The sequence below is a fragment of the Sorghum bicolor genome, chromosome 10 (assembly GCF_000003195.3).
Source record: "Sorghum bicolor cultivar BTx623 chromosome 10, Sorghum_bicolor_NCBIv3, whole genome shotgun sequence".
In the NCBI taxonomy this organism is placed as follows: Eukaryota; Viridiplantae; Streptophyta; class Magnoliopsida; order Poales; family Poaceae; genus Sorghum; species Sorghum bicolor.
The window spans coordinates 25,992,283-26,064,371 of NC_012879.2; the positions used below are offsets into that span (position 1 = coordinate 25,992,283).

Genomic DNA, 72,089 nt, shown 5'->3' on the forward strand with positions numbered 1-72,089 from the left:
TTACATAAACTTTGTACAGGCAGGTGGTATTGACCACCGCCTGTGTAGAGGTATTTCTACAGGCGGTGGTCAATGCCAACCGCCTGTAGAAATTGATTTCTATAGGTGGTTGGCATTGACCACCGCCTGTAGAAATCGAGGCCATATATACTCCGCGCGTAGACCTGAAATTTTCTAAGTCCCCGAAGGCGCCAGTCTCTATTCAAACACGCCGCCAGGCTGCCCAAATTCCCCATCGCCGGCGACCTTCTCCTTCTCCTTCTCGCCGGCATCTTCTCTTCGAGGTAAGCTCCCGGCTGCGACGTGGGAGTGGGTGCGCGTGCGGCTACGGCGGGGGCGGCTTCGCGCGCCGGCCGATGCGGGAGCTCGGCGCGGCGGAGGCAGAGAGCGTGCGCGCCGGCCGTGGCTCGCCGGTGGCGACGCGGCGAGTGTGGCCGGCGTGGGGGAGTCGAGGCGGTGTTGGGAGGCGGGGGGGAGTCGAGGCGGCCAGGGTGTCGGGGTGGTCACCCGAGGCAGTGGCGGCGGCGGCGGCCTTGCGGCCGTGCAGAGGGCGAGGGTGAGAGGGAGGGGGAGGGGCAGGGGCCGGTGTGCCGCCTGCCCAGCTCGGCCGGCCCAACAGCGGCCATTGTTTTATTTTTTTTATTTTTTATTTTTCTTATTTGATGTATATGATGTATAATTGTTATAAATAATTATTAATTGTTCTAAATAAATATATATGATGTAATTATTAATTGTCCTAAATACTTACTAATTGTCATAATTAATTATTAATTATTAATTGTCCTAGATAAATGTATATAATGTTTTATTTTTCTTAAAATTATTAATTGTCCTAAATAAATGTATATGATGTTTTATTTTTCTTATATACATTGTGCATATCCTAAATAATTATTTTTTATTTTTCTTATTTGATGTATATGATGTATAATTGTCCTAAATAATTATTAATTGTTCTAAATAAATATATATAATGTATTATTAATTATTAATTGTCCTAAATAATTATTATTTGTCCTAAATAATTATTAATTATTAATTGTCCTAGATAAATGTATATGATGTTTTATTTTTCTTAAAATTATTAATTGTCCTAAATAATTATTATTTGTCCTAAATAATTATTAATTGGTAATTGTCCTAGATAAATATACATTATGCATATCCTAAATAATTATTTTTTATTTTTCTTATTTGATGTATATGATGTTTTATTTTTCTTAAAATTATTAATTGTATATACATTATTTACAATGCAATTCATATTTGCTTTTAGTTTAAGTGTCTATGAATATACATTATACCATAAGCTAAGTAGTTATTATTTCTTTTTTATAATCCAATAATTTATAATGCAATTATATATATATATATGTAAATTGCATATATTTATTTATGTGTAAAAATAATAAACAATTAATATTTGCTTTTAGTTTAAGTGTCTATGTATATACATTATTTATAATGCTAAGTAATTATTTGAATAGATTATCACGATGACTTCTCCAACCCCCAAACCAAGCGTCAGGGTCTGACCGCATCGACCAAGCACCGACAAAAGGTTCGGACCACACAGAGAAGGTGCAAGTATCAAACAGCACCGAGCAAGCGCAAGGGTCGGACCACACAGAGAATGCAAAAGAACGTGAATCAAGTCCTTCGTACGAGACCTCCCCTAGCGATATTCCAGATCCTCGCATAGAGAGGAACGCTCGTCGTGAATTAGAACGTGACCCTGATTACATTCCAGAAGTAGATGAGGTGATGAATTACTCATCCATAATTAAATCTTTCTAACTTTTATGTCCCTCAGTATATGTACAAGAATGATTTATGTGTTTAACTTTTAACATGAACAGAAGGTGTTATCTCAGTTTCATGAGCTGAAAGAGATCCTATCCCAGGAAGAATTCACACATGAAGGTGCACCCGAACCGACGACGGTGACAACCACCGAGAAGACCACCGAGAAGACTGATGATAGGAAAAGGAAACGAGGTGACAGAGGATTGAATCAGTTTCCAAAAGTCACATTTAGAATTACAGATGTGAGTCCGATAGGACAACCCCTAGCTCCTCCAGAGGCCTTACCCAAGTGGCGTAACGCACTTGGATTCTTAGTTAGGGACCATCTTGACATCACAGTCAGGGAGTGGGCAAATGTGGACCAAAATGAAATCACAAGATTGTGGGACAAGCTACTTACAAGGTTTGTTTTACCTCAGGGTTCAGAAGACCTAGTAAAGGAGTACACATTGAAGCAGTGGGGAATCATGTTTAGGAATTACAAGTCCGAGTTGAATTCTAAGTGGGGAAAGAAAGGGTTGGACCCGACAAAAAGGTATAAAATCACTGCTGGTCAGTGGGCGGTGTTTCTAGAGCAGAGAAGTACTGAGGAGTTCAAAGCTTTGAGCAAATCTAAATCCAATCTCGCAAAAAGGAACAAGTACCACCATCATCTAGGCACAGGTGGTTATCAGCGCAAGCTTGCCCAATGGGAGCAAGAGGATGAAGCGCAGAGGGCTAAGGGTCTGCTAGCGCTCCCTGACCAGCTTGGTCGTAGGGGCTCGAGGTGGATTCGTGCTCGTGTACCGGCAAAGGAAGCCAAGTCTGGCTTATCATTTTCTGACCCAATGGTCGAAGAGGCAGCGAAGAATATTTTCGCTGTGGCAGCTAAGCAGCAAGCGGGCGAATTTAAGCCTCAAAGAGAGAAAGATGTCCTTACTATTGCTCTGGGTAACCCGGAGCATCCTGGTCGTGTACGAGGCCTCATCAAAAGAAGGATGGAAAGAAGGCTTCGGACCAGAGTGGGAAGCAATGTATAGGAAACGGGATCGCTACAAGGCAGAAATGTCTAATTATTTTAAGGAGGAGGCTAAGAGAGAAGTCGAAGAGGTGATGTCTAAAATCCTCTCCAATCCTCCTCCTGAGTTGATGCAGCGATTGGTGACCGCAATGTCTAGCCAATTAAGTGGCCAGTAGCCTCCTCAAATGCTGCTAGTCGTCGCCCCGACAACAACAGAACAAGCTCCGGTCGTCCCGAGTAGTATTGCCTCTACCGGAGACAAGGTCCGCTATCCAGTTGATGAGATCGATAGTCCTGTGCCTTGCTCCCTAGTCATAAGGTATGGTTTTAACAATAACCGTACAAGGGAAGTAGCCACAGGACTTGCGATCTCGGGGCGTCAATTCCATGGTAGTGAGATCCCTGAGGACTACTGCAGGGTGGAAGTGTTGACAGTTGTCCAAGGATATGAGGACGACATGCTAGACATTCCCAGTCCTGAGGGCATTGAGAAACTGGGACAAGCTATCAAGAATTTTATTCTTTGGCCTCGACGGGACGTCCTGCTGTCTCAGGTACCAAAACCATCACCCCGAGAAGTGCCGCAGACTCAGGAGTCGTCCCATCCCACATCTCTTCCCACTCCACTAACCTCCCCAATCTTGCATCCACAATCCCCACCACCACCATCACCAATAATGCCTCAACCACCATCCCCGCCACCATCAAAACCCACTCCCCCACCATCACCTAAACCCCAGGCTTCACCACCATCACCTAAACCCCATGCTTCAACACCGCAATCTTCCACACCACCGGCACCCAAAAATGATGATAAGACACCACCACAACCAAAGAAAACAAAATTCTCGGTCCCCAAATTGGTTTCCCCGTTCGAGCCAAAGAAGAAGGCTGCTGGTACGGCCCTATTTTTGTCCGGAATTGCAAGGAGCCGTACTTCAAAACTTGTTGACTTAGCAGAGCATGAGAAGGAGGGGTCAAAAAGCTGTGAAACACGTATTGTCAATATCAGGCCACCAACGAAGGATGATTACAAATTTGTCCCTACTAAATATGAGCCAGGCAGACCACTGCTTAGTTGGGACAAACTCAAAAAGATCCTAGCTAGTATAAAAAGGATGCATGACTGGTATATGTGAGCAGCTTCTGTAGGCATTGACACGATCAATGTGATTATACCACCAACAACATTCAACCGTGAGCGTACAAAGGCAATCGTTACCTTCGAGGACATGTGGCTAATGATGAACCTGCAGAGACTAGACGTGCAGCTGGTAACCGTGTTTGCATTGTAAGTGTCACTCGTACTATCTTGTGTTATTATTCATGAGTTGCATCAATTTTCAACATCTAACATACAAGTGCTCATTGCAGAATGAATTTTGAACAACAAGAGATGCGGTACGGTTCAGATCCGGATAGGTCTGCCAGTAAAAGGGTTGCGTATGCGAGGAGTAGCACAACTTCAGAATCGGAGACAAACACGACTCCTTAGAAGGTTTGGACCCTGTTGAGCGTAAGAAGATAATAGATGAAAGTCGACTAGATTATGAATGTAAATACGACCTCTACATAGCCTTGGCACTGCTCAAGTATCAAGATCGAGAATGTGTTGTTGCCCCATACAACTTTGGGTAAGTGTCAATTTGTATTCATCGTCGTATTAGTAATTTTAATGGGTACTTGCATCATAATTTCGATTCTCTCAGGGACCACTGGATCTGCGTCCTCATTAATCCTAGTCTAGGACGTGCGCTAGTCCTAGACTCTGCAGACTATGATCCTTCAAGTTATGCAAAATTCATTACACACTTGGAACGGTAAGCTGAGTACATTAAATATTCATACCTACTTTTGTAAGAGTTTCAGAATAACTTGAGGATTGTGTATTCGATAATATAGGGCCTATAGGTATTATAAGATCAAAGGTGGAAGGTGTGATTCATCAGAACCGGGGCAGCCATTGGGATTATTTTATAAATGGCTGGTACGTACCAAAATATCTCAAGCTGCCTTTTATAAATATAATATGCATATGACGATGTTGCAACTAATAAATATCCACTTTTTTGTCATACATCAGTGCCATAATGTAAGTGCATTCGCCCCCGATGTGGGTTTTGATAATTAATGACAATCAAATTAGGGACTAACATGTTTATCGAGCATAATCTACAGGTGTTAGTCCATTGATGGAATTGAACGAAAACATTCGGTGAATTATAGCACCCCTAAATTTCCAATGAATGAACGGTGTTTCGACTCAAGTGGCTACAAAGTTTTTATTCTTTGCTTGAGTTATAGGAAACGCCGCACTATCAAGAGGGATGCAAATTGAGTTGGTAAGATGAGGATAAGGGTGCTCAGGTCAATTTACTTCTTGCGCTTGAGAGACACACTTGCACGCACGAAGCACTAGGAAATTTCTTCTCTGCCAGGGTGTCCCGGTAGTACCAACCCTCAGGGCCGGTGGTACCGGCAGTGCCAGCCTTACTCCTGAGTTTTGCGAGAAAATGAACTACCGGTAGTACCGGGCTCGGGCCGGTGGTACCGGCCAGCACCAGTAGTACCGGTGTGAAACGCCGGTAGTACCGGCAGGCCAAATCTGCGCTGACTTTGGTTGCGGAGATTTGAACTGCCGGTGGTACCGGCCTTCCACCGGTGGTACCGGCAATGGTCGGTAGTACCGACAAAAGCCCGGTGGTACCGGTAGGCTTATTTCTCGCAAATCATAGAGACTTCTTACCGTTAGATCTGAGGTAGCCGGTGGTACCGGTGGTTGCCCCGGTAGTACCGGCAGTTGTTCAGGACCTAAGTATAAATAGCTCTTCCCTCATTTCTAACCGTTAGCTCTCCCATTCCTTCAACTCTACATCTGAGAAATCAGTCTCCAAGCTTTGTCTCACCCACTCTCTCTCCCTCTTTTCTCCTAGACTTCACTCCTTGAGAGATTCAAGCTAGAGAAGTGAGATTAGAGAGTTGGGAGCTTCGATTTGTGACTTGAGCACTTGGATTCTTCGTCTTGCCGGTTTGGTTTGCATTTGTTACTCTTGGGTTCTTGGAACCCTAGCCGGCTAGGCGTTCTTCGTGGTTGCCCGTGTTGATTCATTTGTGAGGGCACCCCGAAGTGTTTGTATAACCCTTTGATTCTTAGTGGAAATCTTGAGCTAACCTGTGTGGTTGCTTGAGGGAGGAGACCTAAGTGGTCGGACCTTCGTGGTCACCTCAACAACGGGGACGTAGGAACTCCTTTGTGGGGATTGCCGAACCTCGGGAAAAATATCTTGTCTTGCTGTGGAGGTAGCATCGACTACCCTTGTTCTTGTGTTCTTCGTGTTCTTCCTCTCTACTCCCTTTCATAGGTGAACAAGGGTCGATCTACGTTTTGGAGAAGAACCGAGCCAAGGGGAACCTCAACATCACCCTCTACTACATCTAGGAGAGTGGGGTAACTCTTAGATCTGAAATCAAAACTCAATATACTCTGATTTCGTAGCTCTCTTAGGGCGTCGGTAGTACTGGCTGTCTTACACCAGTAGTACCGGCCCAAACTGTCGGTAGTACCGGCAGGCATTTAACTTCCGCATCTTGAGTTTTTGAGTTTCAGGTTTTTAAGATACGCCTATTCACCCCCCCCTCTAGGCCAATTAGATCCTTTCAATTGGTATCGGAGCAAGGTTCCTCGTACAAACGCTTCACTGCGTGAGGAGCAACATTGGCCAAGATGGATCCAATAGCACAAAAGCAAATTGTTGATCAAATCACATCACAGATCACTGCATCCTTACAGCTGCAACAACAAGAGCAAATGCAGAAGATGCAAGTAGAGCTTGACAAGATGAGAGAGCTCCTAGGCAAAAAGAATCATGAATCGGGTAGCGAAGATAAAAGTGAAGATGGTAGCAAAACATCAAAGAACTACAACAAAGCTAGCTTTGACTATGGTGATTCAAGCAAGAATCTAACTTTGCCGATGATCAATCCTGGAAAACCACCTACATTTGATGGTGTAAGGTACACCGATTGGGCTCATAGGATGAAGCAACATCTCATAGCCGCAAGATGTTGGGAAGTGGTGGACATTGGAGTAAATCCACCTCAAAATCCAAATGAGTGGTCACCCAAAGATGAAAGAGACTTTCACCTAAATGCAATGGCAGCGACCTTGATCTTGCAATGCATCACTCCGGAAGATAACAACAAAGTGAATGGCATGGTGAATGCAAAGCAAATTTGGGACACTTTGAAGGTGTCATTTGAAGGAGATAAAAGTGTAAGAGTTGGAAACATTGAACTCTTACAAAGTAAGATTGAGAATTTTTGCATGATTGAGGGAGAAACAATAAAGGCCATGTTTGACAGATTCATGTCCTTGATCAACCAAATTAGAGTACTTGGAGCAACAACATGGGATGACAACTCTGCAGCAAGAAAGATATGTAGGGTGTATAGACAAAAGAACAATATGCTTGCTTCCGTCATTATGGAGAAAGACAACTACCACACTATCACACCTCAAGAGATGCTTGCAAAGTTAATGCACCATGAAGTCTTGGATGATGAAGTTAAGGAAGCAATGAATCAAAGAAAGAGCATTGCACTCACAACATCACATGGAAGTGAATCAAGTCATTGCAATAAAGGGTATTGTGAGCATAATCATAATGATGATGATGATCTTGATAAAGAGCAAGCTATGCTAGTGGGAAACTACAAGAATTACTTGAAAATGAAGAAAGACAATATGATGAGATATGGAGGAAACAAGCCATACAAGAAGAGGTTTTGCTATGAGTGTGGTGACACCGGCCATCTTGCAGCTGAGTGTCCTAACAAAGAGGAGAAGTCAAGATACACCAAGCAAGGTGATAAGAAGTATAAGGACAAGAAGAGAGGTGAAGCACATCTAGGCCAAGAATGGCAATCCGACAGTGATAGTGATGATGACAATAACAATAAGAAGAAGAGTATGGCTGCCCTCGCCATACAAGAGGCATCTTCCTCAACAAACATCATCACCAACAATGCGTCATCGACCTCTCTCTTCACCCGCACTTCTTCATCACCTAGACTCTTCGCCAACCTCTCTGATGACGACCATGACACTCCTACATGCCTTATGGCAAGAGGAGATAAGGTACAATTTGACTCTCCAACTCACACCACTAGTAAATATGATAGTGATGATGAAGATGATGAAAACTATGCATCAAATCTCATTAAGAAATATGGTAAAGCTGCTGCAACCAAAATCCTAAAGCTAATATATGCTAAAGATAAGCTTGAGTCATGCATTGAGTCACAAGGGGAATTGCTCCTAGAGGAAAGGGAGAAGAACCAAGGACTTGAAGCATGTCTCTCCAAGGAAAAGGAGAGGGCTGATAAGTTGAGTGTAGAATTGTCTTTAGCCAAAGATGCTAATGATCATTTGTCTAAGGGACATTCTTCACTTAATGACTCTTTGGCTAGCCTAAAGAATGATCATAGTTTGGCTCAAGAGAGCCTTACAAGCTTGACAACTAAATATCATGAGCTTGAACTAAACTATGACAAGCTTTGGACTAGCACCTCTACCATTTCCAAGGATTCCAAAGCTTCAACAAGTAAAAGTTGTGAAAGATGCTTAAATGTTGATATAAATGCTTGTGTTACTAACCTTGTTGAGCTAGCAAAGAAGGACAAGGAGATCCAAAGATTAAACACAATTGTCAAGATTGGTTGCAAGTGCAAGGACAAGCAACTGGCAAATGTGTTCAAAGTATCAAGGCACCCCATAATCAAGGATGGCCTCGGTTACAATAGGTATAATGGTAAGGCCAATGGAAGAAACATGATAAATGGGGTGGCTTGTGTGAAGTTCAACAAGAGTGTGCCTCTTGTTGACCTTATTGACAAGGTGAAAAATATTGCTACTCCTACAATTCCTCTTACAAACAACAAGAACATCAAGAAGAAGCAAGTGGAGGTGCCCAAGCAACAAGTGCCTATTTCACGCAATCACATTTGTGATTACATGTGTTGTTGGGACAAGGATGGCAAGATTGTTGTGAAGTATGTGGGTGCCCTTAAGAAGAGACAAATCTTAAGGAGTGTTTGGGTGCCCAAGTCTTATATTTCTAACCCCCTAGGTCCCATCTCGGGACCTAAAACAAAAGCTTAATCTTGTGTTGTAGGAATACTCCTCTAGTGGACCAAAATGGGTGCTTGATAATGGATGCACCAATCATATGACTGGAGAGAAGAACATGTTCACATCCTTTAAATCAAATCAAGTTGCAGGTGAAAGGATTGTCTTTGGTGACAATAGTAAAGGAGATATCCTTGGTTTGGGTAAAATTGCTATCTCAAATGATAATTCAATTTCAAATGTATTACTTGTGAATTCGTTGGGATACAATTTGTTGTCCATCTCACAACTTTGTGAGAAGGATTACAATTGTTTCTTTACGGATAAGGGTGTAGAAGACTCTAGAAGGTCGGATTCCTCTATAGCTTTTACGGGTCAACTTAAGGGCAAGCTCTATCGAGTTGATTTCTCATCTAGTAGAGTGGGGTCCAAGACTTGTTTAGTGGCAAAATCTAGCATGGGCTGGTTATGGCATCGCTGTCTAGCTCATGTTGGGATGAGGAACTTGGCTGATCTTCAAAGAGGTGGATACATCCTAGGACTAACAAATGTTTCTTTTGAGAAAGATAGAATTTGCAGTGCATGTCAAGCGGGAAAGCAAGTTGGAGACAAGCATCCCACTAAGAGCATCATGACTACATCAAAAACCACTTGAGTTACTTCACATGGACTTATTCGGACCCAATGCTTATATAAGTATTGGAGGTAACAAATATGGTTTTGTAATTGTTGATGATTTTTCTCGCTTCACTTGGGTGTTCTTTTTGAGAGATAAAGGTGAAACCCAAGGGATCTTCAAGAAGTTTGTAAGAAGAGCTCAAAGTAAGTTTGAAATGAAGATCAAGAAAGTGAGAAGTGACAACAGAAGAGAGTTTAGAAACACCAACACTGAAGCTTTCCTTGATAAAGAAGGCATCAAGCATGAGTTCTCGGTTCCATACTCTTCACAACAAAATGGTGTTGTGGAGAGGAAGAATCTGACACTCATTGAAGCCATAATAGCAATGTTGGATCAATACTAGATTTCATAAGAAGACTATTGGGCGGAAGCCGTCAACACGGCATGTCATACTATCAACCGCTTGTACCTCCACAAGTTGAGGAAGAAAACCGCCTACGAGCTTCTAACCGGTAAAAAGCCTAAGGTGAACTACCTTAGAGTTTTTGGATGCAAGTGTTTCATACTTAATAATAAATCCAAAAGCTCTAAGTTTGCACCAAAGGTTGATGAAGGTTTCTTACTTGGTTATGGTACTAACGAACATGGCTACCGTGTCGTTAATGAGACCACCGATCAAATTGAAATAGTGGTAGACATGACTTTTGATGAAAGCGACGGCTCTCAAAAGGAGCAAGTCAATGCTAAAATTTTAGGTGAAGAAGAACCATCTCATCAAGTGATCAAAAAGGCTTGCTACCGGTGAAGTGAACCCCGTTGAAGAAGAAGAAGATGATGCACATATGCAAATTCCTCATGATCCAAACTTGCATCATGGGTCAACTAATGCCCATGATGATACTTCCACTTCAAGAAGGGGTCATGACTCAAGGGAATAAGCTAATCAAGATTCATCACAAGCTCAAGACCCAACCAAGGTGGTGATCAAGACAATCAAGATCTTGATTCTCCAATCAACCAAGATAATGAAGATGACTGTCCAATTCAAACAAGAACAACAGTACCTCACCCAAGAGTTCATCAATCCATTTAACGAGATCATCCCATTGGTAGAATTTTGGGAGACACACAACGAGGGGTAACAACACACTCTCGTTTAGTTGGTTTTTGTGAATATTACTCTTTTGTCTCCTCGATGTTGCCAAACAGGGTGAAGAATGCTTTGAAGGACCCAGATGGGGTGATTGCCATGAAAGAGGAGCTAAACAACTTCACTAAGAATAAAGTCTAGTCCTTGGTGGAAAGACCCAAGCAAAATGTGTTAGGTACCAAATGGGTCTTTCGTAACAAAGAAGATGAGTATGGCATGGTCACAAGGAACAAGGCACGATTGGTAGCCAAAGGTTTCAGTCAAATCAAAGGTTTGGATTTTGGGGAGACCTATGCACCTGCAGCTAGGCTTGAATCTATTCATATATTACTTGCCTTTGCTGCTCACCATGATTTCAAGGTGTTTCAAATGGATGTGAAAAGTGTATTCCTCAACGGCCCCCTCTGTGAAACCATGTATGTGGAGCAACCGCTGGGTTTTGAAGATCCACATCATCCCGACCACGTCTACAAGCTTGACAAGGCACTCTATGGGCTTAAGCAAGCCCCTAGAGCTTGGCATGATCGTCTCAAGGATTTCCTACTCAAACAAGGGTTTGAGATTGGAAAAGCTGATCCCACTTTATTTACTCGCAAAGTCAATAATGATATTTTTTTATGCCAAATATATGTCGATGACATTATACTTGGTAGTACTAATGCGGACTTTAGTGAGCAATTTAGTAGGATCATGACCAAGAGGTTCGAGATGTCCATGATGGGGGAGTTGACATACATTCTTGGATTCCAAATCAAGCAACTCAAAGACAGCATGTTCATAAGTCAAACCAAGTACACCACCGACATGCTAAAGAAGTTTGACATTGACAAGGCCAAACCCATAAAGACACCAATGCCAACAACCGGACATCTTAACCTTGACGGAGACGACTAGGCCATTGATCAAAAGGTATATCATTCCATGATTGAATCTTTGCTTTACCTTTGTGCATCTAGGGATGATATTATGCTTAGTGTGTGCATGTGTGTATTCGAATAGGCAAAAACTCTTGTGAAAAATTGTGTAAATCTTTCAAAATCTATTTTTCACAGCTCAAATGTGTCCATAGTTATGTAATGGCTTCATGAAATCTGGACAAATTTGAGTTGGTTTGAGTATACTATGTGGTTCACCTCCTTTAGAATTTCTGCTCACTGGTTTTTGACCTCCTGCAACTTATGACATTCAAGCATAACTGGAACACAGAGGTTATTTGTCAGTTTTGAGCCACATTTACATTGATATAGAGCACAAGATACTTCACTAGATGACTGAGGACCTTCACTGTCAGCATGATTACCGCCAGTTCTCCCACCTTTTTGGGTTTGATCACCATGTCTGTGATGCTCCTAGCTTATATGGTCATTGTCCAAATGGTGTGGGCAGGGCTGATTTCATTGAAGCAGCCTAATGTTGATCCGACTAAGGCAAATGGTAAGACAGAAGGTCTAAAGCCCTATTTCTATGTGCTCAACAATTTGCTCCGTGCTACTATTGACACAAAGGTTGGTGATGCTACTTCAGTTCAGAATCATACTCCTACCATCCTTGTTTGCTTTGGGCTTAAGAAGAGGTTCAGTGTGACAGATCTCCTATGGCATCACATTGAGGAGGGTTCCTAGACCTACAACCAGTCCTTCCCCTATGCTCCGTATCTCATGTATATCTTTGAGCAAGTCACTGGCTTTGCATTCTAGCAAGACAGCAATCACCTAGATTGGAATGTCAGATGTATATATGCTAATTCGAAGCAAAGGGAAAGGACTAGCAACAGATGCTAGTGGCAACAGTGCAGCACAGAATGATGAGGTGTAGCGTGACACTGAGTTTGAGCAGCAGCAGGGTTTTCAGTGAACCGGTGCCTTTGATGATGATGATGATGATAATGTTGAGTAGTTCACCTACTGCGTTTGCCCCTTGGAGCTTCATGAAGCCTACCCTTTTTGGCATTTGATGCCAAAGGGGGAGTGTCAGGCTTATCTCATATGGTATTAGGCTTGGTATTAGGATTATCTCGTGTGGTGAACCATGTGGTAAACTTAAACTTTGTGTGTGTGATGGTTGATTGTAAGCTAAACACCTTTGCTTCATTATTATATCCTGCTTGTGTTAGCTGTTTTGGGATTGTGCTGATGCAATGTTGTTTATGAATGGTTATGATAAGCTAAGTCCTTTTCTTTCCTGCATAACCATTCAAGTTCTTTCTTTTATTCTTTGTGATATATCTTGTCATATGCATCACACTTTATTATCTCACACACAATTACGCACCCCACGGATTGCAAAATTTAGGGGGAGCTTGTTCTTAATGTATGCCATCTTGATTCTAATCAAGATTTGAAATTCTGAATTCAATGCATACATTAAGGGGGAGCTCAACTTGAATTTTGGAATTCAAAAGCTTCAATTCTTTCAATCTTTATAAGCCTAAGTTGGTTGTCATCAATTACCAAAAAGGGGGAGTTTGTAAGTGCATTCGCCCCCGATGTGGGTTTTGATAATTAATGACAATCAAATTAGGGACTAACATGTTTATCGAGCATAATCTACAAGTGTTAGTCCATTGATGGAATTGAACGAAAACATTCGGTGAATTATAGCACCCCTAAATTTCCAATGGATGAACGGTGTTTCGACTCAAGTGGCTACAAAGTTTTTATTCTTTGCTGGAGTTATAGGAAATGCCGCACTATCAAGAGGGATGCAAATTGAGTTGGTAAGATGAGGATAAGGGTGCTCAGGTCAATTTACTTCTTGCGCTTGAGAGACACACTTGCACGCACGAAGCACTAGGAAATTTCTTCTCTGCCAGGGTGTCCCGGTAGTACCAACCCTCAGGGCCGGTGGTACCAGCAGTGCCAGCCTTACTCCTGAGTTTTGCGAGAAAATGAACTACCGGTAGTACCGGGCTCGGGCCGGTGGTACCGGCCAGCACCAGTAGTACCGGTGTAAAACGCCGGTAGTACCGGCAGGCCAAATCTGCGCTGACTTTGGTTGCGGAGATTTGAACTGCCGGTGGTACCGGCCTTCCACCGGTGGTACCGGCAATGGTCGGTAGTACCGACAAAAGCCCGGTGGTACCGGTAGGCTTATTTCTCGCAAATCATAGAGACTTCTTACCATTAGATCTGAGGTAGCCGGTGGTACCGGTGGTTGCCCCGGTAGTACCGGCAGTTGTTCAGGACCTATGTATAAATAGCTCTTCCCTCATTTCTAACCGTTAGCTCTCCCATTCCTTCAACTCTACATCTGAGAAATCAGTCTCCAAGCTTTGTCTCACCCACTCTCTCCCTCTTTGCTCCTAGACTTCACTCCTTGAGAGATTCGAGCTAGAGAATTGAGATTAGAGAGTTGGGAGCTTGGATTTGTGACTTGAGCACTTGGATTCTTCGTCATGCCGGTTTGGTTTGCATTTGTTACTCTTGGGTTCTTGGAACCCTAGCCGGCTAGGCGTTCTTCGTGGTTGCCCGTGTTGATTCATTTGTGAGGGCACCCCGAAGTGTTTGTATAACCCTTTGATTCTTAGTGGAAATCTTGAGCTAACCTGTGTGGTTGCTTGAGGGAGGAGACCTAAGTGGTCGGACCTTCGTGGTCACCTCAACAACAGGGACGTAGGAACTCCTTTGTGGGGATTGCCGAACCTCGGGAAAAATATCTTGTCTTGCTGTGGAGGTAGCATCGACTACCCTTGTTCTTGTGTTCTTCGTGTTCTTCCTCTCTACTCCCTTTCATAGGTGAACAAGGGCCGATCTACGTTTTGGAGAAGAACCGAGCCAAGGGGAACCTCAACATCACCCTCTACTACATCTAGGAGGGTGGGGTAACTCTCAGATCTGAAATCAAAACTCAATATACTCTGATTTCGTAGCTCTCTTAGGGCGTCGGTAGTACCAACAGTTGTGTCGATAGTACTGGCTGTCTTACACCAGTAGTACCGGCCCAAACTGTCGGTAGCACTGGTAGGCATTTAACTTCCGCATCTTGAGTTTTTGAGTTTCAAGTTTTTAAGATACGCCTATTCACCCTCCCCCCTCTAGGCCAATTAGATCCTTTCACATAAGCAACCAGTCGGATCGGTCCACTGTGGATTCTACGTCTGCGAGTTCATGAGAGAGACCAGAAGATATGTAACTAACCCTTCTATGGTATTGCTCTAATAGTTGTTTATATTATTTGTGTCATTTTTTGTTGCTAAGCATGTGTTATTTGAACTATAAATTTATGATGTTTCTAACTTCCTCTGCAGCAACATGAGTTGGAAAAGGCGAAGAGCGTGACTCAAGCTGTTCTATATAACATAGTTGAGGACCTCTACACTTTTCTTTTGAGAGAAGCTATTCCCACCGAAGGGAAATATCACGACCCGACCAGCGTCCTAGCAAAGCCTGAGTTTAGAGCGCTAAGAGATATTAGTAGGCTAAAGCTATCTCGATCGGGTTATTAGAGCAGAGGTTTCAGATGTGAAACCTCATATGTCTGTAAACAAAAAACTTTGATGTGTGATGTTTGTAATTAATATAATTTTATGTACAAAGTAATGGTATATATAAATATATTGCATGTTGCATTGGTTGAATCTTGTAGCCTAACATAGTTTCAATATCAATGTATATAATATATATATATATATATAGGGAAATTCCTTTGTACACGTACGTGTAGTAACTCTCATCTTCAATAAACTACATTGTGTATGTATTCATACTTGTTTATTGGTTTGAGTATGTTTATATACTCATATTAATATACTCTAGATCTTACCACGCGAAAATTTTTCAAAACAAATTATATTTTAAATATATTACTAAAATGCCACTACTATATTATATACAATAAGTATAACCATATACTCTATGTATGCATACATACTTAACATACATATCACTCTAGATGGTCTAGTATGATCATATACTTTATCTATATACATTTCGTTCGGTCATATATACCTTAAATCTAGAGATATATAGATGAGAGTAACTACACGTGCGTGTAAAATAAACGCGTCTTATATAGGGAAATATATATATATATATATTAAAAATAGGGTTTGCTGCAAAATAGGGTTAAATTGGAAAATCTTACCACAGGCGGTTCTGTTATGAGAACCGCCTGTAGAATCCAATTTCTACATGCGGTTTACATAAAAGAACCGCCTGTAGAAATTGATTTCCACAGGCGGATCTCATAACTGAACCGCCTGTAGAAATCGGTTTCTACAGGCGGTTCTCAGTTAACCGCCTGTGGAAACTTTTATTTCCACAGGCCTATAGCCACTGGCGGTTCGTCAATCCGTCTGTACAAAGGGGTTGCGAACCGTCAGTATAGTATCTCTCTGTACTAGTGGTACAGACTGGGGTGTTTTGTTGACCACTATGGAAGATTAGTATCATTCCACCATGACCAATTGCTAATATAGCACAAACACTGCTTACTTTCATAGACCCATTGTCTATGTATAAATTATCTCATCATTTGTAATCTCTTTTCACACTCTCTTCGCTTCTTTGCTACCTTTTTTTTGGTCTTGAACTAGAACTTAATTTACCCCCCTCCTCCAAGACACATGTAATGTTTCGATTACTTCATATACTGCTCATCTTTCTAGCTACTACATCTAAAATTATTGCATGCCATGTATAGTGTGGATTTCTTGGCCGCACGAAGCGCGGGTTAAACGCTATTATCGTATGTTCGAGAAACGACGAGAGGTCAAAAATGGAATGGGTTGTCACCGATGAGTAGAGTAGACTAGAGAAAAGAGAGCAAAGCAGACCAACGAGGGAGCTGTCGTGCATGCAGCCTTGTCGCTTGTCAGGCAAGATGCCGAGCTTGGCCTAGAGGAACTCGGGCTGATGCCGGTGTTGGGCCGAGTACAGGGTGTCGTCGACGGAGGCAATCACCCTGGAGTCCATCCTATACTGCGAGATAGCAATCGACCATGGAGGACGGCTCGGGTTTGCCGACCTCGATCCAACAGATGTGATGCAGCTAGGAGCGCCTGATGCTCAAGTCCGACGAGCACACATGCGCTGGTCTTGCTCTACCTTTAGTCCCGGCTACGGAACCGGGGCTAAAGTTTCGACACTAAATATCTCACCTTTAGTTCCGGTGGGTAACAGCAACCGAGACTAAAAGGTGCGCCAGGGTGTGCCACCTGGCCTCCACTTTTAGTCCCGGTTGTTGCTACCAACCGGGACTAAAGACTTTTTTCTTTTTTTTTCATTTGGTTTTCCATTTAGGGTTTACAATTATGTTATTATTATTTTCGAATGCGTATTGTTTGCTGGTAGTTTATGGAACGCGCACCTATAATTTATATAATTTATAAAACACTATATATATATAATATGTATCTATAGGTCCATAATATAATATTTACACATATGCTTCACGGACAAAGTATTTACAACACAATTTATCTCCGGCACTCAAGCATCGTACAAATGATCATCGTTATTTGGTTTCATCTGCTCCTGAGGGTTGAAGTAGCACTCGCCGCCGGGATCTAGGACTTGGTCGTTAAGAAATCCTGCGATTGTCTCCTGAATTCCTTTTAGGCGCACCGCATCCAACACCTGCTCCTTCAGTCACATCTCCTTTAATAGACATTAAAGAAAAAAGTTAGAGGTATGAATAGGATTTATTAAATAGCAACAAATAAATGAAATAAACTTATTATATATACATGTTACATACTTTTAGGTGCTCAAGATTAGTTATTTTGGCATACACCGTCATAAACTCACACACATAGTAGTCACACAAATTGTTGCCCGGTGTCTGCCGTAGAACCCACTGAAGTAAGATGGGCTTTGAAAGTGCTGCATTCAACTCTGGACGGTGTTTCTGCACGAACCCAGCCCAAACCCTAGCAATAAAACGATCATTATTAATTATCCATTACCAAGTTAAAAGAGCAGAATTTAATATATAGAGATCGGAGTTACCCTTGGATAATATCTATCATTTCTTGGTAATCGTCCTGTGATTTTCTCAATGAGTCATAGATTACCAATTGACATTGCCAGAGATCAATGAGAATTAGTATCCAATGAAAGCTGCATTTGTGTGCATATGTAGGCAAAATTAGTATATATCTTCATATTGATCTGATTAATTAGTTAAATAGAATGTACACACGATAACGACACTTACTTAAAGTTGTAGGGAATGAGTATATATCTTTTATCTTTTTGGTTGATCAAGAACCTCCGTAGATTTCTCTCCGTTTGAGTTCTCCATAAAACATACGGGGTCTTGTGGTCTTTGAATACAACATTTGGATCCACAAATCCAATCTCCTTGTCATTTCTAACTCTGAGGTCCCTCATCATGTTTCTGCATATGTATAGCGGGTTTCTGTAATTAGTTATATATATACATGATAAGTTACAGAGACATTATTGAAAGGAAGAATCACTTACAGACAGAAGCAACTCATTAGAGATTTGTCAAGAGCGTCCATGTGGCATAGTTGGTGTAGCTCATTAAATTGAACATAAATAATATCATCACAACAGAAGTAATGATAGTTTCTAATTCGGACACAAATATAGTCATCTGCTTTTCTGACACACGCTTCCATGTACCATTTGTTTAGCATGTACATTTGCGTTCCAAGCTTGCTGAGGGCCGCAGGGTTGTATAAACTCTTGCCATATGTATATTCCTTTTGCCAATGATCAATTTGTGGAGCACTTTCAATTGGTGCCCCCGCTATCATTTGGGCTAAGCTAAGACCAGTTTCCGCAAAAAAAATTTCAAGCTCTTCAAATTTTAAATCTGCCGGTATCTGCTGGTCTAGCACGTCAATGTTTGAACCATATTCTTTTCCAATGACTAGCGGGGGCACTGATTGCTTTGATTGTTCCCCGAGCTGTGCTACACCCTTGCGTGCTCTTTTCTCTTTCTTCTTCTATTCTTCTATGGATTTCCTTAAAGTACGATCATAGTCCGATAAAGATGATGATTCTTTCTGAGCTTCACGCCTCTTTTTTTGTTCAGCCTGAACCCTTTGTCATAGATCTTCTGGCCGTAGTAAGAGGTACGGCTTCTCAGGGTTTCGCTTGGCTTCTCTTTCAGTCTTAAGTTTCTTGAAGAAACTATCCACGTCTGATTTTACTGAAGCATTTAGTTCTGCATCAGTCTTCTCATAAGACAGCTTCTTAGGAATGATAGCTTGTTTCTTTTCGGAGGCTTTCTTTATTGGCGGCGGGGCGGCCGACACATTTGATTGTGTGCCCGGCCTCTTCTTTCGTGCTGGAGCCACGTGTGGAGGCGATGGGGCGGCCGGTGGCGGTGTTGGAGCCCGAGGAGGCGGCGTTGGAGGCCTAGGTGGCGTTGGAGCCCTAGGTGGCGTTGGAGCCCTAGGTGGCGGTGTTGGAGCCTGAGGTGGCAGTGTTGGAGCCCGAGGTGGCGGTGTTGGAGCCCTAGGTGGTGGCGTTGGAGACCGAGGCGATGCAGCCGTGTCTTGCACTCCCTCGTCATCACCCGTAGCACTATGACATGTCGGTGACCACCTGTGAAAACAAAAGGTATATGAGTAAACCGCTAACTAAGAGAATGCAAAATAAATTTAGTGAACAAATGTATAGTCAATTTTCATCCGCACCTAGGATTAGATTCATGACGAGGAGGTGGTGGTAGACTACTAGGTGATGCCCCAGGAATAATGATGTAGCGCTTGCGCCAACAAATAAAAGTCTTCTCTGCTTCTCCTAGAGTCTTCTCTCCATCACCTCCTTCTATCTCAAGCTGCACATTACTGAAGCCTTTGACAACTCTATCCACCGAGACACTAGCATATCTAGGTAGAACTATCGCCCCATGGATTCTTGGTGTCCTCGTAGGGTCGACAGGAGTTACAACAGCGACAACAACCATGACTGTGGCACTCCCCTGTGGAATGTGCAGCTCACATGTTGTCAGAGGTTCGGTGATGTCATCCACCGGAAAGTGCAGCCCCACGTCGTCTTGAATAGTTGGCATCTCTGTGGAAGCGCAACTACTTTTCAACTGATCGGGGGGGCTAATGTTGACTCTAGGCTCTGATGCAATTTGCCCTTGTATAGAACTTACTACAATCTGTACTTGTCTTTTGATCTCCTCGTTCATTCTCTCTTCAAGAACTTTCTCTCGCGCTATCGCTTCACGAGCCGCTTCGCGTGACTCAATCACCATTGCCTCCAACCTATGCAACCGCTCTGCTTCCTCTTCCTTCTTTCGTTGGCGGCTTCTATAAGTCGGTCTATCTTTAGAAAATCCATCCTCCCATGATACCTCCCCATAGCCTCTGGTTCGCCCACCGTGTTCAGCAGTCTCCAGGGCGTATGTCAGCTCATCCTTTTCTCTATTTGGCTGCCAGGTGCCCCTTTCCACTAATCCTCTAGCATAGGCCATTCTCTGTCCTACTCTCTCGAGCTTTTCGCCGTACAATATCTTTCCGGTCTCTAGGTCTATGGTTCCCCCATGACCAAAGAACCAATACTTGGCGCGCTCGGGCCAGTGCATTGATTCTGGTTCGATCCCTCTCCCAAGAATCTCCTGTTCTAGCTTTTGCCACTTAGGAATAGCAGTCCTATAGCCACCTGAACCCAAGTGATGGTGGTATTGCTTTTGTTTAGCATTTCTTGATTCTTGATCATCCGTGCCTGACCCTCTTCTGAGTTCTTAAACTCTACGAACTCATCCCAAAAAGGCCTCAACTTGACGTAGGCCTTGTTTGTGAAATCTGGTGTCCGGCCCTGTGCAACAAAAGTCTTGTATAATGTCTTCTTCCAAGCCTGAAATTGTTTGGCCATCTTCTGCATAGCCCAGATTTATCCTTCTCCTTCAAAGCTTCATCGTGTGTATCGAGCGTGAAATGTTGAAGGATATCTTGCCAAATCAATTCCTTGTCACGATCTGAGACAAAACTAATATTAGGGTTATCTTTCCGTTGCCTCCATTCACGAGCACTGACCGGGAGCCTGTCCCTTACAAGGTAGCCACAGTGCGCAACAAATTTTTTAGAATTAGCTCCAAGTACTTGTCCTGTACCCTCATCGAATTCCGACAGAATGTACCGACCCTCCAACGGCTTCTTCGGGCCGCGTACTTTTCTACTCTTCTCAGAAGTTGTCGCCGATTTAGAGGGCTACACAAACAAGTATAAATATATTAGGATAAATATCATTTATTTTAATTTCATATATATACATATATACTAGATTGTAGATAGACCTGATCAGGATTGTCTCCCACAAGTTCTTCATAATCAGTAAAGTACTGACTCCCATCATCTTCGCCTTGGGGATCTGGATTGGCACCGCTGTTGATTAGGTCCATCATTGCATCATCCATGTTGTCGTTCGGATTGGCCATTTCTGCAAATTTAATCAAGTGTTAAAAGTTTTTAACGCGATCAACAAAAATTATTTGGATAGGCTAAACTTAGACAATATTCGATACAACAACTAAGATAAATTATATCATATAAATTATATAATACAAAATATAAATTATAAAATAGAAATTATACATCTCATCTCAATATCTATCTCCACAAACTAATTACAACACATGATAAATTATATTATATAAATTATATAATACAAAAGATAAATTATAAAATAGAAGTTATACATCTCATCTCAATATCTATCCCAACTAACTAATTACAACACATGATAAATTATATCATATAAATTATATAATACAAAAGATAAATTATAAAATAGAAATTATACATCTCATCTCAATATCTATCCCTACTAACTAATCCCAACACATGATAAATTATATCATATAAATTATATAATACAAAATATAAATTATAAAATAGAAATTATACATCTCATCTCAATATCTATCCCCACAAACTAATTACAATACATGATAAATTATATCATATAAATTATATAATACAAAAGATAAATTATAAAATTGAAATTATACATCTCATCTCAATATCTATCCCTACTAACTAATTACAACACATGATAAATTATATCATATAAATTATATAATACAAAAGATAAATTGTAAAATAGAAATTATACATCTCATCTCAATATCTATCCCTACTAACTAATTACAACATACGATAAATTATATCATATAAATTATATAATACAAAAGATAAATTATAAAATAGAAATTATACATCTCTTCGTCCATTTTATTATTTTTGGCAAAAGACTTTATGTATATCAATTTTGGGAATATAATATAAATATATAATATAATATAATATAATATAATATAATATAATATAATATAATATAATATAATATAATATAATATAATATAATATAATATAATATAATATAATATAATATAATATAATATAATATAATATAATATAATATAATATAATATAATATAATATAATATAATATAATATAATATAATATAATATAATATAATATAATATAATATAATATAATATAATATAATATAATATAATATAATATAATATAATATACTCTCTTCGTCCATAAAAGAATGCAATTATGTGATTTGTGTCGATGAAACTAATTCAAATTTAACCAAGTTAATAGTATTTATTTCTCAAGCAATTATATGATTTGTGCCTTTATCATAACAATTTGTAACTTCGCTAAACAATATTTATCAAACAAACAAAAGTTCTACGACTGTGCCTTTAAATTGTGACTAAGGCCTTGTTTACTTCCCCAAATATTTTGGAAAATATTTCAAATTCCCTATCACATCGAATCTTGTTCACATTTTGCATATAGGAAAAAACAAACAATTTGTATATAGGTAAGAAATAACTAATCACACGCTGTCCACATTTTGCATAATTTTTTGCAAGTAAACACTATCCACAAATACTCAATATTTGGAGAAATACTCAATTGCTTCGACATGCCATTAAACAAATACTCAATTGCTTCGACATATGCCATTGAACTACCTCTGTAGGGAACGAAATACAATTCCAGGAACAATACGGAAAAGAAGAGCTCGGCACGGGAACGTCGTTGCCGGAGAAGAGCTCGGCCGAAGATGAAAAGCTCGGCGTGGGGACGTCGGTGCCGGAGAAGAAGATCGAGCTCGATCTGCCGGAGAAGAAGAGCTCGGCGCGGCGGCGCTCCGTACGGTCCTTGGCTCAGGCCGGGGACGACAGGTGGGGGCGGCGGCGGCGGCGCTCCCTGGGGACGAGGGCGCGACAGTGGGGACGAGGGCGCGACGTTGGGGACGAGGGTGCGACGGTGGGGACGAGGGTGCTCCCTAGGGACGAGGGCGCGACGGTGGGGACGAGGGCGCGACGGACGAGGGCGCGACGGTGGGGACGAGGGCGCGACGGTGGGGAGCGGCGCGCGGCGGAGGAAAATTAGGGCAACGTTGAACTGGTGGATCGAGAGGAGGAAGACGACGGTTCGGTTAAATACCCACGGGGACCTTTAGTCCCGGTTCCTGGCTAGGACCGGGACTAAAGGCAACCTTTAGTCCCGGTTCTAGCCATGAACCGGGACTAAATGTATTTTCAGTTTCTTTATGTATTTATGCATACAATAATTAGATTAATGTTGTTAATTGCATAGTAAATAGAATAATAGGTATTAATTTGTTAAACAATAATAGTTCTATTTCTTTTTGTCTAATTGCTTACTTAATCAATTTGGAAACATAAAATCTTTTCATCACTTATATTAGCAAACTTAAATATGAAAAATAATTAGTATTCTGTTAATGCAAAAATGTATTATTTAATTTTAATATCTTAAAGCAGATGTTTTTGATAGAAAAATTTGTTTGTGCAATATTTAAACGTAAATTTTGTTTATTTGTCATCATTTATCTCCAAATTCATGATATACGTGATATTCACCGTTACATCAGATTATTTTTTAAAACTTTTTCTCTATTTCTTATTTATTTATGCTTACAACAATATTCACCATTACATCTTGATGATCTCTAACAGCTTTGTATTCAAATTTTTTTCATTTCAAGTCATCAAATGGGTCATTTGACCAAGTTTGACCAAAGTCAAAGCATTGGTTTTTAGAAACACACACTTTGACCAAACCCTATATGGTCCCAAATAGAAATGTAATGAATACAAAGTTTGTTGCACTCATCAAGTTCTACATTTTGTCTAATGGTCAACTTTTCTTTTGAAAAAGTTTGAACCACTCAATTTTGAATTTTGATAGAACTCATAGCCACGTATTGGTTTTCCGAACCCTAGATGGTCTCGAACGGAAAAGTCATGAATACCAATATTGTTCCACTCATCAAAATCTACATTTAATATATAGACCATTTTGCATTTGACAAAGTCTTGCGAAGGTGTAGTTCAAAATCCACAATTGACACATGTAGTTTCATATAGTTTGTGTGAAATTCAAGAATTGGTGGGTACTGTGAACTTAAACTTTCTCAAATGGAAAAATTTTCTATATAAAAAGTTTAGATCTTGATGATATCTAACAACTTGGTATTCAAAAGTTTTTCATTTTAAGAAATTATTTTGTCATTTGACCAAGTTTGACCAAAACCCGTCTTGGATTTTGAACAAATGTGTTAGGATTGGCTCAAATTTATCCAAATGGAAAAATGGACAATATATCAAATGTACATCTTGATGATCTCTAACAGCTTTGTATTCAAATTTTTTCATTTCAAGTCATCAAATGGGTCATTTGACCAAGTTTGACCAAAGTCAAAGCATTGGTTTTTAGAAACACACACTTTGACCGAACCCTATATGGTCCCAAATAGAAAAGTAATGAATACAAAGTTTGTTGCACTCATCAAGTTCTACATTTTGTCTAATGGTCAACTTTTCTTTTGAAAAAGTTTGAACCACTCAATTTTGAATTTTGATAGAACTCATAGCCACGAATCGGTTTTCGGAACCCTAGATGGTCTCGAACGGAAAAGTCATGAATACCAATACTGTTGCACTCATCAAAATCTACATTTAATATATAGACCATTTTTGCATTTGACAAAGTCTTGCGAAGGTGTAGTTCAAAATCCACAATTGACACATGTAGTTTCATATAGTTTGTGTGAGATTCAAGAATTGGTGGGTACTGTGAACTTAAACTTTCTGAAATGGAAAAATTGTCTATATGAAAAGTTTAGATCTTGATGATATCTAACAACTCGGTATTCAAAAGTTTTTCATTTTAAGTAATTTAGTTTGTCATTTGACCAAGTTTGACTATTTTTGCATTTGAATAATTGACACATCTCTTATAATAGCAAACTTAAATGTCATTTTATTATTTGAAATGATATAAAATAAGAAAAACTAATATAAACATCTTAAGTTACAATTGTCACATACACATACTCTATTGCAATCTATTTATTAGGCAGGCACAATAGTGATCTTCTTTTTGACATATGTTCCTTGGTCATGATCTTGACGTAACCATGGAGTGTCCTCAGCATTTATCAGTATGCTCGGATCTTTGGTCACATTGAAAGGCGTGATTCGGTCATCCCTTTCATAATCTTGTGAAATATCTGACTTGTCCTCAATTCCCACAATGTTTTTTTCCCTGAGAGAACTATATGGTGTTTTGGCTCGTTTGTTGATTTGTTGTCATTTTTCCCTCTCTTCTGTTTTGTAGACATGTCATTCACATAGAACACCTGATTCACATCAGCAGCAAGGACGAATGGTTCATCTTTGTAACCAACATTGTTGAGGTCCACTATTGTCATTCCATAGTTTTTGTCAACTGTCACCCCGCCTCTGGTAACCTTCACCCATTGGCACCGGAACAAAGGGATTTTAAAATTAGGTGCGTAGTCTAGTTCCCAAATCTCCTCTATACGGCCATAATATGTTTGTCTGTTTCGATTCGGGTCTATGGCGTCTACGCGAACTCCACTATTTTGGTTCGTGCTTCTTTTATCTTGGCCTAGGGTGTAAAATGTATTTCCATTTATCTCGTACCCTTTGTACGTGAGGATGTGCCATGATGGTTGCCTAGCCAACAAATACAGTTGTTCATCAATCTGGTCATTACCCTGACATTCTTTTCGTAACCAATCACTGAAAGTGTCTATGTGCTGACGCATAAACCAAGCTTCATTCTTCTCTAGGAATTGCGATCGTAGGAAGTCCTTGTGTTTCGTGACATACGGCTCCACCACAGATGAGTTTTGAAGAACTGTGTAGTGTGCTTTATTGAAAGAATCGTCCCCCGTACCGATGTATGTTTTCTTTCCTAGTGTTCCCTTTCCACTAAGTCTCCCCTCGTGGCGCGACTTAGGAACACCAATTGGGTCAAGTTCAGGAATGAATTCAACACAGAACTCAATGACCTCCTCTGTCCCATAGCCCTCGGCGATGCTTCCTTCTGGCCGAGCATGTTGGTGAACATATTTCTTCAGAACTCCCATAAACCTCTCAGAGGGAAACATATTATGTAGGAACAGGACCTAGAATATTGATCTCCTTGACCAGATGAACTAGGAGGTGTGTCATGATATCAAAGAAGGATGGAGGGAACACTAACTCAAAGCTAACAAGACATTGAACCACATCATTCTATAGAGCAGCTAGTTCCAGTGTATTGATTGCCTTCTGAGAAATTGCATTGAGGAATGCACATAGCTTTACGGTGGCCAGACGTACATGTGGAGGTAGAATTCCTCTTAATGCAACCGGAAGCAATTGCGTCACAAGCACATGGCAGTCATGCGACTTTAAGTTCAGAAATTTCTTCCCAGACACATTAATTATACCTTTTATATTAGAGGAGAATCCAGATGGGACCTTGATGCTGCTTAAGCATTCAAACATGATTTCTTTCTCTTCATTGCTAAGAGTGTAGCTAGCAGGTCTTAAATATTGGCGTCCATCATCTGTCTTCTCTGGATGCAGATTGTCTCGTTCTTCCATGCGTTGCAAGTCTTGTCGTGCTTCAAGTGAATCCTTAGGGTTACCATATACACCCATGAATCCTAGAAGGTTCACACAAAGATTCTTTGTTAGGTGCATGACGTCGATTGCATTCCGGACCTCTAGGACTTGCCAATAGGGTAGCTCCCAAAATATTGACTTCTTCTTCCACATGGGTGCATGACCCGCTACATCTTTTGGAACTGGTTGGCTGCCTTGTCCCTTACCAAAAACTACTTTCACATCCTTAACCATCTCAAATACATCTTCTCCAGTTCTGTTGCGAGCCTTGCATCGGTGGTCTGCCTTCCCTTTAAAATGCTTTCCTTTCTTTCTAACTGGGTGATTCATAGAAAGAAATCGACGATACCCAAGGTACACGACCTTTCTGCATTTTTTCAGATATATACTATCAGGGTCATCAAAACAATGTGTGCATGCATTATATCCCTTGTTTGTCTGCCCTGAAAGATTACTTAGAGCAGGCCAATCCTTGATTGTCACAAACAACAGTGCTCGTAGGTCGAAGTGTTCCTGTTTGTACTCATCCCACATACGAACACCTGTTTCACTCCATAAAAGAAGGAGTTCTTCAATTAATGGCCTTAGATAGGCATCAATGTCATTGCCCGGTTGCTTCGGGCCTTGGATGAGCACCGACATCATAATGAACTTTCGCTTCATGCATAACCATAGAGGAAGGTTGTAGATACATAGTGTAACAGGCCAAGTGCCATGACTACTGCTTTGCTCACCAAAAGAATTCATACCGTCCGTACTTAAAGCGAACCTTAAGTTTCTTGCGTCTTTTGCAAACTCTGGAAATTCCCTGTCTATTGCTCTCCACTGGGACCCATCAGCAAGGTGTCTCAACATGTTGTCTACTTTATGGTCTTTTTTGTGCCACCGCAACAATTTTGCATGGTCCTTATTTCTAAAAAGACATTTCAGATGTGGTATTATAGGAGCATACCACATAACCTTTGTAGGGATTTTTTTTCTGGGACGTTCTTCCCCCTCAACATCGCCAGGGTCATCTCGCCTGATCTTATACCGTGATGCTTTACATACGGGGCATTCATCTAAATTCTCGTAGTCCTTGCCACGGTATAGGATGCAGTCGTTAGGACATGCATGTATCTTCTTGATTTCTAATCCCAAAAGACAGACGATATGTTTTGCTTCGTACGTAGTAGTGGGCAGTTCATTAGGCTTCGGCAGCATTTTTTTTGGATCTTCAGTAATTGCCCAAATGCCTTATCGGATACACCATTCTGTGCCTTCCATTTTAACAATTCTAGTGTTGTACCCAGTTTTTTTTGCCCATCCTGGGCAGATGGGTATAGTAATTTCTTGTGATCTTCTAACATGTGGTCAAACTTTGTCTTCTCTTTTTCACTTTCGCAATCTTTTTGTGCATCACGAATGACATCACTAAGAGCATCATCTTCAACAGGTGCGCCTTCTGCATCTGCCTCATCTTCAGCTTCTCCCATTGCTGTATCACTGAAGTCACCGTATTGAGCAATAATGTCGTCAGGCTCCAACTGTTCTTCTTCACCTTCTTCCATCATTATCCCGTTTTCTCCATGCTTGGTCCAACAAATATAGTTTGGCATAAAACCCGACTTCAACAAATGTGAGTGAATATTTCTAGAGCTAGAATATTCCTTCAAATTCTGACACAAGGCACATGGGCAATATATGAATCCATCCCGCTTGTTTTCCTCGGCCACTCTTAAGAAATAATGCACACCATCAATGAATTCTTTGGAGCGGCGATCGGCATTGTACATCCAATGACGTGTCATTGTCTGCATTGCAATGTAAAGTATTATAAGTTTCTAATTTTTTATAAAGAAATTAAAGTAACAAATAACCTAAAATTCTCTATTTCTGGTTTTTCTAAACCAACAAAATTAAAAAGACATAAAAGTTCTCTATTTTCTAACTAATCATGAAATGTGGCATGCATACTAGTTATAATTAGTGCAAATTAAAGTATTAAAAGTTTCTAATTTTTAATAGAGAAATTAAAGTAACAAAAAACCTAAAATTCTCTATTTCTAATTTTTCTAAACAAGCTAAATTAAAAAGCACAAAAATTCTCTATTTTCCTAAATAATCATGAAATGTGGTATGCATACTAGTTATAATTAACTAATTAAATCGGTCAAAAATTGCAAATTAAAGTATTATATGTTTTTATTTTTTTCTAAACTAATTAAAATAAAAAAACATATTACCACTATTTCTCTAAAAAAACGCGTCGCTTTTAAAATGGCGATGAAGCTAATAACCTCTTAAAAAACCAAAAAATAAAAAACAATATACATAACACTAGGAAATGACATATGCCGCTTTTAAATGCTGAGAAGATGAAGCTAGTGACCTCTTAACAAGTCGATGACGGTGTAGAAACGATGAAATGAATCAATAGCCGGAGATGAGAGCAAGAACAAGCAACTCCAAATGAAGAACACAGCAAAAGAGTGAAGATCGATGGGCTCGGCCACGGAAAGAAGAGTTCAAATATGGGGAGGGACATTTAGTCCCGGTTCCTTTTAAAAACTGGGTCTAAATTCCAACACTAGTCCCGGGCGGTGGGACGGACCGGGACAAAAGCTTTTAATCCCGGTTGGTGGTACCAACCGGGACTAAAGGCTAGGCTTTTGTCCCGGTTGGTGAGACCAACCGGAACTAAAAGTCCCCTCTGCCGATGTCTGACACAATAGCCGTTGGGTAGGGTACTTTTAGTCCCGGTTGTCTCACCAACCGGGACTAAATATGTTTTTGTCCCGGACGCTGTTTTGACCGAGATTATTATTCATTTTGGGCAAGTGACCAAAGACCTGTTCTGTACTAGTGGCTATAGGCTGCAGATGATGAGCTTCATGCAGATCGCGACGGCGGCCACGCGAGCACACGTGCCCGCCTGTGCTCGCCTACGTGCCACCATGGCTCACCGGCGCTAACCTGTTCGCATGCTCGCAGCTCTCACACACGCCCACAGCAACGGTGGTCCGCCTGCGCTCACCTGCTCGCACGCCAGCTGCATAGCTAACATGGTGCACTATAATACGCCTTTGGTCACTTGCCCAAAACAAACAATAATCTCGGCTCAATCAGCATCCAAGACAAAAACATCTTTCGTCCCTGTTGGTGATACCAATGGGGACTAAAAGTCCTCTACCCAACGGCTATGGTGTCAGAGATCGGCAGAAGGTACCTTTAGTCCCGGTTGGCCTCCCCAACCAGGACTAAAGGCTGGGTTTTACTCTCGGTTTTTAACACAAACCGGGATTAAAATGTGTTATCCCAGTCCCTCTCACAGGCCGGGATAAAATGTTGGACTTTTGTTCTGGTTGATAATTGTAACCAGGATTAAATGTCCTTTCCCATATTTGAACTCTTCTTCTTTCTCTGGCCAAGCCCATTCTTCACTCTTTGCTGTGTTCTTCATTTGTTCTTGCTTGTTCTTGCTCTCATCTCCGACTATTGATTAATTTCATTATTTCTACGCCGTCATCGACTTGTTAAGAGGTCACTAGCTTCATCTTCTCAACATTAGCAGTGGCATATGTCATTTCCTAGTGTTATATATGTTGTTTTTTATTTTATGAATTCTATGCTATTTTAAACTCCAATCACTTGATCGTTTGACTATTTGAAAGATAGTGACTACAATTAGTTCTCTAAAAATTAACTTTTCATTACAATTATGTCTACCACATTTAATGGTTTAGTTAGAGAAATAGAAAAAGTCTACGTAACCCCCCAAACTATCTAGGGTGGACTACTTCACCACACGAACTATGAAACCGGATATTCTACCCCCTGAACTTTCAAAACCGGTCAAATAACCCCCTCGAGTGGTTTTAGAGAGTGGTTTTGTCTTTTTCTTTTTTATTTATTTTTGCTAAATCTTTGAAAAATCATAATAAAGCATAAAATAAAAATTTTACTTTTTTGGACTCCTAATGAGTTGATCTACACAGTGAATATATAATATATTATACTTTAGTACAAAGTTTTTGCTGTAGCTTTAAATCTATATTTTTCTGTAATTAATTTGAATAATTCATATATGCAGTTCCTTTGGTCCAATTGTGGTAAAAGTTTTATGGTGGACTCATTATTGTATGCTTGAACTATGGTAAAAATTTCATACTCATTGGATTACGTATAACTTAGTTATAAATAAAGTATAGATTTAACAAGAATAAACCTAAATAAATTGATAACTAAGTTATACCTGATCCACAGGGTATGAAACTTTTACCATAGTTCAAGCATACAATAATGAGCCCACCATAAAAATTTCACCACAATTGGATCATAGGGACTGCATATATCAATTATTCGATTCAATTACAAAAAATATAGATTTAAAGCTACAACAAAATCTTTATACTTAAGTATACCATATTATATATTCACTTTGTAGATCTACTCATCAGAAGTCCAACACCTTTTATATTTTTGCATAGCCACATGTATCCTTTGAATACAATAAATGATCAAAGAGGTAATAATAAGAACTTAGGGCATTTATGACAGGGGTTATCCTATAGGATGATTGTATATTTTTGTGTCCTCTTTCGGTGTAGGAGGAGAACGTGATTGATGGATATGGAATGGAGATGATTGCAATTACTCCTAGTGTGGGAATAATGCATATGTGGACAGGAGTGTGTACGTGATCTTGGTTTTTAAAGCATAACAAAACTCTCGTAATGTATACTACAAAGGTTGACTGAACTCAATGCAAAGCAACAAAGCAAGCAACATAAATGTGCAAAAGTTTTCCTAACTCTAAAAGTATATTATATATGGCTTTGGTAGGAATTCAAACTTGTCGTACAAGAGCTCCATGTAGATTTTAAGTTTTCAAAATAAATCTCTATAGCTTAATAATGCTAGGAATAAGATAAATAGCAGCTCAGACTTCCAATGATCATATCAACCAACTACATAGACTTAGCTCAAACTTATGCCTCCACAAGTTGCAGGCTTAGAGTAAAATTTTAAATTAAAACAGTAATATCTAAAACTCGAGAAAATCTATTGTTGGAATCTAGGTAGTTGTAAAGATTTATAACAGAGCAACTATTCATCATCTCTAAGACAAAATTTTAATGTTCATCAATTTTTGTTTAGCTCTAGTTTAGACTCTAAACAGACTCTGACACTTAACTTATTATAAACTCACAGAAATACTCTTTGGCTTGTGAACCTTCATGTGCCCACATATTTTTAGTATTTTTATGACTATATAGACTCAAAATCACTTAGGTATAATTACGTGATAACTAGGGGATGCTCCTCCCCCAAGCTAGATGGTTGCAATACTTAGTGTAGATGTCCTTTAGAGTGAGCTAACCAGTAGCGGACCTGGTGGGTGCCACTGATAGACTCTCTCCTTGCTATGATGTTATTCCTGCATAAATACTCTCCACAAAGAGAAACCAAAACTCGAGGCTCAAATTTGTTAATAGGTTAGCGATCAACCAAAGAGTAATTGATCATCTTTGTGAGCTAGCTTTATTGTTATCTAATTTAAACAGGATTTTAATTTTCTCTTATTTTTGAATTTTCTATTTATGATGTAGGAATTTAAATATGAATGCTATTTTTTATGCCACCATAGTAAATATTCCTAAGGGGTTACCCTAAGTTTATTCACATGGGGCTTGGTATTTATGATATAGTAATTAAAGCAGTAAATATTTGTTTGTATTCTGTATCAATATGCTAAGAGAAATAAATATGCTACTAGGTGTATTAAAGCGAAATTACTAATGCATGCTAACTTAACTAGATAACTACCATTCTGACCTTATGGCTAGGGTACGGAATTTAACGTCTACCGACACGACTTAGATAGAGGAGAACACTTACTCAGTTGATTCATTGTCTGAGGTAACCTCAGTCAACTCCCCATTTCGTGGTGATGCCGCACGTGCCTCCTTCCATCTCGTTTCTGTCTCTTTTGCTTCTCTCTTTTCTGGCTCCAGTTCCTCAGCTTTATTCTCTTTCTCCCACGCTTCTAGCCATGCTGATAGCTAGGGGATGCTCTCCCCCAAGCTAGATGTTTGCTTATGGTTGATCGTTGAAGCTGAGTGGTCCTCATGGAGGAGTTCATGCTTATAAGGGCAAGTGTTGCCTGGAATACTTTAATCTCATCACCCAAGATGTTACTTCATGCATACAGGGGTCAACTGTATGTTATAAAGGTGTACTTCAAGTGATGAAGATGAAGATTCCTAGGTAACCTGGCTCTTGGAGTCATCCTACATAAAGCTCTCACAAAACACCAAAACTCGTGGAACGGTATTAGGATAAAATGTTAATTATTATGGTTTTTAGAGGATTGGGTGTTGTGGTGGTTTCAAAGTATTTTTAAGATAACAGTATTGCAGCAGGATGCTCAGTTAATATTTTTTGGATTTTATGGGTTTATATGCATAAAGTGCAAATGCATAATATATATTTTATTTTATAGGCCACCAAAGTGAGAACTCCTACAGCTTTTATACTACAAGGGTTTCATATGGAGCTTAATATAGTATATATATATATATAGATGCATGAATGTAGCCTAATGCAAGACTATTTATTTTTATTATTTCTATGCATTGCCAATATAGAAAAGTAAACATACTAAAGAGAAATTAAATCATGCAATGTAAGGAAGTAGATATAGATAACTACCGATGTTACCTTACGGCGAGGGTTCAATATTTTTAGTCCTTCGAACTAGACATCTCCTTGCAGCAGTTCATTGAGTACTTTGAGTTGCTCTTGACGGTAAGGATTGAGGTGGTGCCTCTACTAGTGGCTTCCAATAGTGGTGCCACCTTATTTCTTTATGTTGTAGGTGTCTCAAAGCCAATCTTATGTGCATCATTATTACTAGTTGAAAACCTTCATAAAGACAAGGTAGAGATCAAGTGCATGGGCTCTATTGTTGGGAAAACACCAACAGAACTAGAAATTTATTTATCCTCTAACCTTGGGCACGATAAGATTGATATCATCCATATTGTTCATTTCTATCATGGGTGAGAGGACCAGAAGTATAAATACGATATTTAAACTTGTGAGATAAAGAGCAAAGTTACTTAACCATTAGAAAGGCTATTCATCTTTATAATATATCAAGAATAATAGACGAAGTATTTCTATCTTACTCGGTTAAGACTGAGATTACAAGAATAATGCTATGAACAAACTCAGAGAACAAATCATGTTGAGTTTAATCAGGTTGATCAATTTAAGTTGTAACTCTAACATGGTTGTATTTTCATTTATTGCATACCAAGATCAAGAAGAAATTAATGACCATTTATTTTAAGATGTTACCTCCATTAGAGCATGATGAAGGGTAAATGGATTTCAATGGTCTCTCTTTTTTTTTCTTGTATAAGGGGTTATTCATCTTGTCTCATATGTTGTACTCCTTTCTCAGTCTTCAGACGTTCTACTTCTCTCATTATGTCTTTTCTGCAAGGGGTTAGTGGACAACACATACCCGAAGGAATATACTATTTATCAAAGTATGGATAGTGTTTGCCTAAGAGTTAAAGGTTGATTTGTAGCTCATGTTTTCAATGATTCAATACTATTTCAATATTTTTATCAAGGTTAAAGCAAGGCTATTATTTTGAAGCATACTCTTAACCATGAATTGATTATATGAGTAGTCTCCTAATATGGTTTAAACATTTTTTTAAGTAGGAGGGGTTAGTCTATATGTACAACTAAATTCTTATATAAGTATGCTTGATTTTCATAATGTTTAAGTAATATTCTAAAGTATACTTATAATAGAATAAGGAAGTTTGCAAGACTAAATGTGTTTGTTCACATAGAACCAAGAATATATATGGTGAACCATAGGAGTGTTTTATTATATATATATTTTAGCAAGTTATGTTTAAGCATGGCATAGGGTAGACATGACCAAGACAAATTGGCAACATGGTATGAGATGCTAATTGTAGTTATGTGTTGCATGAGGCTTGGACAAATGTACCTCATATCTTCATCTTTCTAAGTAAGTGATTACAAACTTACTTGGAAGAGGAGGGTTCAGGTTCATCTGTTGGTGAGAGCTCCTGGTCTTGCTGAGCAAGGCCTTCCTTTTATTCTTAACTGTTGATATTTGGTAACGCCATCAGGAAATGATCCGGAAGCGCACGGATATCGGTGAGCACTTCACCCGGGAGGTTATCCAGAGTATCGTATTTATATTTTTACCACTGGAAGAAAGCGTGCATCTAACTAACCAAATCTATTGCTACTACCCTTTAGGCTACAAAGAATGTGATTCTATGTGAGCGATGTATAGAGAAGACTGCAACCGTAGTCTCGTTCTAACATTGGTAAGGATGATCTACTGTTCTATTGGGGAGGCTCACAGAATCTAGAAACCACAGAGGATGTTCGACCCGCACCTATAAACCCTACCCATCCTGCTAACGAGATGTGGGCTGCAAAGGTAACTCGGAAATGTCACATTCCTCGCTACTACCACGGTCCAGCTAGTAAGGGGATATCTATGAGTACCCTAGCCCAAACACCACGTTTACGCTAGCAATGATTACTCTAAACTCAACCGGAAGAGATTAAAGTAAACTCATAAACCAAAGAACAATAAAACAAGAAGTTACTAGAATTTAGAAGTCGAATTACTGAAGAATCCTAGGAGCAAGCCTCGGGTTAGGAGAACTTGATCCCGTAGGTGTTGACGGTCCTTAAGTACCAAATATAATCATCAAATAAACAAAGAAAAGGATCCAAATACAACCAACATCTAAACTTAGGGTTTTATCTGACAGAATTCCACGAGTTTTGGTGTTTGTCTATTTCTGCAGGGGGTTATCAGCAAATAAGGAAGAAAGGCCCACACGTCGGGTTTACATAGAGATATTAACGTGCCGCGCAATTTTCTATCATCTAGAAGACTCCAGAAGCCACGGGAACGAACGGGAGGCCGACCGGGCTCGGGGGCAGGGCGCCCGCCCACCCTCCTTGGGCGCCCGCCCAGCTACAGAGTCCAATCAGGACTCTCTTCGGGGATTACGCTCCACCGGCCTAAAGGATCAAGAATAACCGTTCAATCAATGTCGGTTTGATCCGACGGCCCAGATTCACTTGAGGGGACTATATAACCAGACCCCCTAGCCCCTGGAGGAGGCACCCCTTGATCATTATTCATTATTCATAGACAGAGCAAAAGCTAGGGTTTAGAGATGAGAGCTCTCCTCTCTTCTCTAAACTAGAGTAGATCTAGATAGTAGCGAGATGGAGAGCGAAGGAGGATTAGAGGAGAGGCCGGCCTGTCGGTTCTTCCTCCGGTTGTACTTCGTCATGATGAAGCTCTAATCAAGCTTGCTCATGGGATGACTCTGGTAATCTACTTCTAATTCATTATGCAATTACTAATCATGTATGTTCTAGTTCACAACTCTTTTGAGTACTTCTAATCTATAAGACCCTATAGGTTAGAGTTGTACTATAGGTGTAAGCGTGGTGCTTAGACCTAGATTACTTGTGGATATCCCCTGTCTAGCTGGATCGTGTGGTAGGCCGCGTAGGTGACAGTTACGTTGGTCCTCTATAGTCCACCTCTCGTTAGCAGGACTGGTAGGGTTTATCGGCCTAAGGATAAGCATCCTTTGTGGTGTACTCTTATCACGTGGTTCGTCCCAGACATAGACATACCCCTTTGAAGTAGAGAAACCATAGTTATCCTCTCTATTCTGCTACCATCGCCCATATACTAGAATTGCTCTATTCTCTATTCCCATATTATCACTGATTGTTATCTTACCTTTAATATTGTTCTTATTCAATTCTACCATCTTTCCTATTTACACTTATCTATCTATCTTGGTTAAGTTAGAGCGTAGTTGGTTCTCCCGTTTCCCTGTGGATACGATAAAACCTTTAACCGGGTAAGAGCTTCAACGGTATCTGTCGAGGGTATCAATAAGGGGTACCCTCACCGGTGAACGTAACGAGACTATCTGTACGTAGGACGAGGCCCTCGTCTCGACGCTCTGGCCGTACATATACGCAGCCATCGACGACCGCAGCCTCGAAGACGGAAATAACATCGAGCGAATCGATCAAGGGTCGAGTGCTAGCTGCCGTCAAATACGGAAACAGGCTCGAGCAAGTCGGGAAGCGTCGAGCGCAAGGACACTGTCCGCCGCCTGACGCGCGCACGAGAGCCAGGGCATTTAATGCACCTGCCGTTTTCCCACCTAACTCACTGGTCACGAGAAGCGTGACAGAAAACAGGCACCCGTCCCATCGTTCTTTTTGCAGCCTTCCCCACCGAACGACCCAGGGCGTGTCAGGACGCCAGAAACAAGGATGAAACGTCTAATCAGGACCCCCTCGAGACCTCCAAGGTCAGCGCTCCGGATATCAGCACATTACACGGCGTCCGACCCTTGACCGAACAGGGTTCCTTCCTAGGGGCGAGTTGGGCGTCGACTGACAACACCACAACTACCCCGCCGGATCTGCCGCCATACCGTACAAGCATGCGACCTCAGAGCCAGCGCGAGGCGGCGTGCAGGGCAGAACGCAGGGGCACGCGTAATCATCACCAGGCTATCAAGATGGGACTGGTCGAGGCCATGCCGTACGAAAGCCTCGAGTAGGTCAGCGCTCCATGCGGCTATCGACCCCTACTCTGACATCTACGCATGTACCCTAGGTCTCTCCTTGGAGCTATAAAAGGAGGGACTCAGGAATAGAACAAAAAGGGATACGAAACAACGCTCATTGGCGGTAGAACTCCACACTCCATACCACGCTTGTATTCGCCCCTGTACAAGCACTTAGGTGCAAGATAATACAAACTCTCTCCCCCCGCTGGACGTAGGGCCTTCTCTTGCCCGAACCAGGATAAATCCCTGTGTCTTCTTGCATCACCATCTGGGAAAGGGAGCACGCATACAAATTTACTCGTTGGTGTGACCCCCCGTGGGGAAAACACCGACAGTTGGCGCTCCAGGTAGGGGTCCTGCGTGTTTTTCATCGGTTTCCCACTCCTTTCTAGATGGCAGCTCTCGCTTCGCCGATTCCGCGCTCCACGGTGATTGGGTTTGGGAGCCTTGAATTCATGTCGACTGGCTCCGGCTACGACATGATCTTGCTCTCAGTCAAAGGACCGGGAAGAGCCCGCGTTGCACCAGCTCGGTTGAGGGCCCCAAGACGCCCTCGCCACCATGCCTCCCTGCCCAAGAAGAGGCGCGGACAGCACCACCGCCGCCCCTCTGCCTCATCGCGATCGGCAACTCGTGCGAGGCAGGAGGCGGGCTGCGAGTCGGCAACACCATATGCCGGAACCGCGGGCACGACGGCTCAACATTACGCGACGACGGGAGGCGACGCGTCTCCCGCGCCCTCCCCCACTGCTACTGAACTACTTCCACACGGGTTGTTCACTCCAAGAAGGGCACTGCCATTCGGATTGGACAACGCCGCGGCGTCGCTCGCCAGAACAATATGCCCAAATGCTCAGACGTACGTAGAGAGACCAATGGTCCTCCCACAAGACTCTGAGACACTGCGGCCGACGTCCGAACTGCCGGATCTCTCCCAGGTACGAGGCCTCCACCGCCTAGGCCCTGGGCGATACACGATCACCTCACTCAGGCAACGGCTGCTAGAGGAGGGACGTGGATGCTTCTACGCTGCCGAGCCAGACTCCGACTCCGAGACTGATAGCTACGACCCTACGAGGGAATGCTACCACGTCGACGGGGCAGTAGAAACTACCGACGAGACGCAAGATGCTGCAGTGGGCGGTCGAGCTCCTGCAGCACGGGAAGACCCCAGGACGCCTGGGAACGATAGACAGGTCGACCCCCCACCGCAGGAAGACAAAGCTGCGCAGCTTGCACAGCTACGAGAGCTCAAGATGAAGCTTGACGAAGACCGTGAGCGCCTCGTCCTGCTTGAGCAAATCCTCGAGCAAGACCTGCCATACCCGCCAGGCGGAAGAGTCCGAAGACGTGCTCGAGAGGTACATCGACAAATCATCGGCGACGCAGAGCCAGAACAGCCTGTCAGCCGTTTCCCTCGAGCGGGCCAAAACGTAGTGGCGGCAATGATGCTACTGCACAACATGCCAGAGCCATCGATCTCCCAGGCTCGGCGCATTCGAGATGAGGTACAGACCCTGCTCCAGGTGGCGGCAGTTCAACAAGCCAAAAGCTCAGCTTCTCGACAACGAGGAGCTGCCACTAAAAAGCGCGACGAGCCACCTCAAAACGAAAAGGAGGTGTCAGACCCTCAACAGCCTCCTCCTCGAGGTAGAAAGACCGCTCTCGTTCTCCCTGTCGACAATCAGCGTCGACACGACGCGCGGCATGACATCGAAGAAAATCGACGTCGCCGCCACGAAGACGCGGAAGAGCGAAGTTACAGCGCACATCGCGGTGGGAGATACGACAGCGACGAGGACCGGGTGGCCCCCGAGCCACCGGGCCCACGGGTGTTCAGCAGGGCGATCCGCAGCACGCCCCTGCCCAGTCCATTCCGACCCCCGACCAGCATCACGAAATACAATGGAGAGACCAAACAAGAATTATGGCTGGCCGATTTTAGGCTGGCCTGTCAGCTAGGTGGTGCTCGAGGTGATGATCGAGCCATCATCAGACAACTACCCCTCTTCCTCTCCGACACCGCCCGTCGATGGCTCGAAGAACTTCCAGCAAATCAGATTCACGACTGGGTCGACTTGGTTAAAGTTTTCGAGGGTAATTTCAAAGGAACCTACATACGGCCCGGGAACTCGTTGGACCTCAGCAAATGCAAGCAGAAGTCAGGAGAAACTCTTCGAGAGTATGCTCGACGCTTCTCAAAGCAGCGCACCGAGCTACCACACATCCCTGACCATGACGTCATCGTGGCCTTTGTCTCTGGTACCACCAGTCGAGACTTAGTGCGGGAACTGGGTCGAAATCGCCCTTAGACCGTCGATGAGTTGATGGACGTAGTGGCAAACTACGCGGCAGGGGAGGAGGCAGTCGGCGCCTTCCTCAGCTGTGAAGGGGGGAAAGGCAAGCGGCCTGTCGATGAAGATGGAACCCCCAGCCGAGGGCTCAAGAAGAACAAGAAGAAGCAGAAAGTGCGGCAGTACAAGTAGGAGAACTTCGACGACGATCTCGTCGCTGCCATGGAGCGGAAGAAGCCCAAAGGCCCCCCAGACGGAGGTATCTTCGACAAGATGCTCGAAGAGCCGCGCCCTTACCACAAGGGAGGCGCCAACCACAAGCTCAAGGACTGTCGAATGGTGAAAAGGCATTTCGACGGTCTAGGGTTCAAAAGGGATGAGCGTGACAACTCGAAGAAGGAGAAGGGCGGTGACAAAGAGGGCAACAAGGACGACGACGGCTTCCCCACCGTCCACGACTGCTACATGATCTATGGTGGGCCTTCGACACAGCTGACCACGAGGCAGCGCAAAAGGGAACGCCGTGAGGTCTTCGCGGCAAGAATGGCGGTGCCCCAATACCTCAACTGGTCGAGCACCCCCATTACCTTCGATCGAGAGGACCACCCCGACAAGGTAGTCGCCCCAGGCGTCTACCCGCTCGTCGTCGACCCTATCATCATCAACACCCGGCTCTCCAAGGTGCTAATGGACGGAGGCAGCAGCCTCAACATCATCTATCTCGAGACCCTCGACCTCCTCGGCATCGATAGGGGATGGCTCCAGCCAAGCGCCGGCGGTTTCCATGGCGTCGTGCCAGGGAAAAAGGCGCTGCCAGTAGGTCAAATCGACCTACCGGTCTGCTTTGGCACGGCGGCCAACTTTAGGAAGGAGACCCTCACCTTTGAGGTGGTCGGGTTCCGGGGCACGTACCACGCCATCATCGGGCGCCCGGGCTACGCCAAGTTCATGGCCATACCCAACTACACCTACTTGAAGCTGAAGATGCCTGGACGAAAAGGCGTGATCACCGTCAGCTCCTCCTTCGAGCACGCTTACGAGTGTGACGTCGAGTGCGTCGAGTACGGGGAGGCGGTCGAGAACTCCACCGAGCTCGTCACAAAGCTCGAGGCCCTGGCCGCTGAGGCTCCAGAGCCCAAGCGCCACTCGGGCAACTTCGAGCCAGCGGAAGGAACCAAGAATATCCCGCTCGACCCCAACAACTCTGACGGCAACGTGCTGACGATCAGCGCTGACCTCGACACCAAATAGGAAGTTGTGCTCGTCGACTTTCTCCGTGCGAACGCCGACATGTTTGCATGGAGTCCCTCGGACATGCCAGGCATACCGAGGGAAGTCGCCGAGCACTCCTTGGAGATTCGAGCCGGTTCCAAGCCAGTGAAGCAACGGTTGCGCCGATTCGACGAGGAGAAGCGCAAGATCATTGGCGAGGAGGTCCACAAGCTTTTGACGGCCGGATTCATCAAGGAGGTTCATCATCCCGACTGGTTAGCAAACCCTATATTAGTTAAGAAAAAGAATGGGAAAATGAGGATGTGTGTCGATTATACAAGTCTAAATAAAGCATGTCCAAAAGTTCCTTTTCCATTACCACGTATTGACCAGATTGTCGATTCTACTGCAGGATGTGAAACCCTTTCTTTCCTCGATGCATATTTTGGTTATCATCAAATAAAAATGAAAGAGTCCGACCAGCTCGCGACCTCTTTCATCACACCTTTTGGGATGTACTGCTATGTGACCATGCCATTTGGGCTCCGAAACGCGGGAGCCACGTACCAACGTTGCATGCTCCACGTATTTGGCGAACACATAGGGTCGACGGTCGAGGCCTACGTCGACGACATTGTCGTCAAATCAAAGCGGCAAGGGGACCTGATCCAGGACCTCGAGATCGCTTTTAGCTGCTTACGCACCAACCAGATCAAGCTCAATCCCGAGAAATGCGTTTTCGGCGTGCCTCGAGGTATGCTCTTGGGCTACATTGTTTCACAGCGCGGCATCGAGGCTAACCCCGAGAAAGTCTCGGCCATCATAAGAATGGGGCCGATCCGGGCAAAGAGTTACGGGATGCCTGGCGGCTCTAAGCCGTTTCATCTCAAGGCTTGGAGAAAAGGCGTTGCCGTTGTATCAACTTCTGAAGAAGGCCGAGCGCTTCTCTTGGACCCCCGAGGCCGAGGAAGCGCTCGAAAAGCTGAAGGAGACGCTGACCTCAGCACCAGTCCTGGTCCCGCCTCAACCTGCAGAACCGCTGCTCCTCTACGTTGCGTCGACGACCCAGGTCGTCAGCGCAGCAGTGGTGGTCGAAAGGCAGGAGGAGGGACATGCGCTACCAGTCCTGAGGTCAGTCTATTTCATCAGCAAAGTGCTTTCAGAGACCAAGGCACGTTACCCCCAAATCCAGAAGCTGATCTACGCCGTAATCCTTGCCCGCCGAAAGCTGCAACACTACTTTCTCGGCCACCCCATCACGGTGGTCTCGTCCTTCCCCTTAGGCGAGATAATCCAGAGCAAGGAGGCCACGTGAAGAATAGCTAAATGGTCAGTCGAGCTCATGAGTGAGACGCTCACTTATGCGCCTCGCAAGGCTATCAAGTCACAGGCCATGGTAGACTTCATCGCGGAGTGTACAGACTCCCAGCTTCCCCCGACTCAGGTCCAGGCGGAACTGTGGACGATATATTTTGATGGGTCACTCATGAAAACAGGGGCCGGGGCCGGCCTGCTGTTCGTCTCACCCTTGGGCGTCCATATGAGGTATGTTATCAGGATTCATTTTGCCGCATCTAATAACGTCGCCGAATATCAGGCCCTCGTCAACTGTCTCAAGATTGCCATCGAGCTAGGAGTCCGACGCCTCGACGTCCGAGGCGACTCCCAACTCGTCATCGACCAGGTGATGAAGACTTCGAGCTGCCACGACCCGAAAATGGAGGCGTACTGCAAAGAAGTTCGTCGACTCGAGGACAAGTTCCATGGTCTCGAGCTCGTCCATGTCACCCGACGCTACAACGAGGCAGCCGACGAGCTCGCCAAGATCGCATCGACTCGAGGCACGGTGCCACCTGATGCGTTCTCAAGAGATCTTCACGAGCCATCCGTCGACTTGGGCCCGAGGGCTGGCGTCGATGCCGCTCCCGCCCAGCCAACCGACACCATCGATGCACTGCTGATGGCAGCAAAAGTGATGGAGGTAGAGTAGCGACCCGGTCGACCGTTCGACTGGCGTACACCGTTCCTCGACTGCCTAATCCGCTGCGAGCTGCCAGAAGATCGATCTGAGGCCCGCCGTATCGCTCGACGGGCCAAGTCATATGTGATTTATGGCGGAGGCAATGAGCTTTACCGACGAAGCCCGACGGGGGTCTTGCAGCGTTGCATTACCGTAGAAGAAGGCCGAAAACTCCTCGAGGGCATACACTCGGGGGCTTGCAGCCACCATGCTGCTCCACGGACCCTCGTAGGAAACGCCTTTCGACAAGGTTTCTACTGGCCAACGGCCGTGGCAGATGCCATCGAGCTCGTACGTTCATGTCATGGGTGCCAATTCTACGCCAAGCAGACGCATCTGCCCGCCCACGCTCTTCAGATGATCCCCATCACCTAGCCGTTTGCGGTATGGGGGCTTGATTTAGTGGGACCACTACAAAAGGCGAAAGGGGGTTACACCCACTTGCTCGTGGCCGTTGACAAATTCTCCAAATGGATCGAGGCTCGACCCATCACCAATATCCGCTCCGAACAAGCCGTCCTCTTCTTCACCGACATCATACACCGATTCGGAATCCCTAACGTGATCATCACCGACAACGGCACCCAGTTCACCGGCAAAAAGTTATTGGACTTCTGCGATCAGCATCACATCCGTGTGAACTGGTCCGCGGTGGCTCACCCTCGAACTAACGGCCAGGTCGAGCGTGCCAACGGCATGATCTTGCAGGGGCTCAAACCAAGAATCTACAATCGCCTGAAGAAATTCGGCAAGAAGTGGGTCGAGGAGCTTTCCTCAGTCTTATGGAGTTTGAGGACGACGCCAAGCCGGGCCACCAAATACACCCCGTTCTTCATGGTCTACGGTTGTGAGGCCGTGCTCCCAACGGACCTCGAGTATGGATCTCCTCGACTCAAGGCATACAACGAGCAGTCGAATAAGGAAGCTCAAGAGAACGCGGTCGACCAGCTTGAGGAGGCTCGAGACATGGCCCTCCTCAACTCTGCCAGATACCAGCAGAAGCTTCGACGCTACCACCACAAACACGTACGCAAGAGGGACTTAAACATGGGCAACCTTGTCCTACGACGACGGCAGAGCAACCAAGGACGTCACAAGCTAACCCCGCCATGGGAAGGCCCGTACGTGGTGGCCGAGGTCTTGAAGCCAGGAACATACAAGTTAGCGGACGAGAAGGGGGCGGTCTTCACCAACGCATGGAACATCGAACAGCTACGTCGATTCTACCCCTAGATGTTCAAAACTTATGTTCTTACTTATATTTTGTACCAAGACCCTGTAAACGAATGTATGAATAGATGAAGTCCTTCCCTCGAGCATCCAACTTTTTTTGTACTAAGGCTTTACAAGTCATGATCTCGACGATAGAAGGGGGCGCCGACTATGACCCATCATAATCAACACCCCCCTCGGGGGCTACCAGGGGGACGACCCCACCCCAAACGTCGAAAAAGCCAAGAAATTTTCTTTTCTTACTTAGTAAACCTTGCACGATTCGAGTAGCCAAGGCACCTCGAGCCCCTCAAAGGCCGAGGGACAACGAGCCTGAGAACTCCTACGCCCCCGGGCTACGGAAACTCTACTCACTTCCTTACCCTTGAGGTGATCGAGGTTGTTTTTGACGAAAGATCGAACAAGGAATACAAACGTAGGAATAAGGAGGAATTAAAGAACCTCGAGCGGAAAGACAAATAAACATTCAACAATTACAAAAAGATACTGTGTCGCTTAAAAACAGAATTAACAAAGTATTATACAAGGGGCCCCGGGCACCCTGAGCAGGCTCGCAGGCCTCAGTCCATGGTATGGTCCTCACCACCCTCGCCTCCGCCCGAACTAGTCTCCGGAGGAAGCACCTCAGGCTCGAATAGCTTGGCCAGTCTCTCTCCAGGAGCCTCCGCGTCGTCGATCAAGGCGTGGAGCCTCTCTTCGTTCTCCGTGTCGGTCTTGGAGATGTCGGTGACGAAGCCGTGGTGAAAGGATCAAGATGCCCAAGAGGGGGGGTGAATTGGGCTTCTCTAAAAATTTAAGCAACCTATAAGCTCCAATTCAACCCCTTGTGCCTAGTGAGACTTAGAGAGCTACCGAATAAAAAGTTTTGCAACCTAGTTCCAATCCTATTCTAGCATGGCAGTTCTAAGAATGTAAAAGCACAAAGTAAATGCTAGAAAGTAAAGGAGTAGTGGAAGAAAATGCTCGGCGATGTTTTGCCGAGGTATCGGAGAGTCGCCACTCTCCACTAGTCCTCGTTGGAGCACCCGCGCAAGGGTCTTGCTCCCCCTTGGTCCGCGCAAGGACCAAGTGCTCTTTGCGGGCTGATTCTTCGACACTCCGTCGCGGTGAATCGCCCAAAACCGCTCACAAGCTTGACACGAGCCACCCACACGAACTTCGGGTGATCTTCGTGTCTCCAATCACCACCGAACCGTCTAGGTGATGGCGATCACCAAGAGTAACAAGCAAAGAACTCTCACTTGACCCAAACAAGGCACTAGAGAGTGGTGGATGCACACTTGACTCTTGGAACTCACTAGAGAAGGATTCTCACAAGAAATCACTCCAATCTCAATCCTCTCTAGGCTCTTGCAACTCTCTTGCTCCACAACAAGTTTCTCTGATGTTCAAATGGGCAAGAGAACTCTCATGGACGAGGTGGAGGAGTATAAATACTATCCACCAAGTCCAAAGCTCGGCCAACCGTTTTTCACAGAAAACGGGGTCACCGGACGCACATTATGTTGCACCGGACGCACTGCACCGAGCGTCCGGTGCTGCATAACGGCTAACTGTACTTCGCTCTGACAGGTCACCGGACGCTAACTCTCAGCGTCCGGTGCAGCGTCCGGTGCTAAGGGAGAACTTACATGCTCCCTGCGCATGGGACCGGACGCTACCCTGTGCGTCCGGTGCTAGTGTCCGGTGCTCTGGGGAACTTTGCAAGCTCCCTGGGTAAGGGACCGGACGCTGCCCGGTGCGTCCGGTGCCAGCGTCCGGTGCCTAACCCTAAGCACCAAACCTGTTCCAACAGCTAAGGACCTCACCGGACGCACTCACAGAGCGTCCGGTGCAGCGTCCGGTGTCCCTTTGGGCACCCAAACTTCGTCGAAACGTGAACGCTCCAACACAAAGTTTGTTCCTCTCGATCTAAGGACTATCTCTGAGCTGCCTAGTGCTAGGTTTATCAAGTGTGCACCACACCTAAACCTAAAGCCTTGCCTAAGTCAAGCTACTAGATCAAAGCCCCTCTTAATAGTACGGTCAAAGGAAAACAAGGTCCTAAACTACTCTAAGTGCCCTTCTTCACCATACGGCACTTAGACCTAGTCTAATCTCGACGATGTCCATCCATCCTTTGAAAACCGAAACGATTTCCACTATTAAGTTGGCATGTACGTCCCTGTCCATCGAGTACTTATTTACCATGACCTTACCTATGACTTTGCCTCTGCAAAACACACGTTAGTCATAGTAACCAACAATGTCATTAATCACCGAAATCTCTTAAGGGCCTAGATGCTCTTTCAATCTCCCCCTTTTTGGTGATTGTTGACAACCTCGAGTATGAAAAGAGTTGAGGTTTTCAAATTGACTTGGTTTTAATAAGCATGATACAAAATGAACAAAGAAACAAGTCATGCTTATATCAACCAAATCAAATACCCTGCATCCAAATATGTGAGTGATATACAACAGGATAAAAACATAAGGCTCATAGATACATCGGAGTAGAAACGCGGAAGCAAAGATAATATGAGCCAAAACACATGACAATAGAATATCACATTAAGCGCAAATCATGTCGCATAAGCCATAGTATCTCACATAAGTGCAATGCATAAAGGTAAACATGATGCATGATGAAGTAGCACACATAGAAAGTATCTCAAAATAATAAACTCCTCCCTCTCTAGCTAGCTCCCCCTAACTCCCTAACTCTCTCATACACGCACTCTCTCCCCCTTTGGCATCAAGCGCCAAAAGCCTAAGAAGACGGTGGAGGAGGCGGAGCTGTAGAGTCCCTCGGCGCGGCCACGAAACGAGCTGCATCATCTGAACTGTCGGCCGTCGAGGCAGAAGAGGTGGAGTGACCCTCTGAAACTGCAGGTGCTGGAGAAGCGGTCCGGGTCTGCTCTGGCGCTGTCACAGGCTGTGCTGGCTGCTCGAGTCCGGCTGACGAAGCTGGCACGGACTCGGTCGCTGTAGCTGTCGTAGCTGGTACGGTAGAAAACGGTGCAAGCTGCTCGGACGACGCTACGGACGACGACAGAAGCTCTGTAGTGGTGACTGGCGCCGTAAAGACTGCAGGGGCCTGCAGAGGAGAAGGCGTAGGGTCACCAGTCAGAGCACTGTAGGTGAAGCTGAGGTGCGGATCTGTCTGTGAGTCCCACACAAGCTGTGACGCTGAAGCTGACTGAGGAGTGAAGCCTGAGCGGAGAGGGGTAAACTGCGGTACCTGCTCAAAGCCTGAAGAGATAGCACCCTGAGAGACCTGGTGCTGTGGCGTCGTGAACGGCTGACTCTGAGCGGGTAGCTGGAGCGGCTGCTGAGACGGGGTCTGAGTCTGAGGCACAGGAGTAGGGGGTCTGACTGACGACGTGCCGGGAAGCTGTATCTGCGGTAGCTGAATCCCGGAGGCGGCCATGAGAGCGGCCATCATCGCTGTCTGCTGGGCCTGGAAAGCAAGCTGCTGCTCCTGAAAGGTGAGAAGCTGACGCTGGAGCTCATCCTATCTGGCCTGCATGGCTGCATTAATGGCAGCCTGATCCCTGTCGCGCCTCGCCTGCTCCTCAGCTGCACGGCGCTGATCTGCCCTCATACCCTCCAAGATAGCAAGCAGGGCAGGGTCTGAAGCACTTGAAGAACCACCTGCCTCGTGATCATGAGCTCTGGGAGGAAGGTCAGGTACTGGCGGCTGATAATCATCATCGGAACTGTCTGAGGTGAAGTCAAACTCGCCCTCTGCCTCTGCATCTGCAAACGCGCCAATAGCTGTATCCTGCTGCTCCTCTGTCTCCGCAACTGTCGCTGTACTGCGGGTGCCCCTAGGAGAAGGTGGGGGCACCGGTCTACGTGGAGCACGAGGAGGAGGAGCACCTCTGAGGTCGTGGTGCGCTCTCAGCATCTGTCGGGGGTCGTAGTGGGGGAAGACGGTGTCGGACTCTGTCAACTCCCTCTGCAAGTGAGCAGGCAGGGGCAGTGGCCTACCACGGAGTATAAGTAGGGTGATCCAATGTGCGTAGGGCAACTGACGCCGGCCCCTGAAGCTCTCTGAAATAGTGTCCTCTATCTCTGAGACAATAAGATCCCACAAGTCAAACTCTGTCTGCGAGATCAGATGAGCGACAAGCCACTGCTGCATACGAGTGAAACCGTCTCTGTAGCCTGTCCTGGGAAGAAGAGTCTTCCTCAACACAAAGTCGAGGATCCTGGCTGGGCGTGTCAAGTCGGCCACTGTCCTGCTGGAGCCCTCCCCAAAAGGTGCACGGAAGCATGGAGCCACGAAGTCAACTGGTGGTATCTCACCACCGTGAGGACGACGAGGAGGCTCCACTTTCCCGTAGCACAGCTGGTGAATCCTGGTGGGAGAGGCTTGCAGTCCAAGCACCTCTCTAGCCCTCTGAGCTGTCACTCTGTAGTCTGTCCCGGCCAGTGCGTAGTGGATATAGGTGTGATCTGGAGAAATCCACACTGACGCATAGAACTCTCTGACCCACTGCTCGCAATAAGTACCTGGAAGCGCTAGCAGTGCTGGGAGACCATGGAGGTAAGTAAAATACTGACGGATATCTGCCCCTACCACGTTCCCGAGAATCTCCAGATCAATCACCCTGTGCTCTCTAAACTGTGACTGAGAGCGAACCAATGCCTCGTGAATGTCCTCCTGGACTATGGTGTAGAAGCGGGCACCGGCTCTGGGATCCCTGGCAGCTGGAAACCAAGTCGGAAAGGGAACGAACCGCAGCTGCTGGATCTCTCTGGCTGACACAAGGGTGAGATCCCTGTGAACCCTGACTGGCCTCTGGCGGGAAGCTGGAGTGCCTCTAGCCGGAGCGGCTCGAGCTGTGGAGGCGGACTGTCTCTGCGTACCAGTCCGGGAAGTGGCCTGAGTACGAGCACGCGTCGACCTCCTCAGTGGCAGCTCCTGCTCCTGTCCCTCTGCTGGACCCTCTGCCTGGGTCTCCGTCTCTGTGTCCGTACCCTCCTGAGCCGGATCCCTAACCACAAGTCTAACCCTCTGTCCTCCAATCGTCACGGTCCCTGGAGGGGATCCATGGAAAGCCTCTGCCTCAAGCACTGCACGCCTCTGACGTGGCGTGAGATCATCCCCGATCCTCAGAGAACCAGAACGACCACCCCTCTCGGCTGCCTCGGCTGCTGCTGCAACTGCCTCTGCGACCTCTGCATCTCTATCACTGGCCTTCCGCTTCTTGGTGGCCAGCTTCTTTCCTTTGCCTTTCTCTGCCGCTGAGAAGCGACGGGGAGGATCACCTCCACCATCACCTCCTGGGGAACCTCCTGAGCCAGCTGTCGGTCCACTGACGTTCTTGGTGCGAGCCATAGCAACTCAAGTGTCCGACAAGCAACTGACCGGCAATGGAGAATAATGTACTGCAGAGAATTGACAAGAAAAGGTCTATATAAGTAAATATACCGACTAGAGATGAGATAAAACTATGGATCCCAAGAAAAGATAAGATTAGGGCTCGAAGGCTTACGATCCGAAGACTGGACGCGTTCCGAAAGAGATGACACGATCGGAAACTTCCGGAGACCTCCAAGCCACTCCTCAAGGTGCTATAGAGATAGAACAAATCAAATCGCTGTTGAAAACAACAATCTAATCTATTCATACGATAAAACAAACACTTTGAGGGCGAGGTCCAAGAATCTTACCCCAAACCCTAACTCTTCGAGGAGAGAAGAGCACTGGCGAGGAGAGGGAAAGGGGGGGATTCCCTTAGTGGATCTGGCGCGAGGGAAGTCTCCAAGGGCGCCGCGGAGGGCCGGGAATCGACGGCAGCGGCGGCGCTAGGGCAGGGCGAGGACGCGGGCGCGGCCAGAGAACGGAGAGGAAAGGAACCGGCCGCGAGAAACCCCTGGGCGCGGGTTATATCCGCCCGCCGCGGGGTCACCGGACGCTCTTTATGTTGCACCGGACGCGTCCGGTGACCACCGGACTCATGCGCAGAGAGATTTGCATTTTGGCATCGCACCGGACGATGGGCACCGGACGCTGGCTTTAGCGTCCGGTGCTTCAGGTGACGCCTGGTGAGCACCGGACGCACTTCACCGGACGCAACAGGGATACTGTTCCTGCGTCCGGTGAGTGCAGTCTGGCGCACTGCACCGCACCGGACGCTCAGAGGCAGCGTCCGGTGCATCGTCCGGTGCTCCTCTGAGCACTTTTTCAACTGAGCTCCACGCCCGACTTTGACCCAACCAAGTTCCATCTTCAAAAGCACACAACTAAACACCAAATGGAACTGGTATGAGTGACATCTCTCAAACCCTCAAGTTTTCACAAATAATTAGCCATAGGCTTAGTAGATTTTTTTTTTTTGAAAATAGTTCGAGAAAATCACCAAGGAGCATCGTATGACCATAAAGCTAGGGGCTTAAATCATAATGAGCTTGGAATGCTCCCCCTATCTATGGACGAACACAGCGGATGCTCAATAAATAACCGAAAAGAAAAAAATCAACTAACAAGAATGCATATGAAATGAGTTGTAGTGCAATTCTTGAAAATAAACTAATGCTTGTCAAGTTTGATCCAAGGTTAAGCTTTTTCACACACTCAAGGGGGTTATCTTAACCATGTTAGACAAGCCCTACATGCAAGTTGAATTTTTAGTTTTAGCATGCATGATATGCAAAGCAAAAATTATTTACAAGATTCAACACACAACTTTTTATCTTTTAGTGAAGTTAGACATGTCAAGCACATTAAGTTCATTTCTCAACATACAAAACCTAGCTTCATCTAAGGGTTTTGTGAAGATATCCGCTAATTGATTTTCCGTTGCCACATTCTCTAGGATTATGTCACCTTTAGCAACGTGATCCCTAAGAAAGTGGTGGCGGATGTCAATATGTTTTGTGCGGGTGTGTTGAACCGGGTTGTTTGCAAGTTTTACAGCACTTTCGTTGTCACACAACAAGGGTACTTTGTCTAGCACTACTCCATAGTCTAGCAAAGTTTGTTTCATATAGAGTATTTGTGCACAACAAGCACCGGCGGCTATGTATTCCGCCTCGGCCGTTGATAAGGCAACACTATTTTGTTTCTTTGACATCCAAGAGACAAGTGATCTACCTAGAAAATGGCACCCTCCGGATGTGCTTTTTCTATCAATCCGGCACCCGGCATAATCCGAATCGGAATAGCCTACAAGTTGGAATCTTGCACCTTTGGGATACCACAAGCCTAGGCAAGGTGTGTATTTTAGATACCTAAGAATTCTCTTGACCGCAATCAAGTGAGATTCCATAGGCATTGCTTGATACCTAGCACACATACACACACTAAACATTATATCGGGCCTAGATGCGGTGAGGTAGAGTAGACTTCCTATCATGGAACGATAGAGAGTCTTGTCAATAGGGTTACCTCCCTCATCCAAGTCGAGATGCCCATTTGATGCCATGGGAGTCTTGATTGGCTTGCAATCCATCATCTTGAATCTCTTGAGAAGATCTTGAGTATACTTCTCTTGAGAGATAAAGACCCCTTCCTTCATTTGCTTGACTTGAAATCCTAGGAAGAAGGATAGCTCGCCAATCATGGACATCTCAAACTCCTTGGACATCAAATCACCAAATTCCTTGCAAAAATCTTCATTAGTAGAGCCAAAAATAATATCATCAACATAAACTTGGCAAATGAAGATTTCCCCATTCATTTTCTTGGTGAAGAGTGTTGTGTCAACTTTTCCAATCTTGAAGCCCTTCTCAATGAGGAAGTCCCTAAGTCTCTCATACCAAGCTCTAGGAGCTTGCTTGAGACCATAGAGAGCCTTGGACAACCGGTAGACATGCTTGGGGTACCTAGGGTCTTCAAAACCGGGGGGTTGCTCAACATAGACAAGCTCATTAATATAACCATTCAAAAAGGCACTTTTCACATCCATTTGAAATAATTTGATATCATGACTAGAAGCATATGCAAGTAGGATACGGATTGCTTCAAGTCTTGCCACCGGTGCAAAGGTTTCACCGAAGTCAAGACCTTCCACTTGTGAAAAGCCTTTTGCCACAAGTCTTGCCTTGTTGCGCACCACTTTTCCTTGATCATCCTTCTTGTTGCGGAAGACCCACTTTGTTCCAATCACTCTTGCATCTTTGGGTCGCTCTTCAAGTGTCCATACTTGGTTGCGAGTGAAGTTATTCAACTCCTCTTGCATGGCCATGATCCAATCCGCATCACGAAGAGCTTCCTCTATAGTCTTTGGTTCATCTTCAAGAGACACAAAAGCGTGATGTTCAATAAATAAAGCATGTCTAGAACGAGTAGTTACACCACGTGATGGACTCCCGATGATGAGATCTTGAGAGTGATCTTGGAGGAGATGTGATGTTCTTCTTGGTGCCACTTGAGGAGTTGGTTGGGGAGCATCAACATCTTGTGCTTGTGCCACCGATTGCTCATGAGTGACTTGGGTGTCTTCATGAGCATCTCTCACATCCTTGTCTTCATCTTGTGGACCTTGTGAGGTGGATGGTCGCTCAATGATTTGTACATCATCATCATCTTCTTTTGGCTTGATGTCTCCCACCGGCATGTTCTTCATGGCATCCCTCAATGGTTCACCACCTACATCATCAAGATTATCACTTGCTCCTTGGGAGCCATTAGTTTCATCAAATTCAACATCAAATGTTTCTTCAACCATCTTTGTGGCATGGTTGAAAACTCTATATGCTTTGGACTTTGATGAATAGCCAACCAAGTAGCCGATATCACATCTTCTTTGGAATTTTCCCAAGTGTTGGCGCTTCTTATATATGTAGCACTTGCATCCAAACACTCTAAAGAATGAGACATCGGGCTTCTTCCCATTGAGCAACTCATAAGGTGTCTTCTCTAGGAACTTGTGAGGAAAGAGCCGGTTTGATGCATAGCATGCGGTGTTGATTGCCTCGGCCCACATCTTCTCCGAAGTGTTGTACTCATCTAGCATTGTTCTTGCCAAGGTGATCAATGTCCGGTTCTTTCTTTCTACAACCCCATTTTGTTGTGGTGTGTATGTTGAGGAGAACTCATGCTTGATTCCCACTTCATCACAATACTCTTCAATGTTGGTGTTGTCAAACTCTTTGCCATTGTCACTTCTAATTTTCTTGATCTTCACATCAAATTGATTTTGGGCATTCTTTGCAAATTTCTTGAATATTGATGCAACTTCGGCCTTGTCTTGCAAGAAGAATGTCCAAGTGTACCGTGAGTAATCATCAACTATGACCAAGCAATATTTGTTGCCTCCAAGACTAGCATATGTGGTTGGTCCGAACAAATCCATGTGAAGTAGCTCAAGCACTCTTGAAGTAGAGAGATAGGCTTTGGTTGGATGAGTGTTTGCAACTTGTTTGCCCGCTTGACATGCACTACAAAGCTTGTCCTTTTCAAATGTCACATCCTTCAAGCCTCTAATCAATTCTTTCTTCATCAACTTCTTGAGTGTGCCCATTCCAACATGTGCTAGCCTTCTATGCCACAACCACCCAAGAGAAGTCTTGGTGAATAAGCAAGTCTTGACATCAATTTCATTTGATGAGAAATCAACTACATATAAGTTGTTGTGCCGGAAGCCTTTGAATATCACTTCATTGTCATCTTCCTTGGTCACAATTACTTCCTTCTTCTTGAATAGGCATTCAAATCCAAGATCACAAAGTTGTCCAACCGAGAGCAAGTTGAAACTCAAAGATTGCACATAGAGCACATTGGTGATGGAGTTGTCATTTGATATAGCAACTTTTCCTAGACCCTTGACTTTCCCTTTTGAATTGTCACCAAATGTGATCTTCTCTTGATTGTCAACATCTTCATCAAGAGAGGTGAACATCCGGGGATCTCCGGTCATATGTTGAGTGCAACCACTATCAATTACCCAATGTGATCCACCGGTCTTGTAGTTCACCTACACACAAGAGATCAAGCTTGAGATTTAGGGACCCACATTTGCTTAGGGCCCTTGACCTTCTCAACTAGTTGCTTTGGCACCCAAATCTTCTTTGGCCTTTGCTTGTTTGGTGGCCCCATGAAGCTAACCTTGACCTTGCCACTCTTGTCTTTCCTTACAATGTAGTGAGCATTGAAGGCAAATGGTCTTGCATGCTTGGGCAAGGGTGGTGGTAGTGGTGCCTTGCACTCATGAGCAAAATGTCCTTCTTGACCACACTCAAAACATCTCTTTGGCTTTGGCTTGCTTGCTTGATCATGAGTGGCTAGAGATTTGATGAGCTTTGTTTGATGAGCCTTATATCCAATCCCACTTTTGTCCATCTTCATGACGGTGTTCATGAAAAGCTCACTTTGAAGGTCCTTCCCTTTAGTGAACTTTGCTAACCCCATGGTTAGGTGTTCCTTCTCTTTCTTGAGCTTGTTGTTCTCTTGAGTTAGCTTCTTGATGATTGGGTCATTGTTGCTAGCTAACTCATCCAAGATGAATGTCTCATCTTCTTCTTGCTTGTCATACATCAAACCAAGCTTAAGATATTGATTTTCTTCCTTAAGTAACTTGTTCTCATATGCAAGCTTCTTGTCTTGATCAAGTGACTCAATCACAATTGTCTTGTGCTTGGCTTGATCTTGCAACTCTTTCTTGAGCATGACAATTTGATCCTTGAGCTTGATAGTGTCCTCATAGTTCTCGGCCACTACCACTTTCTTGCCCTTGCAATCAACACATTTGCTTGTGCTCCCCACAAGTAAGTCATCACAAGATGTGGCTACATCAAGCTTAGCAACATTGTTAGTAGCAACATGTGTTTCATCAATTGCAAGTTCATAAGCAATCTCTAGGTTGTCATAGTTTGCTTTTAGAGTTGTTAGTTCTTCTTTCATTGCTCTATATCTAGTGATAAGCTCATCATGAACACTCTCAAGTTTATCATGTTTTTCTTTGAGCTCTTTTAGAGAGAGTTTGAGCTCCTTGAGCTTAGTGGTCATGATCTCATTTTGTTCTCTAAGCTCATCACTAGGGTTAAGCTTTGCTAGAAGTGTCTCATTTTCAAGTTCAAGCTTTTCATTTTCACATCTAGTCTTTCTTATGACTTTTGTGTATTTGTTAAGCAATTTTACAAGTTCATCATAAGAAGGTGATTCATATTCACTATCACTCTCACTACTCTCATCCTCACTTTGTACCTTCCGGTCACCCTTAGCCATAAGGCATAGATGTGTAGAGGATGTAGATGGTGGTGAAGATGATGGTGATGGAGCATCAATGGCAATGGCGGCAACCTTCTCATCATCACTTTCATTGCCGGATGAATCACCACTTGAGCTTTCAATGTCGGTGAGCCAATCACCAACAATATAAGCCTTGCCATTCTTTTTCTTGTAGTGCTCCTTCTTCTTGCCACCTTTCTTCTTGTATTGCTTCTTGTCATTTTTCTCGTCATCACTTGAGTCATCTTGCTCTTTGTTCTTCTTCTTGTACTTGTCCTTCTTGGGCTTTGGACATTGATGAGCAAGATGACCAAGCTCACCACAATTGTAGCAATCCATCTCGGAGATGGGCTTCCTCTTGCTACTTGTGAAGAACTTCTTCTTCTTGGAGTCAAAATTGACTCCATTCTTGTTGAGCTTCTTCAACATTTTTGTGGTCCTTCTCACCATGAGGGCAATAGATGCATCATCATCACTTGAAGTTGATGACTCAACTTCAATCTTCTTGGCTTTGCTCTTGTGAGAAGCTTTGAGAGCCAAGTCCTTCTTTTCTTTCTTGGCCGATGAGGAGCCATCTTGAGGATTCATGTGCATGTACATCTCATGAGCATTGATCTTTCCCAATATGGTGGTTGGTGTAGCGGTGGAAAGATCGCCTTGATGAAGCACGGTTACTATGTGCCCATATTTCTCAATGGGAAGCACACATAGTATCTTCCTTGCTACATCCGCCGTACTCATTTGTGTAAGCCCGAGTCCATTTAGCTCCTCTACAATGACATTCAAGCGAGAATACATTTCATTAGCATTTTCTTTAGGAAGCATTTCAAAAGTATTAAGCTTGTTCATCACTAGGTGATACCGTTCCTCGCGTTCACTCTTAGTTCCCTCATGGAGCGCACAAAGTTCCTTCCAAAGTTCATTGGCGGTTTTGTGACTCCGAACACGGTTGAACACCTCTTTGCAAAGACCTCTAAAGATGTGGTTTTTGGCCTTTGCATTCCACTTCTCGTTTTCTTGCTCTTGTGGAGTAAGAGCGGTGGCTCTTTCCGGAGGGGCAAACCCTTCGGTCGCGGCTTTTAGGCACTTTGTATCGCATGCCTCTAGGTATGACTCCATCCGTATTTTCCAATACGGGAAGTCATCCCCATCGAACATGGGTGGCGGTCCATCCCCGTTAGACATCTTTCTCTAGGCGGTGAAGCCTAAATAATGAGCACTAGGCTCTGATACCAATTGAAAGGATCAAGATGCCCAAGAGGGGGGGTGAATTGGGCTTCTCTAAAAATTTAAGCAACCTATAAGCTCCAATTCAACCCCTTGTGCCTAGTGAGACTTAGAGAGCTACCGAATAAAAAGTTTTGCAACCTAGTTCCAATCCTATTCTAGCATGGCAGTTCTAAGAATGTAAAAGCACAAAGTAAATGCTAGAAAGTAAAGGAGTAGTGGAAGAAAATGCTCGGCGATGTTTTGCCGAGGTATCGGAGAGTCGCCACTCTCCACTAGTCCTCGTTGGAGCACCCGCGCAAGGGTCTTGCTCCCCCTTGGTCCGCGCAAGGACCAAGTGCTCTTTGCGGGCTGATTCTTCGACACTCCGTCGCGGTGAATCGCCCAAAACCGCTCACAAGCTTGACACGAGCCACCCACACGAACTTCGGGTGATCTTCGTGTCTCCAATCACCACCGAACCGTCTAGGTGATGGCGATCACCAAGAGTAACAAGCAAAGAACTCTCACTTGACCCAAACAAGGCACTAGAGAGTGGTGGATGCACACTTGACTCTTGGAACTCACTAGAGAAGGATTCTCACAAGAAATCACTCCAATCTCAATCCTCTCTAGGCTCTTGCAACTCTCTTGCTCCACAACAAGTTTCTCTGATGTTCAAATGGGCAAGAGAACTCTCATGGACGAGGTGGAGGAGTATAAATACTATCCACCAAGTCCAAAGCTCGGCCAACCGTTTTTCACAGAAAACGGGGTCACCGGACGCACATTATGTTGCACCGGACGCACTGCACCGAGCGTCCGGTGCTGCATAACGGCTAACTGTACTTCGCTCTGACAGGTCACCGGACGCTAACTCTCAGCGTCCGGTGCAGCGTCCGGTGCTAAGGGAGAACTTACATGCTCCCTGCGCATGGGACCGGACGCTACCCTGTGCGTCCGGTGCTAGCGTCCGGTGCTCTGGGGAACTTTGCAAGCTCCCTGGGTAAGGGACCGGACGCTGCCCGGTGCGTCCGGTGCCAGCGTCCGGTGCCTAACCCTAAGCACCAAACCTGTTCCAACAGCTAAGGACCTCACCGGACGCACTCACAGAGCGTCCGGTGCAGCGTCCGGTGTCCCTTTGGGCACCCAAACTTCGTCGAAACGTGAACGCTCCAACACAAAGTTTGTTCCTCTCGATCTAAGGACTATCTCTGAGCTGCCTAGTGCTAGGTTTATCAAGTGTGCACCACACCTAAACCTAAAGCCTTGCCTAAGTCAAGCTACTAGATCAAAGCCCCTCTTAATAGTACGGTCAAAGGAAAACAAGGTCCTAAACTACTCTAAGTGCCCTTCTTCACCATACGGCACTTAGACCTAGTCTAATCTCGACGATGTCCATCCATCCTTTGAAAACCGAAACGATTTCCACTATTAAGTTGGCATGTACGTCCCTGTCCATCGAGTACTTATTTACCATGACCTTACCTATGACTTTGCCTCTGCAAAACACACGTTAGTCATAGTAACCAACAATGTCATTAATCACCGAAATCTCTTAAGGGCCTAGATGCTCTTTCACGTGGGACACCACCTCCATGTCATAGGAGAAGCCCGAGCAGACAACTGCCATCGCCCGCTTCACCCCGATGTGGAGGGCGTCCCGCACTCGGTCTCTCAGCGTCGCGCCCAAATAGCACAGTTGGTCGACCAGTGCGTCGCCTCGAGCTCCCTCCCTCGACTCGTCCATAGGCTCGACCTCCCACGAGGTCAAGAGGTCGCTTATCGCCGTCCGCACGCGATGTTTCAAGGCAACCTCCGCCTCGAGCTGGGCCTTAGCATTGCGGGCCTCGACATGAGCGGCTAGGAGTTCGTCCTTAAGCCCTGTAAACGCCAATACAAGAAGCTTTAGGAAAAAACCAAGCACACCTCGAAAAAGTAACCCGACAAAGGAAACATACCTCGAACGCTCTCCTCCAGGGCCGTGTTCTCACCGACCAATCTGGTGTTGGCCCTCTCGATCTCTCTGTTGCAATGCGCCAGCTCAGTATTGGCAACGCGGAGATCTTCGATCACCTTGCTAGCCTGAGCAATGGCCCCACTCTTCTCCAGCAATTCTCTCTTGACACGCTCAACGTCGTCAGAGAGACTGCGGGATCGAGCCCGCTCCGCCTCGAGGTCTTCAATGGCCTTCTTCTTTACGTCCTCGGCGGTACTCCTGGCGACCTCACTATCCACATACGCAACCTTCATCTTCTGGAAGGAATCGCGGAGGGAGTCCAGGTCGGTCTTGAGAAGGCCCTTCTCCTTGTCCAGATCCGCAATAACGTCCTTGTAGGACAGGGCCTCCTCCCGGGCTCTGGATGCAGCCTCCTCGACCATCAGAGCCCGCTCCCGCAGCAGCGTCGTCTCCTCCTCCGCCTTCTTCGAGGCCTCTCGAGCCTCCGCTAAGGCAGCCTCCCTCGCCTTCTTCTCCTCCCCGAGCGCTATGAGATCTTTATAGGCCTTAAGGAGTTTCTCCTACGACTCGAGGAGTTGATCCTTGAGGACGGGGAGCTGCTCCCAGCCGCCTCGTGTGGCGTGGATGAAGCTCGACTTGATGCGGGAGGTCTCTTTCATTTTCTGCGAGCTGGTGGACAAACAGTTAGAGCACAAAACCAAAAGGCTCCACGAAGACCAAAGATCGAAAAACACTTACAAAATAAGCAGGCCCGAGCCCGTTGTTGATGATGTCCGACAGGAGCCCCACCACGTGCTTCATCCAAAGGTGGAGCTCCTCGACATGCTCCCACTTCTCGGCCTCCTTCTTGTCGTCGAGGAAGATATTGGGCTCGGACGGGTCGGTGGAAGCTCGGATACGAATCCGATCGGGACACCAGTTCTCCATCTCCCGATCAGCCCGCGCCTTGACGCCGCGGATAAGGTTCTCGACGGTCTCGAGGGAACCCCCGTGACGCAAGAACAGGTCGACGAGGCAAGGGAACCGCCCGTCGTCGTCCACCGTCTTCCAGGTACCGTCCTTGCTCCCTGACGACCCAATCTCATCCTCCTCAGAGGGAAAGTGGTCCTCCCACGCTCGACGCTCCCGGAGGAACCCTGGGGCGATCCCGTCCATGCCGTAGATCGTCCTCTTGATCTTGGACTCGGGGTCGGTGGGGGTGCGCATCATACAGGCGAGCGCCACCACTCCGTCCGCTTGCCCCGACTCTGCCCAGATCGCGGCAGGCGCCCCCGGGAGGAGCCACGCTGGGGTGGGAGGGCCGTACACCGGCAAATTTCCCTCCTGATCGCCGGGCTCTTGCGGCGCCACTGGCGCCGGTTGGGCCAAACCTTGAGGCAGGGGCTCGAGTGGCTCGTCCTCTTGGCCCCCCTGCTGCTGCTACTGTTGCTGCTCCTCCTGCTGATGCTGCAGCTGCTGCTGCTACTCCTCCGGCTGGGGTTGTTGTTGCTGCTGCTCCAGTGACGGCCGCGTCGCCTCGCGCTCCCGCTCCTCCTCCTCCTCCATCTTCCTTTGCTCTTCGAGAGCTCGAAGGCCAGCAGGCCAGGGAGTCCGTCCCGCGACGTGGGAGGTCGACGTTTCCTCCTCCATAGGGCGGGCACCCCCAGACGCTTTGTTACCATCAGACGTATCGCTGATGGTGATGGGTTCCCCCTCGACCCCCAATCGAGGGGGCTCGGGGGCTCCCTCTGACGCTTGCGTCTGGGGCGCCTCACCACAAGTCGGTGGCGACGGGGTAGGCACGGGACGAGGCGGAGCCCTCTCGACACCGGCAGGAGGTTGGGAGTTGGAGGAGCCTACAAAGCAAAGGGTAAAGGTCAGACGCTATAGTAACCTACACAAGAACATCACAAGGCCCAAAAATAAACTACGAACCTGGTTCCTTGGAGGCCGCTCCCGTTTTGAGCCTCTTTGCCATGAACGGCCGGGCCTGCTCGAGGGTCCGCTTCAGCCTGAGAAAGAAAAATCGGCATATGAGGAAATGCAGAGGAGTAGGAAGACGAAAGCCACAACATCGAAAAGGCTTACCCCACAGGGAGAACAGCTCGCCTCCCGCCGCCCCGATCGGTGGGCCTCGAGCCACCCCGCGTCAAGGCTACAGGCCCCTCGAGGGCAGGAGCTGGCCTAGGCACGTCAGTTCCCGCCTGGCGGGCGCCGGGACTGGCACTCCTGCGGCCGGCCTCTCCTTTCTCGGAGGCTGCGGCGCGGCCGTGAGTAAGTGGCCCCGTCGCCTGGGGCCTAGCATGACCGCCCTCTTTGGGCACCGAGGGAGGGCGCGGTGCGACCTGACCAGCCTTGGGAGCGGGGGGGTGTCGGCCTGAGGGCGGTGAGATTCGCTTGGACCTTCCTTTGGAGTCTCTGTCCGGGGGGCGTCAACGTCGCCTCGAGGCGGACCCTCGAGGATTCGGTCGAGGCATGATGCCATCCCCTCAGAGTCGTCACTGCCCTCGTCATCATCGTCGTCTTCGTCGCTGGGGGACTCCTCCTCATGCTCTCCCCTCTGCCTGGATTTGGACCGACGCGCCTCTAAGGCTTGGCGGTCAAGGTTTTTCTTTTTCTCCCCCTTCTTCTTAGAGTCCTTGGCGGACTTCATCTTCTCGGCGGACAGGCGCCGCGCGTCGCGATCAACTTCGTCCTCCCTTACTGGGGGCCTCGAGGACCGGACGTCGATCCACCCCTGCCAGAATAAAAGTGGACTTAGAAAAAAGGGAGGAAAAGGAACCCAGAATCAAGGCTACGCGCGAAGAAGAAAACATACCAGATCGACCGAGCCCTCGTCGGGCCTCATAGGGAAGCCGTTGACATGCTCCGACTTAAAGTCACCGGCAATGGCCGCCCTGACCCGGGCAGCGACCTCGTCGTCTGCCAGAGCCACGTTGGACATCCGGCAAGCCTCAAGATCCCAGGACGAGACGCCCGGCCCCATCTCGTCCATCCTCAACGGTCGAGACATCAAGGGAAGGACCCTTCGACGATGGACGGCCGAGAGGACGAGAGCGGCAGACAGGCCTTCCAGTCGCAGCTTCTTCATGGCATCAAGGAGGGGGTCGAGCCGCGACTGGTGCTCCTAGACGACGCCGTACGTCCAGTTGTCCGGGCGCTCCGTGATCAGACGGCCCGTGTAGGCGGGGAAGAGACCGTCGTCGTTCCGCAGGTAGAACCACTAGGAGTCCCACCCGGCGTGGTTCGACGACAGCCCCACCGGGATGTACTCACGCGGCCTTTCTGTCTTCTTCGTCTTCAATACCAGGTTGAGGCACCCGGCCCGCACATGCTTCCTCACGCCGGTGGTTCCGGTGGGGGCATTGAAAAGCTCGCCCCTGTAGAGGTGGAGCCACAGATCCCAGTGGGGCATCATCCCCAGATAGCCCTCACACACCGCGGCGAAGACCGCCGCGACGGTGATGGCGTTCGGGGAGAAATGCTGGAGCTCCACCCCATAGTGGAAGCAGAGGGCCCGCATGAAGCGGCTCGGTGGAGCGCCCAGGCCGTGGCGATGGAACTTGGCGAATGACACCACGTTGCCCTCGGGCGGCTGGGGCTCCCTGTGACTCGCCGGCGGAGCGATCCACTCTGGCGACGACAGCGAGGTGCGGCGGCGCAGCAGTCCCTCTTTCTCAAGCTCTAACAACCGGCGCTCCGTCATCGACGACGGGCGCCAGTCGTCGGCGGCGACGAGTCTTACAGGCATCTCGGCTGGAGGGACGGTGGATCCGCTACTGCTCGAGGAGGCGTGTGCTCGTGAGACGGCGAGAGAGCTAAGACGGCAAGAAGGCTAAGGCAAGAGTGAAGATGGGAGGTGGAAGAAAGAACGGCGGCGGTGACGCGGCGTATTTATAAGCCACGATCCGCCAACGGACAGATCCGAGAAATGAGGTAACGTCCCCCCATAAATGTGCCACCTAACAGTCTCCCCCCTTTCACAGGCGGGGCGCTCCGAATTCCACGCCGACATAGTGTCGTAACGTCATCCGCCTAAAAAGACGCGCCCAACGGGCAGAAAGGCGAACCGCCACAGCCACTTCCTTCCCTTGTAAGCCAAGGGGCGTACCCGTGAGAGTCTCGAGAGGTCGATGGCTGGCCCGCCGAAAGGGTTCGACAGCCGATCTCGAGCACCGGAGTCAGGGATCCCCAGCGAGCAGTCGAAGATCGGGGCCCGCCTCAAAGACTCGCTGGCGATGTCCAAGGTAGGGTCGAGACAGTCGAGAGGAATCCCCCGACGGGAGGCATCGAGCCGCAGGTCTCTATCGAATGAGACCGGTATCCCCGACCACGTCGACCCTGCTTTATGAGAACGCCTCCGGGCTACAGTTGCCCCCTCGAAAGGGGCACAGGTTCTCACTTGGACTACCCGCTAGGAACTCAATCTGGGGTGGAAGACGCTCGCTCTATCGAGAGTACGTCGAAACCTCCACGCAAAGCAAGCCAATCAGAACCTTCCACCAGTGGTGTCAATAGTGTTTCTACAAAATAGGCAATATAACCCTCGAAGGAGTAAAAAACTCCTTCAAAGGTTCGGGGGCTACCCCCGCGGGGTCGCTCGCGCGCCCCCACGGAAACTCGACCCAAGAGTAAAAGCCTCCACTCGAGCGCCAGCGCTCAAATGGAGACTCGGGGGCTACTGTCGAGGGTATCAATAAGGGGTACCCTCACCGGTGAACGTAACGAGACTATCCGTACGCAGGATGAGGCCCTCGTCTCGACGCTCTGGCCGTACATATACGCAGCCATCGACAACCGCAGCCTCGAAGACGGAAATAACGTCGAGCGAATCGATCAAGGGTCGAGTGCTAGCTGCCGTCGAATACGAAAACAGGCTCGAGCGAGTCGGGAAGCGTCGAGCGCAAGGACACTGTCCGCCGCCTGACGCGCGCACGAGAGCCAGGGCATTTAATGCACCTGCCATTTTCCCACCTAACTCACTGGTCACGGGAAGCGTGACAGAAAACAGGCACCCGTCCCATCGTTCTTTTTGCAGCCTTCCCCACCAAACGACCCAGGGCGTGTCAGGACGCCAGAAACAAGGATGAAACGTCTAATCAGGACCCCCTCGAGACCTCCAAGGTCAGCACTCCGGATATCAGCACATTACACGGCGTCCGACCCTCGACCGAACAAGGTTCCTTCCTAGGGGCGAGTTGGGCGTCGACTGACAACACCACAACTACCCCGCCGAATCTGCCGCCATACCGTACAAGCGTGCGACCTCAGAGCCAGCGCGAGGTGGCGTGCAGGGCAGAACGCAGGGGCACGCGTAATCATCACCAGACTATCAAGATGCGACGGCTCGAGGCCATGCCGTACGGAAGCCTCGAGTAGGTCAGCGCTCCATGCGGCTATCGACCCCTACTCTGACATCTACGCATATACCCTAGGTCTCTCCTTGGAGCTATAAAAGGAGGGACTCATGAATAGAACAAAAAGGGATACAAAACAACGCTCATTGGCGGTAGAACTCCACACTCCATACCACGCTTGTATTCGCCCCTGTACAAGCACTTAGGTGCAAGATAATACAAACTCTCTCCCCCCCGCTGGACGTAGGGCCTTCTCTTGCCCGAACCAGGATAAATCCCTGTGTCTTCTTGCATCACCATCTGGGAAAGGGAGGACGCATACAAATTTACTCGTTGGTGTGACCCCCCGTGGGGAAAACACCGACAGTATCCGTGCGCTTGCAGATTATCTGTGTGCGTATAAATATCATAGTACACTCTAGTGCCATGTTGGGGATGACAACCTAGTATTCAAGTGGTGTTAGCGAGTGTCAGCAAGCATTTTTGGCGCCATTGCCGGGGAGACGGTTGCTGAGTTGACTACGAACTAGCTTAATCATTTTCTAAAAATATATATATATATGTATTTCCGTTTATCTTTTACTTATCTCTGCTATTCTTACCTCTTATCCAATCCTTGATCTCTGGTCTATTATGAATTCAAACATGTCTATCTACGAATTTCATAGACCTACGGGCACACATCTTGAACCACCAAAATCTTCAAAGCCTATCATAGCATCTAGTTTTGAGATAGACCCTGAATACATAGAATTTATTCAAAAACAACCTTTCTCAGAAGAAGGTGAGGAAAACCCATACACACACCTAAGAGAGTTTCATCGAGTCTATGACCTCCTTCGCATAGAGGGCATGTCCGATGAGACCCTTAAATGGAAGCTCTTTCCGTTCTCTTTAACGGGAAAAGCTAGACATTGGTACAAACTCAAAGTAGGGAGTGTTCATGGAGATTGGAAGGAGTTATATAATAGTTTTCTTTTTAAATATTTTCCAATCTCCAAAGTGGCAGAACTTTGGCGTGAGATTATTTCATTTAGACAACTAGAAGAAGAATCTCTTGGCAAATCATGGGACCGCTTCATTAACCTTACTATCACTGGCCCAAAGCTTTCAATTCCAGAAGAAGTTCTTCTAATTCACTTTTTTGAGGGCCTTAGTAGGGAAAATAAGCGAACCCTTCATGCGGCCTCTGGAGGATCTTTCCACCACCTATCCGCTAGTGAAGCTTGGAATTTGATTGATTTAATGAGCGAAAAGTCTCCTAGCTTTTATATCCCTGAGAAAGAGAAAGAACCAGTTCCTAGACAAGAAGAAGAAGTTTCGATAGCCAGATCACAACCACTTCAATCCCAAACTTTAGCTATCAATCCTAAACCATCAATATCCCAAAATTCTCCATGGGAGGAAGGAATTCCGACCTTAAATCTTTCAAATGCTGATGGTTTAGACTTCTGGTTCCATAAGAGACCTTCAAGCAAGGATAATTCAAATCCTTGCAATAATGTTTCTCTTAGAGAATGTCCTGGTTCCTATTATGAAGAAGTGGAGGATGAAATATCAAGTGAAGGAGAGCTAAACCATATAGAAGACTCTATCTGCTCCCCTTCCATGTTCACAAGTTCTAAATCCATCCTTGACCTTAGAGACCCCTCTTATCCCTCTACTTTTAAGTCTCATGATGATCCTACCAATTCACCAAGACGACCAAACCATAGGAGTCATGAAGACCATAAGGATGGCATGTCAAGTAATGCCATAGAACGAGAGCTAAGCTATATAGAAGATTCTATCAGCTCCTCTTTCTTGATCACAAGTTCCAAATGGCTAGAATGTGTAGAATGGATGGATAAAGAAGAAGCCTTAATGGATTCTGACTTTGGCTCAATTTCAAATGGTCAGTTCTTGACTCCCTTTGAAAATGGGATTCATCCAACTATAGAAGAGGACATAAATGAGACCAATCAAGGAGAAACTCCAAACATTCAGATTGGAGACAAAGATAACATTAATGAGTATGGAATTTATTTCATAGCCACTTCATTTACTCCATGCTCATATGCAACATCTTCCCAATCTATTGGTCTCTCGAACATCACCACAGTTGAGATCTCCAACCCCCTCTTCCTTTCTATTTATAAAAACTTTAAAAGGGCGGTTGTCGATGCATATGTCTATAATAAATATTGCAGATCTCATTGAGTTGATCTTGATATAGGTCAGCGTTGGAAGGGAAACCACTTCGCCGACATAAATTGATGGTTTCCCAAGGACAAGCTTAGTGTCCTAAAATAAGCACTGATCAGATCATAACATGAGCTTTTAATTATTTGCAACATTACCTTGTGTATTGAGCATATAAGGATAATTGTAAAAATATTCCTTCGTGTATTCTTGTTACTAACCTTTCCAGGATTGGAGCAAGAAGATCGGATGAATGACAAGAACAAGGTATGTCCAACCAATCATCATACAACATTGAATTAAATTCATCCAAACTTGAATTTTGCAAAATTCAAGCTTGGGGGAGTACTTAACATCCTTTGCCATGTTGCTATGTTGGTTGTCCCTACCTTTGAGACATGCTCAATTTGTTAAATACTAATCACACTACTCTATCTCCACTTGAGTAGATCTCTATAAATGATGTCATGCTACCTTTGTCTATTTTCTAGCAAGTGCTAGTTTGGAAGTACTCGACATACTTCCATTGGCATTTAAATTGAGCATGGTGCTTAGGTTAAATAGCCTTCCTTAATCTGATTAGACATAGAGTCTAGTTTGGTTACTGAACTAAAAACTGCTTGAGTAGATATTGGTATATTTTGTCGGACTAACCCCTACAGGAAAACTTTCACTATCACCCTGGGAAGTCCTGAGATAAACTCACATCAGAGATGAAGAGAGTAACACATGAAGTTTAACAATTTGCACAAGAAGGACATAGCTCATTCATCATAGAGAGATGATCCATGGAAGGAGACAAAGTACATAAACAAGATACACAACCACTATGAAAGGAAAGCTTCCACAAGGTGATACTATACCATCACTCTTCAAGTAAGGTAACATCTTAAGATATCTGACTATCACTTTTATAAGCTTCTCCTTGGTTCTGGCGTTCACATAAACAAAGAGACAAACATATATGATTTATAACTCCAAATTAACCGACCCAACTTGTCGAGGGTATCCGTAAGGGGTACCCCAACTGATGTCCATATCAAAATTATCCGTACACAAATCGAGGCCTCTAGCTCGACGCTCTACCCGGTCATGCGTACGGTCATCGACGACCGCGGCCTCGAAGACGGAAAGGGCGTCGAGCGAATCGATCAGGACTCGAGCACCAGTTACCGTCGAATACGGAAACGGGCTCGAGCGAATCGGAAGGCGTCGAGCGCAAAGGACGCCGCCCACCGCCTGACGCGGGCATGGGAACCAAGGCATTTAATGCGCCTGTCGCGTTCTCACCTAACACGCCAGTCGCCGGAAGCGTGATAGGAAACAGGCACCCGTCCCGTCATTCTTTTTGCAGCCTTCCCCACCAAACAATCCAGAGCATGTTAGGACGCATGGAGCGGGGTCGGAACGTCTAATCAAGACCCCCTCGAGACGCCCAAGGTCAGCGCTCTGGCTAGCAAGGCGATACACGGTGTCCGACCCTCAACCAAACACGTTTCCTTCCTGGGGAAGGGTTGGGCGTCGAATGACAACACTCCGGCCGCTCCGACGTACCCACCGCCATGACGTACAAGCATGCAACATATAAACCGGCCAGAACGGCGCACAGAGTGGAATACAGGGGCACGCATAATCATCATCAAGCTACCAGGACAGGACAGCTCGAGACCACGCCGGTACGGAGGCCTCGAGTAGGTCAGCGCGCCATACCTCTATGGACCCCTACTCTGACACCTATACATGTACCCTAGGCCCCTCCTTGGAACTATAAAAGGGGAGGCCCGAGAGAGAGGACGAGACAATACAACACTCACACACAGTAGAGCTTCCATACTCCATCCCAATTCATACGCGCTTGTATTCACCCCTGTACAAGCACTTAGGTGCAAAATAATACAAACTCTCCTCCCCCACTGGACGTAGGGCTTTCTCTTGCCCGAACCAGGATAAATCTTTGTGTCTTTTTGCATCACCATCTGGAAAGGGGAGCACGCATACAAATTTACTGGTTGGTGTGACCCCCCGGGGGGAAAACACCGACAGTTGGCGCGCTGTAACATCCCCGATGTTACGATTACTAAAAATTGGATCATGTCATCATAAGCATTGCATAGCATATTTGGTAAGCACATCCTGATGCACTAACTTAAAATAAGTTTAATTTGGTTGAATGTGCTTAGGGAATTAAAGTGTTCTTACATTGTGTATTGATGCTTGTGTTGGTTGTTCAAACCCTAGGGTGAAAGATTTCTGAGGGATTAGGGGGAGAACCCTAATTTTTGAACCCTAGAATTGCCCCCTTTTGCACAATTTCAAAACCAAGCAAAATTTGAGGTTGAGTTCAAAAGCGAAGTTGTAGATCTTGTCAAGATGTACAACTTTGGTGTTTTGAGTTTTTGAAGTTTCAATACAAAAATCAAAGTAATTTTGAAAATACAGATTTCCGGAAAGTGTCCCCTTTTCCAAGTTGAATCCCCAATTCAAAATCTGTTTGGAATTTTGAAAAGTGACCAGCATGAAAGATGTAGAGCTCGAAAAGTTGAAAAACTTTCATGTTGGGAGTTTTCAAGTTGTTATGGAAAATCAAAAGTAATTTTGGAAATTCTGATATGCCCCAATTCAAAAATTTGAATTTCTCTAAATTGAATTTTGAACTTCAAACTGTTAGGTCAAATTCACCAATTTCCACTCAGATTTAGCTTTGGTCACCAAAAGGAGTTTTGTAGCTTGTAAAATTCTGCACAACTTTGGTTTTAACAGATTTCAGACTTTAATTCAAATTTTGATCGAATTTCACAAAAAGACAGAAGGGGGAAGGATAGGGACAGCTACAGTGATCCGATGAGGATGACCGGCCCCCTGTCCAGCGCAGCCGCCGCATAGGCCGCGCGCATGCGTGCGAGCATGCAGCTGCTTGCCTGCCAGTGCCGCCAGGCGACGTGGAAGCACCGTGCGTGTTCTACGTGGGTATAAAGCTGCTCCACCAGCCGATGCGCCTCCGTTTGCCTCCGAGAAAGCCGACGAGCTACACCCGCGCCACCGTGAAATTCGCCTTCCTTGATCCCTTTCCAAGCCACCCGAGTACACCACCATCTCTGCCACTCTCTTGCGGACCCAACGCACGCCCAGGAGCACTTCCTGCCTCTTCCAATCGCTCGGACTCTCGGTCCTTCTCAAATATTTGTCATACGCATATCATGAGCATTCATCATTTTGCGTATAGTGCACGTGACCGAAGGAGCGACCGTTGAACCGAACCCCGAGGTCGGTGCTCCGTTTGAGGAAGTAGGATCCGAGACTTGGGAAGTCTCCGAGGGTCCCTCTCAGCTCTGCAACCAAGGCAAGCCCCAGATGCATTAACCCCTCCTTGAATGTTTTAAATCTTTTATCACTTATGAATTGAAAATGTTGCATTAGGTAGTTGAGAATTGGGTTAACCTACTTGCTGCATTTACTACCTTGATATTTGTTATCCTGTCCTTGACACCTATTTTATTTTAAAATCACAGAGTAATGCTTAGCCCTGCTACTAGATAGGTTTTCAAACAAGAAAGTTTGAAGGGTTGTTGCGGAATACACTTATGATCAATGATGTTTCAATTTGAGACCGGTCGGTGGACTTGCATTAAGAATGGAGTCTTAAAGTAGTGTCTCCAACTGTGTCGGTTAAGGACCGGTCCGTTGGTGGCCTGATGGGTTGAGAATTTATAGTACTAGCCACTTGACTTCGGTAAGCCCGGTCTTGTAATCCCTCAATGCGAACAGCTACTCGCGCACTGGGTGTGGAGCGATGGCAAGAGTAGCGTGTACCCACCTTACGGATCTGAGATGACCGGGAAACATCTAGATCGGCTGTAGGATGGTGGGGTACTGTGCTCTCGGGTGCCGCGAACCTAGTCAAATTTGGGGAGAGCTTGATTTGGGTTGACATATGCAAGATTTAGTTCTACATATGTCGGGTGGTTAGGAACTCCAGCTGGATTGCTAAGCGGTTCGAATCGTCGTTGCTCCCCGATTGGGAGACTCAATCCACTGACCCTCATCATAGTTAACTATGCAACTAAGTGATAAAATGAGAAAGGGGAAATGTCTCATGAGGTTCGGATCCCAATTCTCGAACTCAGAGTGACATGAAGCTATGGCCGTTGGATGGATAATACTTCGATTTAGGACTAGGAACGTACAGACTTGTCTGTGAGAAGCAACTAGATAGACTGTCCTCGAACTCCTCGACCTCTTGAGGAGAGGAATTCGCGGGTAAAACTTGAAAGTAAGGATGCACTATTAGTAAGCTTTTTAGCAAAACATTTTGGCTCCTTGCTCAGCCACTCCTTGTCTACCCCAAGCCTGCATTCCTATTTTCTCCTCTTTTGCCACCGGGTAAGTCTTGTTGAGTACTTCCGTACTCAGGGTTTTATAACCCCTGTAGCAGGTGAAGCTTAGGAGCCGACTTGTCTCGGACCCTGTAGTGTGTCCGTCGTCGAGGTTGACGACGAGGAAGAGTGAGCGTGACCCATGGGCACGGTCTGTAAATTTGTACTCTGTGTACTAAAGTTTAAGTTGCTCCGCTGGACCTGGCTTGTAATAACACTCTACTATTTGGAGGAACTCCTTTTGTAAACTAAGTTATGTAATACTTCCGTTGTTTTACTCTGAAATATTATTTTGGACTTATGTCGTTGGTGATACTGCAATGTCTTCGCAACGAGTGATCCTGGTGTTAAGGTGGCCACTTGCTATCCTGTAAGGGTGAGAAGAAGAAATTTTCGTTAATTGACCACTGCTGGTGGTCAAGATGAGCTTGTTTGATACGCCCTAGGTAGCGGTGGAATGAGCGTCCTGAGATGCTCATCGGACTTCTAGAGTGGGAGGATCCCCGGCATCACCGTCAGAGGTCATTGGGACAATGACAGGTGTCGGTGGGCCCAAACACTTAGGAGGTTCTGCCACAGCTGGTATCAGAGCATTCGTTGCGAGGATGGCTGCTGTATCCTTTAAAAAAAACTTCAAAACCATTTGGATCCAATACTATAAACTTGCCTATTTTGAGTCCAAGTGCTTTAGTCCTATCTTACCCCTGTCTGTAGGCCTTCTCAGAATTTTTGAAGTGGTATGGAGGAGCAACATAAAGTATTGCCCTATGTTGTAAAAAAATTTGATGTAATATCGTTATGAATTGGTGACAGGAATCGTAAGTTCGTGCATGCATCATGATATATTACTGGTTAACTTCCTTCCTCCTTGTTCGGGTTGGGTTGTATAGAATCAATCCCATTCTTGCTAACCTTTAAGGTCTCCCTTACTAATCTAAACTTACCCTCTACAGGATGGCTCGTTGGAAGCAGACCCCGCGCAAGAGGACTGGTCCCAAAGGGGTCCCTAGACACCAGTTGGCCCCACGAAGCGATCAAGGCAGCAGTAGCCGTTCACCGCCTCAGTAGGAGGTGGAAAGGTTGTCCGCCGAGCTGACCGAAGTGACGAGAGAAAGGATGTACAACGTCATGGAGATCGGTGAACTTAAAGCCCAACTAGCAAAGCAAACAAAAGCCACCGAGAACTGCGAGGCGATGCTGTCTCGTATGGTGGAAGAGAGGAACGCCGCTATTGCCCGAGAAGAGGAGGCCAGGAGCGCCCACAGGCACGAGCTGACCAGGATGAAGGCGAAGCTGGACAAAACCAAGTACCTTAAAGATCTGTACGTGAAGATGGCGGCCACTGTCACCGCGCAGAGGGATGTCGCGTGGCAGCGGGAGGACCAGCTACAGCTGGAGAAGCTTGAGCTGGCACATCATTTAGACACCGTCAACGACTTGGCAATGCAATATCATGACATTGCATTCGACCTATATCATCAGCTCCATCCACCTCCAGGCGAAGGAGAGATGGATACGGACAGAGAGTTGGCGGATGCTGGGGAACCCGACCAAGACCTCAGTGACGAGGAGGAATCTGACTCCAGTGATGACAACCCAGGGGGTAATCATGACGATGGCAATGACGACCTGGGCTACAGCTCTGGCCACACCGACTAGTTCGGTGAAGCCGCGGGCAACATCGTTGTAGGATTCCTAGTTTACCGTAGTGGGGTCGGGTCTGTAGTATAAAGTTTTCTTTCAGTTTAGGAAGTTGTACTCGTTTGTTTCTAGGGTGTTGAACTGATGTTTGATAAATAAATAGAAGTATGTAAGATATGTTCTAAGTTATGAATTTCATGTG

The 72,089-nt window shown here is 45.7% G+C and overlaps 1 protein-coding gene across 1 annotated transcript; it reads right to left on the minus strand.

The window, feature by feature from the left end:
• LOC110430939 (uncharacterized mitochondrial protein AtMg00810-like) lies at window positions 50,884–51,927 on the minus strand (the record flags this gene model as incomplete). The annotated part of the gene is made up of 1 exon (XM_021449186.1): window positions 50,884–51,927. A coding segment is annotated over exon 1 (1,044 nt), but the record flags the coding sequence as incomplete, so codon positions are not given.